General features: G+C 55.8%; 6 protein-coding genes across 10 annotated transcripts; 4 read left to right on the forward strand and 2 right to left on the reverse strand.

Annotated features, from left to right (window-relative positions):
* Positions 1-581: 581 nt before the first annotated feature.
* MRPS12 (mitochondrial ribosomal protein S12) lies at positions 582-3,457 on the reverse strand. Its single transcript, XM_084770566.1, has 3 exons — positions 3,322-3,457; positions 3,008-3,075; positions 582-1,176 (listed from the first exon to the last, which is right to left on the reverse strand). The coding sequence occupies exons 2-3, from the start codon at positions 3,054-3,056 to the stop codon at positions 806-808; spliced, it is 420 nt and encodes a 139-aa protein (XP_084626692.1). The 5' UTR covers positions 3,057-3,075; positions 3,322-3,457; the 3' UTR covers positions 582-805.
* Positions 3,458-3,563: 106 nt separating this feature from the next.
* On the forward strand, positions 3,564-14,988 carry SARS2 (seryl-tRNA synthetase 2, mitochondrial; the record flags this gene model as incomplete). The annotated part of the gene is made up of 16 exons (XM_084770553.1): positions 3,564-3,833; positions 6,117-6,212; positions 7,228-7,257; positions 8,403-8,543; positions 8,627-8,681; positions 8,902-8,965; positions 9,257-9,362; positions 10,581-10,628; positions 10,819-10,927; positions 11,155-11,200; positions 11,282-11,369; positions 11,456-11,565; positions 12,916-13,009; positions 13,103-13,195; positions 13,490-13,555; positions 14,579-14,988. 16 exons carry the CDS (start codon positions 3,564-3,566, stop codon positions 14,732-14,734), a joined length of 1,572 nt encoding a protein of 523 aa, XP_084626679.1. The 3' UTR covers positions 14,735-14,988.
* Positions 14,989-17,501: 2,513 nt separating this feature from the next.
* On the forward strand, positions 17,502-20,533 carry CCER2 (coiled-coil glutamate rich protein 2). The gene is made up of 5 exons (XM_084770560.1): positions 17,502-17,770; positions 17,957-17,997; positions 18,147-18,234; positions 18,541-19,025; positions 20,216-20,533. The coding sequence occupies exons 1-5, from the start codon at positions 17,707-17,709 to the stop codon at positions 20,303-20,305; spliced, it is 768 nt and encodes a 255-aa protein (XP_084626686.1). The 5' UTR covers positions 17,502-17,706; the 3' UTR covers positions 20,306-20,533.
* A 60-nt stretch (positions 20,534-20,593) lies between these two features.
* Positions 20,594-25,827, reverse strand: NFKBIB (NFKB inhibitor beta). The gene is made up of 6 exons (XM_084770559.1): positions 25,542-25,827; positions 23,796-23,901; positions 23,395-23,710; positions 21,867-21,955; positions 21,517-21,786; positions 20,594-20,765 (listed from the first exon to the last, which is right to left on the reverse strand). The coding sequence occupies exons 1-6, from the start codon at positions 25,718-25,720 to the stop codon at positions 20,664-20,666; spliced, it is 1,062 nt and encodes a 353-aa protein (XP_084626685.1). The 5' UTR covers positions 25,721-25,827; the 3' UTR covers positions 20,594-20,663.
* Positions 25,828-26,134: 307 nt separating this feature from the next.
* Positions 26,135-49,561, forward strand: SIRT2 (sirtuin 2). Of its 4 annotated transcripts, XM_084770556.1 has the most exons (17): positions 26,157-26,280; positions 26,473-26,580; positions 27,075-27,121; positions 30,555-30,603; positions 30,846-30,959; positions 36,118-36,159; positions 36,274-36,380; positions 36,474-36,530; positions 37,977-38,045; positions 42,953-43,082; positions 47,345-47,404; positions 47,596-47,651; positions 47,763-47,839; positions 47,922-47,973; positions 48,522-48,592; positions 48,700-48,766; positions 48,861-49,561. In XM_084770556.1, coding segments are annotated over exons 4-17 (1,047 nt in total). In that variant the 5' UTR covers positions 26,157-26,280; positions 26,473-26,580; positions 27,075-27,121; positions 30,555-30,602; the 3' UTR covers positions 49,005-49,561. The 4 variants fall into 4 exon arrangements, with proteins under 4 accessions (XP_084626681.1, XP_084626682.1, XP_084626683.1 ...); XM_084770555.1 differs by lacking the exon at positions 26,473-26,580 and having other exon boundaries at positions 26,135-26,280; XM_084770557.1 differs by lacking the exon at positions 27,075-27,121.
* Positions 49,562-50,335: 774 nt separating this feature from the next.
* On the forward strand, positions 50,336-59,465 carry RINL (Ras and Rab interactor like). Of its 2 annotated transcripts, XM_084771076.1 has the most exons (11): positions 50,336-51,756; positions 51,897-52,059; positions 53,908-54,010; positions 55,201-55,273; positions 55,355-55,410; positions 56,335-56,496; positions 56,558-57,064; positions 57,511-57,804; positions 58,178-58,309; positions 58,455-58,618; positions 58,703-59,465. In XM_084771076.1, exons 1-11 carry the CDS (start codon positions 51,725-51,727, stop codon positions 58,745-58,747), a joined length of 1,731 nt encoding a protein of 576 aa, XP_084627202.1. In that variant the 5' UTR covers positions 50,336-51,724; the 3' UTR covers positions 58,748-59,465. The 2 variants fall into 2 exon arrangements, with proteins under 2 accessions (XP_084627202.1, XP_084627203.1); XM_084771077.1 differs by lacking the exon at positions 50,336-51,756 and having other exon boundaries at positions 56,576-57,064.
* The last annotated feature ends 5,236 nt before the right edge of the window (positions 59,466-64,701 follow it).

Raw genomic sequence — 64,701 nt, forward strand, 5'->3', positions numbered from 1 at the left:
GCCCTGGTGATCTGGGGAGCCTCAGATGCAGCCGTGGGTCCCTGTTCCTATCCCCCTGGGGACGCCATCTGTCTCTATTGGCCTGCACGCAGCAGCTCACCTTTGCCAGGCTGGCACCATTTCTCAGTTCCTCTGAGACCGACTGTCTCTTGCCAGCTTTTCTCCTGCCCTCCGCCCTCCTGTAGAGGCCTGGCTGCCAGCAGGCTACGGGGAGCTCCCCCAAAACCTATTCTAAATCCCCCCCATCTGCCCACTAAACTGGTGCTAGAGGGGCTGGCAGATGGCTCACGGGTTAGGAGCACAGACTGCTCTTGCAGAAAACCCAAATTTGGTTCCCAGCACCCCCACTGGGCAGCTCACAACCAACTTCACTCCAGTTCCTGGGGGATCCGAACCCTCTGGCCTCCAAGGCACCTGCATGCATGTGCAGACACTCACACAGGCACGCGCGCGCGCACACACACACACGCGCACAGGCACACTAAGCATGTGACGGGTCTAAAACAGCTCCTCTGTTGGCGGAGTGTTTTCTGGGAGAGAGAACTAAGGTGTATTTGCCACCACGCTTGGGGGACAGAAACTGATGCCACAACCTGCAGGTGTGTTTATTACAAACTCCATCCCAGCATGAGGTCCAACCTGCAGACACGGAACGTGAAAGCCAAGGGAGTGGCCAGGGGAGTACTTCCTTCCAAGTCACCTCCACAACTCTCAACAGCAGTCCTGAGGAGCCGAGGACTCTCCGCCCCTGGAGCAGGGAGGGCTGCTCTCCAAGGCCCCGGGAGCCGACCACTGAGAATTGTGGTCATTTCTTCTTTTGCACGTGGCCACAGTCATGCTTGCCCCTCACGACTTTGAGCTTGACCCCAGGCAGGTCCTGGGTGCGACCGCCCTCCACGAGGACCACGTGGTGCTCCTGCAGGGTGTGGCCCTCCCCAGGGATGAAGCACACGGCCTCCCTGCCTGTGCTGAGGCGCACTCGGCAGCACTTTCGGTTGGCGGAGTTGGGCTTCTTCGGCTTTCGGATGAAGGTGCGTAACACCACACCCTTCAGCTGCGGCCGGCCCTCTGTGGGGCCCAGAGGCTTGGGGGGCTCCTTCCGGCGGCCTAAGCGGTGCATCTGGTTCAGGGTGGCCATGGATCGGGTAGCCCAGAGCTGGGGAGCCAGGGCTAGGCCTGAGGAGACACAACAGGGACCACTTGCTTTTTATATTCTAGAAAGGGATCCAAGCCCTTTGTAAGGTCATGTCTGCCTGTGTCTAAAGGTATTTGGGGGGGGGGGGGGGTGGACAGATGGCTCAGTGGTTAGAAACACTTGTTACACTTTCAGGAATGACAGTGGCTCAAAGTTCCAGGGAGTCTGGCACATGCATGTCACATACATGCTGGCCAAACATTCGTACAGGGGCTGGAAAGATGCCTCGGTGGTTAAGAGCATTGGCTGCTCTTACAGAGGACCCAAGTTCGAATCCCAGCGCCACACGGTGGCTGGCAACCACCTCTACAGTTGGAGGGATCTGCCACCCTCCAACGACACTGCACATACGTGAGACACACATCCAAGCACGCAAGCTGCTCATATGCAGGGCTAAGTGGCGGTATTAGGAACGACACAAAAGCCTCCCTGTATGACTATGCCCATGTTTATACAGTAATTTTCTTACATATCTGTAACATTTTACGTGAGCTGAGCGCGCCAGCAAGGCCAAGCCTTCTCAGAGACCCTCTCCCTCCCCAACCTGCCACTGCTGCCATCCCCACTGGCTCTTTGTTCAAAGTGGCCCAGCTGTCAAGGTGAACAGAACCCCGAGACCGTGGTGGCTGTAGGGCAACGTAAGGAAAGGCAGGTGGAAACACTGGAGGAGATGTTTCCAAGGCAGATCAGTAGGGCTGCTCTGTGGAGCTGGAGAGGTGGCTCGGGGGTTAGGGGCACTGACTGCCCTTGCAGAGGACCTGGGTTCGATTCCCAGCACCACCTGACGGCTCACAATCATCTGTTAACTCCAGTTCTAGGGGATTTGGGAGCCACACACAAACGTGATGCACAGACATATACACGCAAAACACCTATATACATAAAACTGAACTTAAAAAAAACAAAAACCAGGGTCTCACTATGTAGCTCTGCCTGTCCTGAAACTCTCTGTGTAGACCAGGTTGAATAGTATATACACCGGGTGACCTCCCTCGGGACACTGTGCACAACACTTGATGTCTAACGTCTAAGAACATAGAAGCTCCCCTCCAGTGGGTGGCAGCTCTTAGAAAAACAGCACTCGGGAGGCAGAGGCAGGTGATCTCTGTGAGTTCGAGGCCAGCCTAGTCTACAAAGTGAGTCCAGGACAGCTAAGGCTAACATAGGGAAACCCTGTCTCAAAAAACAAAAACCACAAAAAAATAAAAATAAAATAAAATAGCACTTGAATGAATGACTAAAATTCCTGGCTTGGAGTCCTCATCCATAGGAAGCCATCAATAAATCCTCGCTGAAGGAATAAACACAAACGGGGGGTGGGGGGGTGAGGGTGGGAAATGGGGAGACGCCTAACTAGGGAGATAAGCTGAGTGAGCCTCGGAACCTGTTGGCACGGTGGGTGTATGAGCGTCAGGGTGCACCTACAGTCTGAGGGACTCACCGCTGTCGGCGTGCGGGAGCCATGACTACCACTGCCTTCAGCTCTGCTGGGCACACGAGCTTCCCCACCGCCTGGCCCTGGAGCCCGGTGCGCGGTTAAAAAACAAACAAACAAACAAACAAAACCCCGCCTGTGACGCCAGAACTTGGGGGAGACTGGAGCGGGTGGTGAGGGGTTCGAGGCCACCCTGAGGAGGCTAGCCTGGACTACAGGGTAACCCTGTCTCCAAAACAACAAGGGCGCCTGGAGCGGTGGTGAGGGGTTCGAGGCCACCCTGAGGAGGCTGGCTAGCCTGGGCTACAGGGTTAACCCGGGTGGAAAGCTGACGCCATGCTTGGGCTGCCTCGTCCCTGGGGTCCAGGCTCACTTACCACGGCTGAGGGACGTGGGGAGGCCGCGGAGGAGGCACGGCCAGGACATCTCGCCGCCCGGGGCGTCCCTGCGTCAGGACATAAGACACTCAGACAGGGGCCGCCATCCTCTCCGCCAAGACGCTGACCCTTTAACGTTAACACAACGTCCCCCTCACACGCCCCGCAAACTCTGCCTCCCTCAGAAGTTGGCCCCCAAGGAGGAGCTACACCCCGCTCTCGTCAGGGTACCGGAAGGGGAAAAAAACCGAGGAGGAAAAAATAAAAAATAAAAATAAATAAAGATGTCTGGATAACAGACGAACTGCACCCACCTCGGCGACCTAGCAGGGTCGCAGACCACACTGAAGCCTATTTCTAGCCTCTTCCGGGAGTCCTCCTTAGTGATTGGCTCCTCCTTTCCTGCGTCACCCAGGGGGGGCGGGACAAAGGTGACGATTGGCTTAACTGACCCAATCCATCTTGCAGCTGAAGCGTCCTCATTGGACAGGCTCTTCCCGCGTCTGATTGGCTCGTCCCCGGGCGAGTGGACTACGCTCTTACTCCAGCCCAAAAGATGGCGGCGTCCATGGCGCGGCGGCTCCTGCGGCCTCTCCTGGCTCGCCGGGGCCTCCGGTCCCGGGGCCGCCGCGTGTGCGGCGAGAACCCCGGGAGGAGCTTCGCCACCGAGACACGGGCTCGGAACCTCCTGTACGAGCACGCACGCGAGGGCTACAGCGGGCTCCCCTGCCTGGACATGGAGTCGGTGTGCGCATGCCCAGAGGCGGCCGCGCGCTCCCTGGAGCTGCGCAAGGGGGAGCTGCGGCCGGCGGACCTGCCCGCCATCGTGAGTGCGCATGCGCGGCCCGCGCCCCCCCCAGAGCTGGGGATTTGGGTTCCTCACCCCAAGTTAGGCAGCGTTTCGTGCGTGACACCCCCACCCCCTGCCGTGCCGGGCGGGGGGGTGGGGCGGGGGATCCACCGAGAACTAAGCCCCCACTGAACGTCGTGGATGCCTTCTGGGACCTGCACGCCCCGCCACCCCCACCCCCACCCACTTTTTTTTTTTAATATTTATTTATTTATTATTATGTATACAATGCTCTGGTTGCATGTACACCTGTAGATCAGAAGAGGGCATCAGATCACATTATAGATGGTTGTAACATTATGTGGTTGCTGGGAATTGATCTTGGGACCTCTGGAGGAGCAGTCAATGCCCTTAACCTCTGCGCTATCTCTCCAGCCCCCCCACACACACACTTTTAAAAATATATATTTTATTTAATTTTAACGTGCCTTAGTATGAGGGTGTCAGACCTTGGAGTTACAGACAGTTGTGAGCTGCCATGTGGGTGCTGGGAATTGAACCCGGGTCCTTTGGAAGAGCAGGCAGTGCTCTTAACCACTGAGCCATCTCTCCAGCCCCACTTTTTTTTTTCTTTTTTTTTTTTTTGCATGTATTTCGTAATTGGACTTTTGGTGTCCGCTGTAGGCGTGGAGCTTAAGTACCGTCTGTCTTCCGTGCTTGCGCTTCACTGCCAGGCTCACCCTAAGGCCGCAAAAGGAAAACGAGGAGTGAGATGTGAATCAGGTGGGGGTGGAGACTCTTGGAGACAGAGCTGTGCACCCTTGCTATAAAGAGCAAGCTGATAAACAGGGTTGGGAGGATATTTAAGCAGCACCGTGATCCAGATGCTGAGGCTACGTGCGAATAATAAAACCATGACTGCTTACGTAATTCTGCCTTAGAGGGAACTAAAACTGGGCGCGAGGGATTGGGGCGGGGGTGGGGGGTGGGGGGGTGGTCACCATGTCTCTTGTGAGTTAGCCGTGGCTGTCCTGCACTCGCTCTGTAGACCAGGCTGGCCTCGAACTCACAGAGATCCAGCTGCCTCTGCCTCCCGAGTGCTGGGATTAAAGGCCGTTACTTTTCTGTTGCTGTGATTCAACGCCATGGCCAAGCCACGTTTTGGAAGAATTCGTTTAGACGTGGCAAGAGCAGCGTGGCAGCAGGCAGCAGGGCAGTAAGCTTCAGCACTCTCATCTTTAACCACTAGCGTGAAGTAGGGCGATGTTTTAAACTCTCAAAGCCCGCCTGCAGGGGTGTGCTTCCTTTAGCCACACCTCCCAGACACCCCCAGCAACTAGCAACTGACCCACCTGTTCAAATGCCAGAAGCTATGGGGGACATTTCTCATTCAAACCACTGCCCCGTCTCACACTGCATTTTAGATTCTTTTAAGTTTTTGTGGGCCAGGTGGCCCAGCCAGTAAGGGCACTTGCTGCCAAGCTTAACATCCTGAGTTCAAATCCCGGGTGGGAGGAGAAAACCAACAGGCAGATCTCTCTGAGTTTGAGGCCAGCCTGGTCTACCGAGGGAGTTGCAGGCTAGCCAGGGCTACATAAGGAGACCTTTTATTTAAAGAAGAGCCAGGGGAGATGGCCCAGTAGGTAAAGGCACCTAGTGCCAGGCCGACAACCTGGGTTCTGTCCCTGGGATCCACATCACGGAAGGAGACCACCAAGTTTGTTTGTTTTTTGATTTTTGTTTTTGCCCGGCCTGAGACCACCAACTCTTACAAGTTGTCTTCTGACTTCCATACTGCGGCCACACACTAAATAAATAAAAGAAAGCTTAGTCACCTTTAAAGAGCTGACTTAGCCAGGCATGCTAGTGCCTGCATTCGGAGAAGTCCAGGATGATTACAAGTTCTAGGCCAGCCTGGGCTATACATAAATACACTTTCTCACAAATAAATAAATAAATAAATAAAATAAAGCCGGGCCGTAGTGCCCCACGCCTTTAATCTCACACTTGGGAGGCAGGGACAGGTGGATCACTGTGAGTTCGAGGCCAGCCTGGTCTACAAAGAGAGTTCAGGACAGCCAAGGCTACATAGAAACTTTGTCTCAAAAAAAACAAAACAAAACCAAAAAAAATAAAAGCCACATTTCCAGGTTTGTCCTTTGGTTAGTTGTGTCCGGCCAACAGAAGCAGCTGCAAAGCGAGCTGGGAAATGGCGTTGGTTTGTCTCGGGAGGAGAGCCAGCCCCTCTCGCCTGCTGCCGTCCAGGTGGCCGGGAGATGGGTGGCAATTTCATTATCCTCTCGCCCTGTCCGCCCGCAGATCTCCGCGTGGCAGGCACTGCAGCAGCTGCGGGAGCAGATCCGGAGCCTGGAGGCAGAGAAGGAGGCGGTGACAGAGGCAGTGCGGGCCCTGGTGGTGAGCATGGGCTTATGGAAGCTGCGTGGGCCAGGGCAGGCTGGAGGTGGCCAGGGTGCTCTGTCTGGGAGTGATGGGAAACACAACTGAACGGGCTTGAATAAGAGGTTAAGAGCACCGTCTGCTCTTCCAGAGTCCTGAGTTCAATTCCCAGCAACCACGTGGTGGCTCACAGCCATCTATAGTGAGATCTGGTGCCATCTTCTGGCCTGCAGGTGTACATGCAGGCAGAGCATTGTATACGTAATAAAAAAAATAAATCTTTAAAAAATAGTAAAATAAGCCAGGTGTGGTAACGCACGCCTTTAATCCCAGCACTCGGGAGGCAGAGGCAGGAGGATCGCTGTGAGTTCGAGGCCAGCCTGGCCTACAAAGTGAGTCCAGGACAGGCAAGGCTATACAGAGAAACCCTGTCTTGAAAAACCAAAATAAATAAATAAGTAAGTAAATAAATAAATAATAAAATAAAATAAAGAGGTAAGCTTGTATAAGAGCCCGTCTTCCCCTCCCAAAGCCCAGGATGTGGCAGCAGTTAGCTCACAGCACTGGGTGCCATTTCTGCTAGGCAGCCGCCTCATGACTTTTCCAGCAGAGAAACTGAGGCAGAGTAGGAGACGTCACAGACCTCTCTTTTTTTTTTTTTTTTCTTTTTTTCGAGACCAGGGCTGTGTAGCCCTGGCTGGCCTGGACTAGCTTTGTGGACCAGTTTGGTCTCGAACTCAGCGATCCTCCTGCCTCTGCCTCCTCATTGAACTTCTACCTCTTCTGTCTGTACTCTTTTTTTTTAAAATATTTATTTATTTATGTATTAAGTACACAGTGTTTTACCTACATATACACCTGCCGGCCAGAAGAGGGCGCCAGATCTCACTGTAGATGGCTGTGAGCCACCATGTGGTTGCTGGGAATTGAACTCAGGACCTTCGGAAGAGTAGACAGTGCTCTTAACCGCTGAGCCGTCTCTCCAGCCCTTCTGTCTACCTAACCACCTCTCCTTTTTCCTCTTCTCCGCCAGGTAAACCAAGACAGTGACCAAGTGCAGAAGGTACTCGGGCCCCTGACGTCTGCGCCCTGGTCGGGGAGGGCAAGTTGGGTGCCACATTGGTCACCGTTCTCCCGCTGCGCCTGACAGCGAAACTCAGATGGGGTTAGGAGGTAGGATAAAAATAGCAGTTTCGGGCTGGAGAGATGGCTCAGTGGTTAGGAGCACTGACTGCTCTTCTAAAGGTCCTGAGTTCAATTCCCAGCAACCACATGGTGGCTCACAACCATCTGTAATGAGATCTGGCTGGCGCCCTCTTCTGGCCTGCAGGGGTACATGCAAGCAAAACATTGTATACATAATAAATAAATAAATAAAATTTGTTTATTTAAAAAAAAAATAGCAGTTTCCAGCGAGGCGTGGTCATGCACATTTGTAATCCCAGCACTCCGGAGGCAGGTGGATTGCTGTGAGTTTGAGTCCAGCCTGGTCTACCAAAGCAAGTCCAGGACAGCCAGGGCTACACATAGCAACCCTGTCTTGAAAAACCAAAAAATAAAAAGAATAGCTTCCATTGGGGCAAGAGATATGGCTCAGTGGAGTCTGTACTGCTCTAGCAGAGAACCGAAATTTGCTCTCCAACGCGCATGTGCACAATTTTAAATAAATATTAAAAACAAAACCAGCCTATTACTTTGTGAAAATAAAACCGACTTCAGGCCCCGTTGGAGCCAGCTCCTGACTCCATCACTAGGTTTATTCTGAGCCCTGTTTCCTCCCTTTCTAGCTGAGGAAGGCAGAGCCCTATGCGCCTTCCAGAAAGTTCCCGTTACCCTCAGGCCGGTCATGGGTGGTTCAGCTTGGCTGTTTCCTCACAGCCAGCTCCAGAGGCAGTTCCAGTTGGCCCGACCTGAGCCTTGTTCACATGAACTTGCAAAGTTGAGAGGAAACTTGGGTTGCTAGAAAGAAAAAAAAGCAATGATGAAACTGGGCGTGGTGGCGCACGTCTTTAATCCTGGCACCCGGGAGGCAGAGGCAGGAGGATTGCTGTGAGTTCGAGGCCAGCCTGGTCTACAAAGCGAGTCTAGGACAGCCAGGGCTACACAGAGAGACCCTGTCTCAGAAGAAACAGCAACAAACAAGGATGAGTTGGGCCGGTTGAGGAATCCCTGACACTCCCCGAGGCTAACTCTCTTTGCCCCATCCAGGACCCCCAATATCAGGGCCTGCGCGCCCGTGGCCGGGAAATCCGGAAACAGCTCTCGCCCTTGTACCCCAGAGAGGCCCAGCTGGAAGAGCAGTTCTACCTGCAGGCTCTGAGGCTGCCCAACCGGACCCACCCAGACACGGTAAAGGCCATTGGAGCTGCCAGGGGACAGACAGGGCATCGGGGCTGCCTCCTGACCCCTGACCCGCTCCCTCTTCCTGTTAGCCTGTTGGGGACGAGAGCCAGGCGAGAGTGCTCCGTGTAGTGGGAGACAAGCCAGGTGAGTCACGGGTTCAAATCCACTGTCCCTGGGATCTCAGGCTGGGAGCGGGGCGTGGGAGGTCTTGCATCGGGGCAGCCCACCAGGTCCGAGCTGAGCCTGAGCCCCCGCCCTGACTTCGCGGGGCAGCCACCTCTGTGTGTGTGGCCCCTCTCTGCCTGCTCTCGCCTCCCTCCTCTCTCTCTCACCTCTCTTCCCATTGCTTTTCACCTACGACCAGTGTTCTCCTTCCGACCCCGAGGCCACCTGGAAATTGGCGAGAAACTCGACATCATCCGGCAGAAGTGAGCCCCCACCCCCGGCCCCCCACCCCCACCCCCGCCGCCACCCCGGCCCCCCACCCCCACCCCACCCCCGCCGCCATCCCTCCCTGGGTTCACCCCCTCTTCCCCTACCACACCCGCGCTAACAGCTGGCAGCCAGCTTCTGCCCCGCCGCCCCAGGGTACAGGGTTGGGTGGAATATTTGATGGGAGGCCCGCCTGGCATCTGGGCCTCTGCCCTCTGGGTACCGAGGCCTCTCCCACCCTCCCCGCGCCATAGGCCCTGCTGGTCTGTCTGTCCGTCTGTCTCTAGGCGTCTGTCTCACGTGTCTGGGCACCGGTCCTACTACCTGCGCGGGGCTGGGGCCCTCTTACAGCACGGCCTGGTCAGCTTTACCCTCAGCAAGCTTGTCCGCAGGGTATGGCTACCTGGGGACTGTTTGGACAGGGTGGCATGGGTCCCAAGCGTAGCGGGATTAAAGGTGCGTGAGGGGCCCGGAAGGTAGCTCAGTTACCTGGGGAAGCGCTTGCCGGGGGTGTGTAAGGCCCTGGCCCCGTTGCCTGGAAAATTATACACACACGGATGGTAGCAGATAGTTTATCAGCACTGGAGAAGCTGAGGCAGGGGGATCAAAACTTCAAGGATGGCCTGGGCAACACAGTGAAACTTTGTCTCAGGAAAACAAAGGGGGGTCCTGGATCAAGAGGGCGCCCCGCACAGTTTCAGTGTATACTGTCAGCCCATTAATTCCTGTGTTGTCTGTGCTAGGTGGACGCTGTTATTACGCCCCCTTTTGAGGTGGGGAAATTGAGGCTTGAGGTGGGGTCACTAGCCCAAGGTCTCAGCTTGGCCTAGAGCCCGCACTAGTAATCGCCCCTTACTTCCTGTTGCAGTGATGGCGGCATGGGGAGCACTGTGTCCACTGAGGCAAGGAGTACACAGGCTGATAACATGGGTTGCTGGCCATGGTGGGGGCATCATGGGCTTTCAGGTGTTCTCTCTCTTTCTCTCTCTCTCTCTCTCTCTCTCTCTCTCTCTCTCTCTCTCTCTCTCTCTCAACTGACTTATTTATTATTTATACAGCATTCTGCTTACATGTGTGCTTGCACACCAGAAGAGGGCACCAGATCACATTATAGATGGCTGTGAGCCACCATGTGGTTGTTGGGAATTGAACTCAGGACCTCTGGAAGAACAGATAGTGCTCTTAACTGCTGAGCCATCTCTCCAGCTCTTTCTTTCTTTCTTTTCTTTTCTTTCTTTTGAGACAGGGTCTCACTATTGTAACCTTAGGTGGTGGCCTGGCTCCCTCTGTAGACCAGGCTGGCCTCAAACTCAGAGATCTGTCTCCTCCTAAATTCTGGGATTAAAGGCCTTTGCCAAACAGGCTTTCTGAGGGTGCTAGGGAGCCATGGGAGGCGTCAGGCAGGGAAGGGATGAGTTAGAGCAGCTGTGCTTTGCAGTGGCACCTCCAGCTGCCGAGGAAAACAGGGCACTTGCAGTCGAACCCCAAGAACAGGGTCCCAGGGCTCAGGCCTCGCTAGCGTCCTTGGCTGCGGGGTGGACCCTTTGGAATGGCAGCGCAGTCGCTGTCTCCCTCCTGGGCCTGCTCTGAGGTGTATGTGGCTCTCCACAGGGCTTCACCCCCATGACGGTCCCGGACCTTCTACGAGGAGCTGTGTTTGTGAGTGAGACCAGAGTGACAGGCCCCTCCCTCCTTCCCTCCCAGAGGACACTGCCACTGAAGTCAGCCATGGGGGGGGGGGGGGGGACGCAATTCCGGATGCTTTTAAAGGAACCACTGGGGTGGCAGGCCACAGGATGGGGGAGACCGAGGTTACCTGTTAACCTGACCCCCCACAACCTTCCCCCAGGAAGGCTGTGGAATGACACCAAATGCCAGCCCATCCCAAATTTACAACATTGACCCCTCCCGCTTCCAAGACCTCAACCTGGCTGGGACAGCAGAGGTGGGGCTGGCAGGTGAGTGTCTGCCTGGGTAGTGGGGGGGGGGGGAGGGACAGCACCCTGCGGGGACCAGATAGCAACCCTGGGGCTAACACATAACAGTCATGCAGGCTGTTGACTGCTCGGGATTACAGTGACTAGCCATGTGCTCCAACGTGGACTTTTATTCTAAATCTTACCGTGACTTCCGGTGCCTGCGAGGGCAGCCTGGCTAACCCTGCCTTGCCTCTTTCTCCTCCCAGGGTACTTCATGGACCACTCCGTAGCTTTCAGGGACCTGCCAGTCAGGTGACGTCCAGTTCCTTTACCCCTTGACGCCATTGGTGACACCTCCTACCCTCCCTGACCCCCCTCACATGCTCCCTCTAGGATGGTCTGTGCCAGCACCTGCTACCGGGCAGAGACAGACACTGCGAAGGAGCCTTGGGGGCTCTACCGAGTTCATCACTTCACCAAAGTGAGCGGCGCAGAGTTGGCTGGCGGGCACGGGTCACCCCACCCCCACCCGGGACCTCCTGACCCAGTACCCGTGCCCCGTCCCAGGTGGAGATGTTTGGGGTGACAGCCCCTGGGCTGGAGCAGAGCTCGCAGCTGCTGGATGAGTTCCTGTCCCTGCAGGTGGAGATCCTGACTGAGCTGGGCTTGCACTTCCGGTATGGAAGATGGCCAGGGCTGGGGGGCTGGGGGCTGGGGGGAGGGAGAAGGATTGATGGGCTGGCGACCACCAGCTGCTTTGCCTCCTTTGCCCTAGGTGAGGCCGTGGACCATATGGTCTCTGTCCCTGCGTTATCTTGCTGTATAGGAGTGTGCAAAGCATGCCCAACAAAGCTGTTCCCGGTCCCCGGGGCAGCTCCTCGCCCTGGCGTGAGGCCCAGGGTGAAGCAGGGGTGGGGGGAAAGGGGGGCCCCAGATACCACAAAGCCCGCTTGTCCTTTAGGACACACAGTTTTCCCGAGGGCTGAAGAAGACGGCCTTTTCTCCAGGTGACTCATTGCAAACAAACAGACTGAGAATATGCGACCAGGTTGGGGGGGGGTGTCACACACATCTCATCGATGCAGAGGCTGTGGCAGGGTTTCACGAGTTCAAAGCCAGCCTGAGCTCTATAGCGTGGGGCCCTGTTTCACAATAACTAAGTAAATCAAACAGAAAAGGTTTGACCGATATAATGGCTCATCCTTAGAATCCAAGCACTTGGGAGACTGAGGCAGGAGGATGCCTGTGAGTTTGAGGCCAGCCGGGACTACAGGAGACCCTATTTCAAAGGAAAGAGAAAGCAAACTAAGGAAAGGGCCTACAGTGCTTGAGGAGGACCTCAGTTCTGACCCCCGGCACCCCCATAGAAGCTGGGGGTGTCGGCGTGCCCCCGTGTCCTGGTGCTGGACAGGCAGAGCCAGGCAGATCCCCAGAGCTCGCTGCTCAGCCTGTCTAGTGGAGTCAGCAGGCACACGGGGCCGGGAGATGTCCACCTACAGTCAGTGCCAGGTGACCTGGACCCTGTTCAGAGCCATCCTCACCTGCTTAGCGCATTCTAGGCCATCCTGGGCTACATGAGACCCTAACTCAAAAAAACATACCAAAAGAAAAAGGCAGTTAGAACTCCAAAGCTGGAGGCGCTGTTCTGGACCATAAGAATGGTGAGAGGCCCTGGACCACTGCATGGCTGTCTTTCTTCCTCCCCCACCCCAGCCTTCTCTGTCTCCTCTGGGTACCACCTCCCATCTCCTCTTTCTCCTCTTCCGCTGTGTCCCTCCCCCTCCCCCAGGGTCTCTCTGTGTAGCCCTGGCTGTCCTGGACTCGTTTTTGTAGACCAGGCTGGCCTCGAACTCACAGAGCTCTGCCTGCCTCTGCCTCCCGAGGGCTGGGTTTAAGCTGTGCGCCACCGCACCCGGCTCCACTGTGTCCCTCTGATCCCTTTCTTTCCCTCCACTTCCTCCCCCTCCACTGACCTCTCCTTCGCCTTCACCCGGTGACTTTGACCCTGTTTTTCACCCCGGCCTCAGGGTGCTGGACATGCCTACCCAGGAGCTAGGCCTTCCTGCTTACCGCAAGTTCGACATTGAGGCCTGGATGCCCGGCCGAGGCCGCTATGGAGAGGTGAACGCCCTAGCCTAGTGGGGACATGTGGGAAGACATTGGAGGACTGGTCTGTCCCCCAAGACAGCCTGATCTCACCTACTCCTGCTCCAGGTCACCAGCGCCTCCAACTGCACAGACTTCCAGAGCCGCCGCCTGTATATCATGTTTGAGGCAGAGACTGGGGAGCTGCAGTTCACACACACGGTAAGGCCCACACCGCACCTGCGCCTGCCCATCCTCGGCAGCACCTCACCTCTCTCTGAGGGCTAGGGTGAAGTCAGCGCCTGGCCCAGAGCACACAGTGTTTTGTTGTTGTTGTTTTGGTTTTTTTATGGTTTTTTGAGACAGGGTTTCTCTGTGTTAGCCCTGGCTGTCCTAGACTCACTCTGTAGACCAGGCTGGCCTCGAACTCACAGAGACCCGCCTGCCTCTGCCCCCTGAGTGCTGGGATTAAAGGCGTGCGCCACCACAGCCCAGCTGAGCACACTCTTCTTGCAGGTGAATGCCACTGCTTGTGCTGTTCCCCGAGTCCTCATTGCCCTCCTGGAGAGCAACCAGCAAGAGGTGAGAGACCTGCCGAGCTGGGAGTCACATACTGGATATGAGGACTGCAGCTACAGTGAAAAAGTGAAAAAGAGCTGGGGTGTGGCTCAGTGGTAGAGCCCCTGCCTAGCATCCCCCAGTGAGGGGCTGGGGCGTGGCTCAGTGGTAGAGCCCCTGCCTAGAATCCCCCAGTGAGGGGCTGGGGTGTGGCTCAGTGGTAGAGCCCCTGCCTAGAATCCCCCAGTGAGGGACTGGAGTGTGGCTCAGTGGTAGAGCCCCTGCCTAGCATCCCCCAGTGAGGGGCTGGGGCGTGGCTCAGTGGTAGAGCCCCTGCCTAGAATCCCCCAGTGAGGGGCTGGGGGTGTGGCTCAGTGGTAGAGCCCCTGCCTAGAATCCCCCAGTGAGGGGCTGGGGGTGTGGCTCAGTGGTAGAGCCCCTGCCTAGAATCCCCCAGTGAGGGGCTGGGGCGTGGCTCAGTGGTAGAGCCCCTGCCTAGAATCCCCCAGTGAGGGGCTGAGGGCGTGGCTCAGTGGTAGAGCCCCTGCCTAGAATCCCCCAGTGAGGGGCTGGGGTGTGGCTCAGTGGTAGAGCCTCTGCCTAGAATCCCCCAGTGAGGGGCTGGGGCGTGGCTCAGTGGTGGAGCCCCTGCCTAGAATCCCCCAGTGAGGGGCTGGGGTGTGGCTCAGTGGTAGAGCCCCTGCCTACAATCCCCCAGTGAGGGGATAGGGGTGGTTAAGAGTTTGCCTTGTGGTCAGGTGTGGTGGCGCACACCTTTAATCCCAGCACTTGGGAGGCAGAGGCAGGTGGATGATTGTAAGTTCAAGGCCAGCCTGGCCTACAGAGCAAGTCCAGGAAAGCTAAGGCTACACAGAGAAACCCTGTTTCAGAAAAAAAAAAAAGTTTGCCTGGCATGGGCAAAACTCTGGGTTCAGTTGGCAGTACCAAAAAGAGGTGCGGGAACAGTGTGAGGTTTTGAGACTCCCGCCAGCAGCCGAGGGGAGGGCTGGAGGAAGGGTGGCATCCTGATGGCTGCTCTGTCCCCAGGATGGCTCCGTCCTCGTGCCTGCCGTTCTCCAGCCCTACGTAGGCACCGACCGGATCACGGCCCCCACCCATGTGCCTCTCCGGTACATTGGGCCCAACCAGCCCCAGAAGCCCAGGCTCCCCGGCCAGCCTGCTGCCAGCTGTCAGCTGCTCTAGAGGCCCCAGACACTAAGAACCTTTACCCTGGAGTTGGCTGGCCCTGATGTCTCTGTGCTGTCACGTCCCCTCCTGGACTGCCTGGGGCTACCTCCCCTCCTGCCCCGCCACTGAATTATTGTCAGTGACCCTTCCTGTCGGTAGGGATGGCAGCCGGAGGCATGTCTGAGTCTGTGGCAGGAAGGTCATCCATCCTTCCTCCTTCCCACCTTGTGCTGAGCAGACAGCCCGCAATAAACGATCACAAGAACAAAGCCTTCTGGGTATGTGAGCAAGGGTCTGTGGCTGTGCACAGGGCTCACACCGGGTGAGCATCCCCAGGGGAGCTGGAAGGATGCGGAGACCACTGCCCGCTGATGGCTCCCTCAGACTGAGCCAACTTCATCCTGATCCTTGGTCAGTGGTCCCCAACTCTGGTGCTGACCAAAATGTCACATTCGTGGAAGCTGATCCCTCGGCCCTGTTGCCTACACTGCCTCGTCCCCTGGTGGATTTTGCTCAGCGTCTTGAGCTGGTCCAGCCACCTTTGGTCTACTCTCAGTGTCCAGTGGGTTAGCAGTGGGAAGCACTTGAGGCTTCACTTTAAGAATATGCCAGGATCTGCCAGTTGCCCTCTCCTTCCTCAGCCCTGTTTTTTGTTGTTGTTGTTGTTTGTTTGTTTGTTTTGTTTTGTTTTTTGAGACAGGGTTTCTCTGTGTAGCCTTGGCTGTCCTGGACTCACTTTATAGACCAGGCTGGGCTCGAACTCACAGCAATCCACCTGCCTCTACCTCCCGAGTGCTGGCATTAAAGGTGTGCGCCACCATGCCCAGCTCAGCCCTGTTCTTACAATGGCCTCTTTAGTTGCCCCCAAACCTGGACAGTCATAAAAGACTCCCGATAGACACTGCTCCCCGTGAGCATCTGTGCTGGGGTGTGGCCCTTCCCTGCCCAGGTTGTCCTGTGGCTTTATCAGAGTAAAGGGCAAGCGTGCCACGACATCTCCGCCTCTCAGAATCCCTGCTGCCATTTTCTTTTCTGCATGACATGTGTCTGCGAATGTTGACTGTCCCCGCGTCTTACAGGTCACCTCCAGCAGTGCCCTCAGGGGCACTGAGCAGTGTGAGCACTGCCAACTCTTCTCCACAGACACAGCATACAGTAAGTGCCCAGTGATAGTTACTGGGGGATCTGCTGTGGCTCATTTGGCAGAGTGCTTGCCTAGCGAGCACAGCCCTGTGTTCAGTTCCGTATCATAGAGTTTACTGGGCATTTTGCTACGTGTCTGTAATCTCAGCACTGGGGGGCAGAGGCAGGTGGATCTCTGCGACAAACCTGTGTGCATAAATTTGAGCCAACCTGGAATATGTCAGGTCCTGTCTCAAAAATAGAAATTCCTGGAGTCTGGGATGGTGACACACATCAGTGGTCCCAGCAGGGGGGAAGTTGAGGCAGGAAGATGAAAAGATGAAGGCTGACCAGAGCAGCAGTGCACGCCTTTAATGTCAGCACTTGGGAGGTACAGACAGATCTCTCTGGATGTGAGGCCAGCCTAGTCTACATACCAAGTTCCAGGCTAGCCAGGGCTGCACAGGGAGACCCTGTTTTAAGGCGCTGGAGAGATGGTCCAGTGGTTAGCGCCCACCTGGTGCTCTGTCAAAGGACTCAGTTCCCAATAGCCACATCAGGCTGCTCATAACTGCCTCAAACTCACACACCCGCTGCTCCACGGCCTCTTCTGGAGTGCATGTCACCTACACTCTTAAATACCCACTACCACGCACATATGCGCACGCACGCACGCGCACACACACACACACACGCACACCATGTCACCTATGCTCATAAATACCCACCACCACACACCTGCACACACGCGTGTGCATACACATGCGTGCGCACATGCACGCGCGTGCACACACGGAGTTTGCAGCTAGGCAGGCTGTCTCTAGCAAGACCCCAACTCAAAGATACAAAAACAGATTACCGCATATTATCTGCGGGGGTTCACACTTGCATTTGAGAAGCGAAAGTAGGATTGTCAAAAATTTTGAGGGCAGCCTGGGCTCCATAGCAAGACATTCTTTAAAAAAAAAAAGCAGGAAGAAAAGTGACTTGAGACTGCATTGATGTCTTATTGAGAAAGGTGCGAAGCTAGTGCAGATCCAGTCTCCAAGTGAACAGACAGTTGGGTCCAGGAGCGGCCTAGTCAGCTGGTCTACCCAGAAACCCTATCTCCAAGTTCAGTGAGAGGCCCTCTCTCAAAAAACGAAGTGGACAGCAACCGAGGAGACACTGCCATTGACCTCCGGCCTCCACGTGTGCATGCAGGGCTGCCCAAGCACCCTTCCATATTCCATCCTCACCCAAGAGCTCTGGAGTGGGGTGTTCCAAAATAAAAGAAAGCTCTTCAGCCAGGCGAGGTGGCGCACGCCTTTAATCCCAGCACTCGGGAGGCTGAGGCAGGTGGATCGCTGTGAGTTTGAGGCCAGCCTGGTCTACAAAGTGCGTCCAGGATAGCCAGGGCTACACAGGGAAACCCTGTCTCGAAAAACGAAAAAAAGGAAAGGAGAGGAAAGAAAGCTGCTTCGGTAGCTGTCCCAGAGCTGCATAGCTGGTGGACGATGGAGCAGACGCTTTGCCAAAAGGAACTCCCATCGCCAAGGAAGTAGATTTAGAAGAATCCACTTTCCAGATAAAGAGATGACAGAAGGAGTTGCACAGCTCCCACGTGAGTCTTTGGGGGAGACCCTTCCAAAGGGTCCTTCCGCCTGTGCTCCTGAGCCAGAAGCCCAGAGGGCTGAATGCTTGAGTGTGGGTCCCCATGAATAATTGAGGTCCCTGAAGCGCCCCACAGCTGTCTCCTCTCCCTGCGCCGAGGAGGGGGCCGGTGGTGACGTCATTTCCTCCCCTGCGAGGGGCCACTACACCTGGTTTATAAGGCGCCGGCACTGGTGGCTGTCCGCTCAAGTCCCGGGTCTGGACTCCACACCATGCCGCTCCGTGCACCCGCCTCGGCAGCGCTGCTGCTGCTGCTGCCGCTGCTGATGGGGGCTGGTGAGTCTAAGGCCCCCAGAGGCCCTGTGTGGTAGGGATCATACCTGGGATCGGGCTATAAAGTTGGGTAACTGAGCTTGGGCACCGGGATAGCACACCTGGCGGGTGTGGGGGAGGGGGGCTGGGGGAGGGGTTGGGAGTTGGGATCAGTACCACGGACAGCACCCATTTCCTTATTCTCCACAGCCTCATCAGCTCCCCTGGCTCTCAGACCCTCCAAGGAGGAGGTGAGAGTGATGCCCTTACCCTCTGCATCCCGGCGGGTCCCGTCTGCCCGACTTCTCCCAGGACCCCCCCCCCCATCTTTTGATCCTGTAGCCACTCTGTTGTCCCAACTCCCTTGCCCTCCCTTTGACCCGTCATCCTTGTCCCTCAGCTAACCCGCTGCCTAGCAGAGGTGGTCATGGAGGTGCTCACCCAGGGCCAGGCCCAGAGAGGCCCCTGCACAGCTCTGCTCCACAAAGGTAGGGACGCCCCACTTCCCCTCAGACTCCCAAAATCCTTCCGCTACCCTCCTACTGGCCCACAGTGCACGGTGGACGAGTCCCCCAGCCTGGGTTAGTGTGGTAGTACTTACACCCCCCCCACCCCACCCCCCCAATGAAAGAGCCTGGCTCCCTTGAGGCTCCCTGCAGGAGCAGGATAGGGACTGGGCAGAGGCAGCCTGTGACACCCCGTCCCAGTGCCAAGCAGTTCCCTTCATGTTAGGAAGGACTCAGGGTCTCAGATCTTGGAGTCTCAGTTGGAGTGTCCTATTTTCCCCCTGCCAGAGATATATGAGACAGAGCCCTGTGGCTGTGTGTCCCCCGAGGAGAAGAGGTTCACCAAGCAGGAGGCCGGAAAGATGAGGTCCAGTCAGGAGATAAGGCACGAGGAAGAGGAGGACGCGGCAGAGAGGACCCACAGGTCTGAGGTGCGGGAGCAGGCGGTCCACACGCAGCTCCACAGCCACCTTCGCCAGGAGGAGGAGGAGAGAGAGGAGGAGGAGGAGGAAGAGAGCCAGCCAGGGAAGACCTTTGAGCAGATGTCAAAGCAACATCTGGAGGGTGCCAGGAGCCCCCAGAAGGGGGTGGCTGAGAAAGCCGGTGATGAGGAGATGGCCCAGTTTCAGGAGAAGGGCCTGAAGCCGCTGGACGGAGGCCACAGTCGGTGGCAGGGGGCTGGGAGGGCCGCGGGAGAGAGGCAGGAAGTGTCCTCCTACCTGGAGCAGCCGGGCAGCAAGGCCAAGCAGGAGGAAGAGGCGGAGGAGCAGCAGGTGAGTGAGGGGGGAACTGGAAGGCTACCCAAGGGAGCCTCCCCCAACACCCCCTGGTGCTGGGCCACAGAGCGAAACCCACCATGCAGTGAGTGGGTCAGAGCGACCAAGGGTGCACCACCCAAGCAAGGACAGGAACCAGGAGACAGCAGTAATTACCCAGAAGCACCAGAGGCAGCCAACACTGCCAGTGTGTACCAAGTCAGCCAGCTCCTACGGAAGCTAGCAGCTACTCTCCTGCTCACTAGGAGAGTCACAGAGCCGGTGACTAGGCCGTGTGGAGTTGAACATGCCCCACAGGCCAGCGAGGATAGCTCAGTGCGTCAAGGCGCTTGCTGCCAAGCCTGGCGACCAGAGTTCGATTCCCAGATCCCACATGGCAGACGGAGAAGATTTAACTTCCCCCCGGGTTGTCCTCTGACCTCTCCACACATGCTGCGATACACATGTACACATATACACACACGACAAGCAAATGTGTAAACTTTTGGGGGTGTTGTAAGATTACGGGCTGGAGAAATGATTTAAGAGTTTAACAGTTCTTCCCTGAGGACCCAGCTTCTATTCCTAGGATTCATGTCGTGGGATCCTATGGCCTCTTCTGGCCTCCTTGGGCACTAGGCTGACATGTGATACACACCCATACACAGGAATGCTTTTTTTTTGTTTTTGTTTTTGTTCTTTCGAGACAGGGTTTCTCTGTGTAGCCTTGGCTGTCCTGGACTCATTTTGTAGACCAGGCTGGCCTCGAACTCACAGCGATCCGCCTGCCTCTGCCTCCTGAGTGCTGAGATTAAAGGTGTGCGCCACCACCACCCGGCCCACTAATTCATTAAGTATCACCTCAGTTGGAAGCAGCTGTCAGAATGGCCATTGCTCTGTAGATGGGCCGCACAGCAGTAGGAACGTAGGCTCAGGGTGGAGTGTGTGAGCAGCACGCACAGGCCCTGCGCGCACTCCCCAGCACCACAACAGACACAAGCCAGCTGTGAGGACGCACATCTGTAACCCCAGCCCTCAGAATGCCCAAGAATCAAGAGATCAACGTGGCAGGCCATGTGGACCTCCATGCTGGTCAGGTGGGGTTTGTGGAGACACAAGATGGTAGCCACCACATGACAGTGCATGGAGCGGCCGGGCTGACGTTCAGCGGCCACAGAGGTGGTGACCGTGTCTCTGATGTCCCCTAGGAACGCAGCGTGGAGCAGCTGGAGCGCATGCAGGACCAGCTGAAGAGGGCCACCGCCATGCTAGGGGAGGCTCTTGGGAGGGAAGGCTGACCCCTGTCCATTCTCTTCCTTTCCCCGTGCTGTTGGCCTCAGAGTCCGCCCTTCACCTGGCGTCCTGCTCCACTTCCAAGTGGCAGGGACTGGGAAGCAAGGATGCCTGAGGACCACGCCTGAGAGAAGCCTGAGTGGGGGAGGGGCTGTGTTCAGACGGATTCGGGACCCCAGGACCCCACTCCCAGCCCCTCCATCCCCCTGAGTGAATAAAGCACAAGCAAAGGACCCAGGCTCACACGTGGCTTTGGGGGATTGGGGCCTGAAGTAAGTGGGAAGCAGTATCAGTCTGGGTACCGGCATCAGGTCTGCATTTTTATTACACTGAACACTATATTAATTAATATTAGAACTTAAGTCAGGCAGGGCTGGAGTTATCAGGAAGAGGTCTGGATGCTGGGGAGGGAGGTAGCTGCTTCTGGCTCCTGCCACTGTGGACCACGATGTCATCATATTCGCCCTGAGAACAGAGAACAACGGCACAGGTGTGAGGAGAGGATGGCACAGGTGTGAGGAGAGGATGGCACAGGTGTGAGGAGAGGACGGCACAGGTGTGAGGAGGGGACGGCACAGGTGTGAGGAGGATGGCACAGGTGTGAGGAGGATGGCACAGGTGTGAGGAGAGGATGGCACAGGTGTGAGGAGAGGATGGCACAGGTGTGAGGAGGGGACGGCACAGGTGTGAGGAGGATGGCAGAGGTGTGAGGAGAGGACGGCACAGGTGTGAGGAGGGGACGGCACAGGTGTGAGGAGGGGATGGCACAGGTGTGAGGAGGGGATGGCACAGGTGTGAGGAGGACGGCACAGGTGTGAGGAGGGGACGGCACAGGTGTGAGGAGGGGACGGCACAGGTGTGAGGAGGGGACGGCACAGGTGTGAGGAGGACAGCACAGGTGTCAGGTGCCACCACCCTACCCACTGCTCAGGTTACAGCCCTAAGAGTGGGGTGCACCCTGCCCCTCCTTTAACTCTCACTGCTGCCTTCTACCATTACAAGGCTCTTCTCCCCTCCCTGTCTGCCGTGTCACCCCCCATCAGCCCTCTTCATGCCACACTGGGGTGTGTTCTGGCCTGGGCTTTTCACTATGCTCCCCTCACCAGTGCCTGAGGCCTTTCCATGTCATTGGTGTTCTAGACACTGACCAGGGCCACCAGCCTACACCCCACGGTCTCCATCTCTTGCTCCCAGTCACTTCCCACTCCTGACTCACGCCCTCATCCCGGCTGTCACTGTCGCTGTCGCTGCTGCTGCTGCTGCAAGGGCCAAGCTTATCTTCTCCATCCTCGGCTTCGGGAGCTCCATGTGCACGGAGGAGGCGGGCAAGGGCGAGGTTGGGCCGGAGCAGGGCGCTGCCAAGCGGGGTGCGGCCCCCGTACATGCGGGCAGTGGGGTCAGCACCAGCTTTCAGGAGAAGCTCCAGCACACTGGCCGACTGGGCTTCTACTGCCAGGTGCAGAGGGGTCCGGCCACATGTGGGCTCCTATGGGATGTGCCAGAGAGGTCAGTGCATCTGAAGAGGGGACACTGTCTTCCCTGCGCTGGCCCACCGTGGTGGCTCACCGGTTTATTGAGGTCAGCTCCGGCATCCCTGAGCAGCCGGACCATCTCGGCATCTTTGTGGACAACAGCTACATGGAGTGGGGTGTGGCCTGGGGACACAGCAACTGGTGTCAGATGATAGATTAAGAAACCTCACCATGAGCCGGGCGCGCACGCCTTTAATCCCAGCACTCGGGAGGCAGAGGCAGGTGGATCTCTGTGAGTTCGAGGCCAGCCTGGTCTACAAAGCAAGTACAGGACAGCCAGGGCTACACAGAGAAAACCCTGTCTTGACAAAACAAAAAACAAAGAACCTCAGTTCTGTCATCTTCCTGGGGAAGGACCAGGTGAGCTAAGGATGCCCCGTCTGGGGGCCCGGCTTCTGAAGTCCTTCCTAGGTATGCATACAGGCTCCTAAACGCCAGAAGCCTAAGGCCCGGGTGTCGGCAGCTGGTGGGTACAAACCTGAGTGCTGCGGCGTCTGGGATCTACAGAGGATGACGCTTAATAACAGGGGCTTGACCAGCATGTGCAGCCCTGAGTTCTACCCCCACCACCATAATAAAACAAAAGAAACACTGACTGTAACAATAAAAGTTCTTAGCCGGGCATAGTGGTGCATGCCTTTAATCCCAGCACTCTGGAGGCAGAGGCAGGTGGATCGCTGTGAGTTCGAGGCCAGCCTGGTCTACAAAGCGAGTCCACGACAGCTAAGGCAACACAGAGACACCCTGTCTTGAAAAACCAAAATAATAACAACAACAACAACAATAATAATAATTTTTAAAAGTCCTCTGAAGGACCTGGGGCTCTGCGCACTGGCTACCAGATGACCTCAGTCTACTAAGAGGTAACCCCTGTGCCCTCTGCCCACGGCTGGGAAGGCAGGATGAATCCTCTCATCCTGGGTAGGCTGGGCTGTTGGCTTGTACTTGGGAACAGTTCTGGAAGGAAGGACCTTGCTGGTGGTAGCCCCAGTCAGCCGCTGTGTCCTGGCATATCCGATCTGTGGGTGGCAGGTCTGGGTTACAAGTGGTTTGATAATCAGATCTGGGGGGAAAGGGGCCCTGTATGTCTTTTTTTTTTGGGAGGGGGGGACAGGGTTTCTCTGTGTAGCCTTGCCTGTCCTGGACTGCTTTCTAGACCAGGCTGGCCTCGAACTCACAGCGATCCGCCTGCCTCTGCCTCCCAAGTGCTGGGATTAAAGGCGTGCGCCAGCACTGCCTGGCCAGGATTATAAGGGCACGCTGCTATGCCCTGAGATGGGGCAAGGTGTTTGTCTGAGACAGGGTCTCCTGTGACCTAGTCTGGCCTCAAACTGGCGAGGCGTCACCAAGAATGAGCTTGTTCACCCGATCTCCCCTTGCTTCCACCTCCCATGTACCACCACGCCCAGGAGGTGCTGGGGATCGAACCCACGGCTCTACGTATGCCAGATGAGCACTCCATTGACTGAGCTCCGTGCGAAGCCAGCAGCTGGGTTAGAAGAGCTGGGAGCCTTGGTGCCCTGGCTCTGGCCGCGAGCTCGCATCCTTCCCGGGGCCCTCACCCTCATAGTTTTCAGCTTCTAGCTGCAGCTTCCAATCCTCATCGCTCGGCTCCTCTTCTTCGTTCTCTGGGTTGGGTTCGGGGTTCACAGCGACAGGGGCGTGGCTGGCGTCGGGGTTGCGGTCCTGGCTCGGAGTGAGGTAGCATCTGGGACGGGGCTGGAGCAGCGCGGACGCGCAGGCGTGCGCCCTCACCCGGCAGGCCAAGTGTAGTGCGGTGTGGCCCCCTCTCTCGGCCACCAGCACCCCAGCGCCAGCCGCGTACAGCTTCTCAACCGCCGATGCTTCCCCGAGGATGGCTGCGAGGTGCAGGGCTGTCTGCGGGGCGGGAGAGAGGGCAGGGGTCAGGGCCTCACTAACCAGCCAGGGCCCGGGATGAGAGCGACCATCCCCAGCAGCTCACTTGGCCTAGGTCGTTCTGCAGGTCCAGGTACTCGGTGCCGGCAGAGAAGCCCAGGAGGAAGTCCAGGAAGGGCTCGTGCTGGTGTATCACGGCCAAGTGCAGGGCCCTGGGGACACAAGGTCAGTGAACACAGAGCGCCTAGTGTGTGTGTGCTGCAAACCGTGCCCACAGTAGGGAGACATTTGGGGGGGGGGCGATGGAGGCAGGAGTTGGTCCAGCAGCGCTGGCGTGGCTGGTGGGTGTTCTGACACGTGACAGGGCCCTCATGCGCTGCCCCGGGGCGGGCGGGAGCTTGGGTTCACTTTCCTCCCGCCTCAGCCTCCCGTGGGTCTCGGCTGACAAACCTGTAGGCCCAGCTACCGACTTTTGTTTGACCCGTGTCTGCTAAGTAATTTAGCCAAGTGTAGTAGCTCTGTAATTCCAGCACCTGGGGAAGCTGAGGCAGGAGGATTATTAGTTCAAGGCCAGATCGGGCTACCTGGTGGGCCCGGGATGAGCCCGGTTAAATATTAAATGGTGAGGGCCGGGCATGGTGGTGGTGGCGCCCGCCTTTAATCCCAGCACTTGGGAGGCAGAGGCAGGTGGATCGCTGTGAGTTTGAGACCAGCCTGGCCTACAAAGCGAGTCCAGGACTGCCAAAGCTATACAGAGAGACCCTGTCTCGAAAAACAAAAACAAACAAACAAAACCAAAAAATAAAAAAATAAAAAATAAAAGACAAAAACAAAACCCAAAGCAATCAAAGGAAAATAATAAAGGAACAAGGACTAATAAAATAGAAAGTGAAAAATAAGAGAATTAAGGAAACTACACCTGGCCCTTTAAGACTAGTGTTTCTTGTGTTCCACTCATGGGCCAGGCTCTGAGTCACTGGGCAATAACGTGAAGACAAAAAACCCTGGGTACCTTCCCTTACACAGACCGGCGGCGCCACAGCTGCCCCCTTCTCCCAGCTTCTCCACTAATCAAAATGCCCTGCTTTTTTTTTTTTTTTTAAACTTTTTTCCCCCCGCAAGCCGGTCCGCCCAGGCTGTCCTCAGACTAGAGATCCTCCTGCCTCAGCCCCTTGAGCGCTTAGGATTGCAAGTGTGTACCATCACACTCAGCTAAACTAAAAACGGACACTGGAAGGTAGTACTTTGGGGAGAAACATACGGTGTTGAATTTTCTGTAGCTGTGGCTGGCCCACAGCTCTCTTTTGTACGTCAGGTGGCCTCAAGCTCACGGAGACCCACCTGCCTCTGCCTCCCAAGTGCTGTGCCACCATACCCAGCAGCTGGATTTCTCAACTGCAGATCGGTGCTCCAAGTGTGTCCGAGCCGTAGGCTCGGGGCCAAGGACCAGTTTTGGGAAACAAAATCTGGCTTATACAAGAGTTAAGGATCAAAGACCACATCTGGAAGGAGGCGAGAGGCCAGGAAGGTGTGGCAAGTACCGTGCCAACAGAGGCCTGGGGGGACCCCGGGGTGAAAAGGTTCAGATCCGGCTTGGGGATCAGTAGGTGCGGTGTGGATTCCAGGAGCTCGGGCTTAAGAGTTCAAGAAAGGCGGGACACCTGACTGTGGGTGAGAGAAATCTAGGTCTTCCCACGGTTTAAGTATTTGAGGGTTATGGGGTCAGGAAGTCAGCCCAGCATGGGAAGTCAAGAGTCAGGAACGAGGAGGTAAGAAGCCACAGGAATCATAGGCTAACCGGGGGCTCAGGTGGGATCCTGGGGCTCCATCTGGTAATTTAAGGTTTACTCACGTGTCCCCATCCTCAGTGACGTAGCCGAAGACCAGTGGCGCCCACGACAGCTCCGGGCCTAACTCTGCGCCCAGACCTGGTCCTCCGGGAGCCGCTGCGTCGGGACCTAGAGAGCCCAGGCCGCTGTCGCACCATTCATCGGCGTCCGCAGTTTTCCCCAAGCACGCGACCCCGGCCATGGCCCCTGCCACCTCGGGTGGCCCCCTGTGGTCGCCTGCCCGTCGCTGGGCTCTGCCGTGAGCTCCAGCGCTTCCGCCCTGCTGGGAATTCCCCCAACACGCCCCCTCACCCACCCAATCAAAATGCGTTAAACTGCTGCACCCCGCCCCTGGACCGCACCAGAACCAATCAGAATAATGAGATGGACACACGCTCGCTGAATTTCCCCACTTTTTTTTTTTTCCAGACGCCCTTTATCAATATGGCCACCGGCGCCCAGGCCTTTTGGGATTTGTAGTTTGGTGCCGAAAGCGGTTACGGGACCGCGTTGCCTGCTGGGAGTTGTAGTTCCCTACCCTATCGCATCGCTTTTCCCCACCACCAGCACCACGCGCCTCCCGGTCTTGTCTCCCGTGCGGTTACGGGACCGCGTTGCCTGCCGGGAGTTGTAGTTCCCCACCCTATCCCATTACTTTCCCCCACCCCTCGCCTCCCGGTCTTATTTCCCGTGCCGTCACGGGACAGAGCAGTCGGTGACAGCTCCAGTGCGCCCACACCGCTCCTATGGCCCAGCCGGACCGTGAGTCAGGGAGCCAGGGCAGGAGGGTCGGGCCGCGCCAGGGCCTGACTTTGGGCTGCAGGCCCCGGGGGCCCGAGGGTCGGTAGGCTCCGTGGGGCGGGAGACAAGGGGGCTGCGTGAAGGGAAGTGAGATTTGGAGGGCCGTTGCTACATGGTCGGTTTTGCTAAGTTGGTGTGTTTCTGGATTGTGAGGTTCTAAGGGTCCGTTTGGCAAGTTCTTTCTGACTGCATTTCTCGCACTTTGGTTGCTGAGGACCCTCGCTGCCAAGGACCAAAGTTGCTACGATCCTGGTTGCTAAGGTTGTGGGGCAACTAACTATGGGACGTTCGGGGGGGACCTTTTGCTGCCTCTTTCTGTCTCATCCTCTCAGTTCCTGTGCCTCCCCTACCACCACCACCCCCCACCACCACCCCCCAGCCTTCATCGCATCTCCTCCCCCACGCTCAGCCCCCAGCAGGTAGTATCCGCACTTAGCCTCTCTTGAAAAACTTCGCTCGCCCTCATTCTCCCGGCTGACACACACCGCTACCGTGCCCTGCCTAACTCCAAAGTCATCCAACGGTCCCGTTCCGCCCGCTTTCTCCTCCTAAACCTAACCCCTCCCTCAGTCTTTCCCCCCTCACGCATTCCTCCGCTCAGAAGTGTGCCTTTTCCCCATGTCCGACAGTTTTACTGTCATCCCTGACTCCAGGATAATTAAGTCGGTGGGTCCTCTTGATGCCTCCACCGCTGGGAGCGCTTCATCCACTTAACCCTCTGCCTCCCCTCTCCCTTCCCTCCTCCTCCTCCCCAGCCTCTGACCCTCTGGAGACCGAGGCAGAAAAGGTGCCCGAGGCTCAGGTGAGATTGGGGAAAAGGGGTGGAGGGGAAAGAGAGAGATGGGCTCGCTCGGTTCCACATTCCACACTGGGGGAGGAGGCAAGGGAAGCCTTTTAGCCAAGCCTTGGCTTACGGCCCTGATCCCTAACTGGGCATTGGTACAGCCTCTTGCGGGGGAAAGGTGGCTTCTGGGGACTGTACAGCCTCAACCCTCGGTCGCCCTCCTGTATTGTCCTCTTTTCTCCCTGTGGCCCACCCCATCCTCAATCCCTTCCGAACCTCCTCATTTGTGCTGGCCTTGGAAGAGACCTGTTTTCCAGTTTGATCCCTGAAGTCACAGGTCCCATGAGCTGGGGGCAGTGACCTTATAGGGCTCACTTTAAAAGTAGCAAAGTTGGCCTGTTGGTGGTGGCGCCGGCCTTTGATCCCAGCACTCAGGAGGCAGAGGCCAGCGGATCGCTGTGAGTTCAAGGCCAGCCTGGTCGTTTGTCTCCAAAGGGGTCATGACCCACTGGTTGAGAAACACTGTGCTAGACAGCACCTGCAGCCACCAAATGCCAGCATGCCCATCCTATGAAGTCAGTCCTCAGAGGGAGGCAGGTGCAGAGAAGCTGGGGAGGGGGGTCAATAGTACCCCACATGTGCACAGCCGAGCTGTGACAGCCTGCTGTGGGTCTCTAGCGGCTTACTTGTCTGGCTCCCAAAGCAAGTCCAGTAATGCCAGACCAAAAAAGTTTCACAGTCAGAAGGGCTTCTCACGGGCTGTCGTCAATTGCAGCATTATCCAGCCAGGGCCCGCTAGCCGTAGCCCCAGTGGACGTCAGGGAAGGGAGTCAGTGAACTGTGGTTCTTCATACAATGTGTTACTATGGAGCCACAATAAAGAATGGGGGGGGTGGGCTGGCGAGATGGCTCCGTGGTTAAGAATGTACCCTGCTGTTCCAGAAGATCTGAGCTCCATCCCAAGAACTGCACAGACCGCTCACAAGGGACTGATAATTCCAGTTGCATGGGATCTGACTCCACGGGCACTTTCACACGCCTGCACAAACACTCACACATGCACATAATTAAGATAAATCTAAAAAGAGAAGGAGACGGGTCTGTGAAACATTGTGTAATATCATACCCTGGCAAGGCCCGTTTCTATAGCACCCGTGCGTGAAAACTCACGCAGAGAAAACACTGGAGTTATTTCTGGTTACCTGTTGCTTGGCTCAGGAGGCTGGAAAGGGAGGATGGTATTTTGGAAGCCAGCTTGGGTGAAATAGTAAGACCCACCTCAAAAAACTAAGCTTGCGTAAGCCCTTTACAATTTTTAAAAGTCCGTTTGTTTCATTGGTTTGGTTTGTGGGTGGGGCGCACGTGCCACAGTGCACGTACGGTAGCCTGAGGACAGTGTCCTCTCCTGTCACCTTGTGGGGTCCAGGGATCAGATTCAAGTCGTCAGGCTGGGTGGCAAGCACCTTTCCCTGGTCAACCAGCTTACATAATTTTTAAAAAATCAGTAAAGAAGCCAGGCGTGGTGGCACACGCCTTTAATCCTAGCATTCGGAAGGCAGAGGCAGGCGGATCACTGTGAGTTCGAGGCCAGCCTGGTCTACAAAGCAAGTCCAGGACAGCCAAAGCTAACACAGAGAAACCCTGTCTAAAAAAAACAACAAACAAACCAAAAGAAACCGAAAACCAGAAAAGAGTCATTGTAGAGTCAGATGTGGTGGTGACACAACCCTGTAACCCCAGCACCTCAGAAATAAAAATAGGTGGGTCAGGAATTCAAGGTCACACTCAGATACATAGCAAGTTGGAGCCAGCCTGGGCTACCTAGGACCCTGTCACAAAACAACAATAACAACAAAAGAATCTTCTTTTTATTCTTCTCATCTTCTCGTCGTTGTTGTTTTGGGGAGGTTTTTTTGTTTGGTTGGTTTTTTGTTTTTTGCGGGGTTTTTTTGGTCTGTTTTTGTTTTTGTTTGGGTTTTTTTTTTTGTTTTGGGGTTTTTTTGGTTTTTGTTTGTTTGTTTGTTTGGCTTTTCGAGACAGGGTTTCTCTGTGTAGACTTGGCTGTCCTGGACTCGCTTTGTAGACCAGGTTGGCCTCAAACTCAGCAATCCGCCTGCCCAAAAGAGTCTTCTTAGAAAAATAATTTGGAAAGGAGGTTTGGAAGCCAAGTAGGGAAGGGCTGATCAGACTCTTTCTGACATCTCCTGCAAGGCCAGCCCTGGCCCGGCACCCACTTGGCATGGGTTTAGTGGCAGAAGGTTCTGGAAGTCCTGTTATCTAGGCTGGCCATTAAGTGGTGAACATAGACAAAGTCCCCACCCTTGTGTGGCTGATGTTATGGCGCTTGGTAGATGTTTGTGACTTGGGGGGAGGGGTGAGAGTAGAAAAGAGAGGGGTGGGCAGCCCTAATCAGGCCATCATATGCTAGGGAGTAGGAGGATTGGAAACTGAGTCAAGGAAGCCAGAGCAGGACTCCAGGAGAGAGAGAACAGGTTGAACCAGGTGGAGTTGGGAGGGGGCGCAGCAGTAGGATGTCAGGACGCTAGAGACAGCAGGCATGGCACGGCACGCCAAGGAAGGAACGTGAGGCCGCTGCGCATGGGGGCGCTGAGGCCACCGTGAAACGGTTGGAGCAAGGTGGGGTCACCTTGAGAGGTAACGTCTGGTGACAGAGAAGTGACATCACTCGTGACTGGGCTGTGACAGGTAGCCCCGGGAGGTGGAGAAGGCCAGCTGAGAGGCCTGGGGAGATTCCCCGCTCAACCTCTGGGCTGTGTGTACTAGTGGAGCTCTAGTGATAGCGGCTGCCTGGCAAACAGGACGCCCTGGCTGCCTTCCCTAGTGCCTTGTCAGGCTGTGAGGGCAAATGGTTAGCGTGTGGGATGTGATGCCCAACGTCACACCCATAATCCCAGCAGTGGAGGCGCAGGGGGCAAGTGGATCAGAAGTTTAAGGTCATGTAGACGTCATAGCAAGTTCGAGGCCAGCCTGGGCTACATAAAACCCCACCTCCAAAAGCAAGCCAGGCATGGTGGTACAGGCCTTTTGCTCAAGGGTACCCTATGCTGCATAGCAAGTTCTAGGCCAGCCAGGGGTATATAGTAAGACCCTGTCAAAAGAAAAAGAGATGGGGCAGGCACGGTGGTGAGCGTCTTTAATCCCAGAAGACGGAGCCAGGCAGCTCTTTAGGAGTTTCAGGTCAGCCTGGTGTATGTAGCTGGTTCTAGGCCAGCCAGAGAGACCCCACCTGAGGAGTGAGATAAGGCCTAAAATGTCAGTCACATGAGGAGGCCCAGGTGCCTCTCTGCAGGTAACCTGTCCCTGATGAGGCCCCTCCCAGTCAGAGCCCTACTCGCTGGGTGTCACCCCCTCCCCCAGCCCCCCTCCCCTTCCCTCCCCTTCCGCCCTAACCCCACTTCTTGGGCTTGGTGATCCCACCTAACCCTTCCAGGATTCAGACTCGGACACTGAGGGAGGAGCCACTGGCGGAGAGGTGAAAAGTAAGTGTTGTCCCTGGAGGAAGGCGGGGAGGCGGCTGGGGTCTGGGACTTTAGTGCGGGGCTCTGGGGGCTACCAGGAGTGATACCCAAAGCGTGTAATAAAGGATTTGGTACCGGAGGCTGCTGCCCGGGGGAGACACTGGGACTTAGTGCTGGGAGAATAGTGGGTCCCATGGGTGGGACAAGTCCCTCGGGTCCTGGTTCGGTGCCCACCTGGCACTGTCTCTCTTGTTGTCGGCCAGTGGAATTCCTGCGGGACTTATTCTCCCAGGCCCTGGGCTTGGGCTCCCAGAAGGAGCGGCTGCTGGACGAGCTGACCATTGACGGAGTGACCCGCTACATGCAGAGCGAGCGCTGTGAGTACCCCGCTGCTTGGCCCCCTCTCCCACACCTGCTCCACCTGACTTCATTTTGGGGGGTATGAGTAGCGAGAAGACCAGCTGAGTATGGCGGCACACACCTGTAACCCCAACTCTGGGCGGATAGGAAAAGGATTAACATTTCAAGGCTAGCCTCAGCTATATTGTGTGTTTGAGGTTAACTTGAGCTATATGGGAGCTTTTTTAAAACAAAAACAAAACAAAACAACAACAACAAAAAAAAAAAGGAGGAAAGCCAGCTCTTGGGCTGGAGAGATGGCTTAGCAGTTAACAGCACTGGCTGCTTTTCCAAATGCCCTGGCTTGGATTCCCAGGACCCGTGTGGTGGTCCACGTTCATCTGTAACTCCAGTCTCGAGAGATCCTACTTACGGCCACAGTGGGCCTCACGCCTGCGTGTGGTGCAGAAACACTCACCGAGGCAAAGCAGCCATACACTTAAAAAGAAACTCAGCTTCTCCGGAAGTTGAGACAGGAGAATCGTTAGTTTGAGGGCAGCCTGGGCTACATAGTAAGACTGTTGGCTCTGAGCGGTAAGCGCGTGGAGCAGGCGCTTGCGCAATGTTCTCAGCCCCACAAGTCTGGGCATGGGGGTGAAGGAAAGGCTGCTCCACACAGGAGTCCAGCCAAGGGTGGGGCAGGGGGCGCCTACACTGGCCCAGACTGACTCCTGTGACTGCCCCGAACCCTCCTCCTGCTGAGTTCCCTGTCTGTGATTGCTCAGACCTGAGTCACTGCTAATTAATATTATTTTTTAAATCTACGTATTTATTGGGGAGTGGAACAGGTGCTGAGGATGGAGCGGAGCCAGCCCCCCATTCCACACTCCCCCCCCCCAGCGTGCTAGGCAAACACGCTACCATCGAGTCACGGCCCCGGCCCTCTTTTTCCTGTTTTATTTTGACTAGCCTATGAATGCACGCTATAGTCCCAGAAGGTCGGTCCGCCCACCTCAGCCTGCGCATAGCAGGGAGGGAGCATAGGCCAGCACCACCAGGCCCGACTTAGGTCACGTCCCTAGAGAATAAATTACTGTCTTCCGATGGGCCAGGCCTGTGCCCTAGACTGGAAGTGATAATACCTCGGGGTGACTCAGGGCGAGGCCAGGGAAATATAAATATATATATATATACACACACACACCCAACATGCTGGACACACCTGCAGGCCGAAGCTAGAGCACCTAAAGTCAAAGTCAAAGTCAGCTGGGGCTACGTGAAAGACAAGGAAACAGAGCCAGGTGGTGGTGGCGCACGCCTTTAATCCCAGCACTCGGGAGGCAGAGGCAGGCGATCGCTGTGAGTTCGAAGCCAGCCTGGTCTACAAAGGGAGTCCAGGACAGCCAAGGCTACACAGAGAAACTGAAAAACCAAAAAAAAAAAAAAAAAAAAAAAAAGTTTAAAAAAAGAGGGAAATAGAGGCTGAGGAGATAGCTCAGTCCATAAAGTGCTAGCACACTAGCGGGGGGTGGAGGGTAGGGGGGGCTCTGGGATTGATCCCCACCCCCCACAGAAGCAGCTCAGGGCTTGTGATTCCAGGGCTGGGGAGGCAGCGGCTCCAAGGCAAGCCCCAGGCCCCAGAGAGAGAGATCCTGTCTTAAAAAAACAGCACAGGAATCTGCAAGATGGCTCAGCAAGTACAGGCGCTTACTGCCGAGCCTGACGCCTCCGCTGCATCCCGGGACCCACGTGATAGACAGAGAGAAATGGCTTGCACAAGTTATCCTCTGTGAGAGGAAAAACCAGGCAGTTGGCCCTAGAGAAGTCACCCACACGTGCACACACACACACTCACACATGAAGAAATGTCATACACACCAAACACACGGAGAAATGCCATGCACACATACACACATGCACATGGAGAAATGTCACACACATGCACACACACAGAAAAACATCACACACACAGAGAAATCACATGGGCATACACACACACATGCGTGCATGCACACACACACACACAAGGAGATGGCACACACACTCAAAGAAATGTTGCACGCACACATATCAAGAAATGTCACACAGACACACAGGAGGCATGCACGGAGGTAAACGAGTACAGCAGGACCCGAGCTGTTGAGAGCCCTGGAGTGTGGCTGCGGTGTTATTGCAGGAGCTTGTCTCAGCTGTGCCGTGTAGCCGCCAGCTAGCTGGGTCACCGTGGAATGTACATTCCTTGCCAACCGACCAAGGTTGAGTCGCCTCGTCTGGGAAGCCAGGCCCTGGCAGCCCTCAGTGGGAACAGTGGGGCTCTGAGGGTGCTGAACAGCCCTTTGTGGGCGCTGTCTGCTCGCCTGCTGGGCCTCCCGCTCCTGCCACAGGCTGGGCAGCCGCCCCAGAGAGAACCCAGGCGGTGGCCAGGAGGCGTTTGTTCGCTTCCCTCCTGCACTCAGGTCTTAGAGGCTCTGGATGCTGGTGAGGGGCCTCGGATAAGTGGTGGTCACCCAGGCCAGGTGCCCCGGTTATTACAGAGGAGCTGCGAGGTCTTTTAGAAGTAAGCCGAGCAGAAAGGCTGGGAGTTGGAGGAGCATCTGGCTAGCGTTGCCGGCAGATTGGATACCTGGGCCCTTGAAGGAAGCGTGGTCTTGCTCTGTAGCCATGGGTGGTCATCCTGTTTCCGTCTCCTGACAGGTACTGGCCACACCCAGGGAGGGTCTGGACCCTTGAATCTAGAATGTGTGGTTCCTCAGTATCAGGGCTCACAATCTCCAACCACATTTGGCCCAAGAACACTCTAAAGAAGCTGAGTACGTAGACTGTAGCAGGCTTTTCTTGTTTGCTTGCTTGGTTGGTTTCTGTAGAGGAGATAAACCTGGTTTTGTTTTGATCCCAAGTGTGGGATGGGGAAGAGATGTTTATCACTTAAATGTGAGAGGGCAGGATGCTTTTCCACTTAGAAGTCGAACCACTTCAGGGGAGACTTCGTTGTTGCTAGCTGAAAAACATCCTTGAACAGAATATATATATGAGCTGAAAACAAGGGCCTTGGAGCTTTTGCTGGGACTTGGTGTTTAGCTGTTCATCTCTCCACTTTGAGACGCTCCTACAGAGAACTGCTCCAGGGTCCAGCTGAGGCTCCTGGTTCCGGCAGCAACTTTGGTGGGATTGCTGGTCTGCTGAAATCCAGCTGACTAAGCCAGGAGAATCGTTCCTAGGAACTGACACCCAGAAGTTTTTATTCCTGTTTTCCTTAATCTCCTTTTCCCCTTATTTAGGCTAGTTGGGTTGTAAGGGAGGTAGGCTTGTTTAATAAGTTCATAATAAAATATAATTGTTAAGAAAATTGAGCCTACAGGTTTCGTTCAGTTTGGTCTGTTGGCTTTTTCCAGGGTTTGCCTGTGTTACAGCCCTACCTGACCTGGAACTCGCTTTGTAGTTCAGGCTGGCCTCGAACTCACAGAGGTGGGCTGGCCTCTGTCTCCCAAGGGCTGCGAGTAAAGACATGTGCCACCACGCCCACTTTAAAAATTGTGTGTGTTGTACGTATTAGTGTAGGTGCATGTGTGCCACTGCGTGCTTGCCAGAGCATAGCTTTCAGAAGTCATTTTTTTCCTCTCCCCCATGTTGTTTCTAGGAGTCAAACTCAGGTGGTCAGGGTTGGCAGCAAGTGCCTTTCCCCACTCAGCCGTCTCATCAGCCTGAGGCAGGATTTGGCCAGTGTTCACACTTGTTGTCCCTTAAACAGAACACCCAGGGGGTGCCCGATTCATGGGACAGCACACTTGTGTCTGCCCATCAGCTGACAGACAGATGCCGGGACGCTGTGTGGCTGGGCTGCCCGCCAGCCAGCAGCTGAGGCAGGCACAGGGCCCGGCTGTGAGCCTGTGGATCCAGCCGTACCCTTCCCTGATAGTAAACCCTGGGAGCAAAGCCCTCGTAAGAACGCAAACCAGGGGTCTGAGGAAGTTTAATACAGTTGAGGGGGTGGAGCTGCAGCGCGGCTGGTGGAGTGTTTGCCCAGCACGCACGGACCCCAGGAGTGACGTCCCTACACCACACACAAAAACTAGGCATGGCCGGCTCCCAACGCTCACGAGGTAGAGGCAGGTAGATCACTGTGAGACCATATCTCAAAGAAAGAAAAGGAGAGCTGGGCATGGAGATGCATTGCCTGTAGTAGCAAGTTTAAAGTTTGTCTGGGATACATGAGACCCAGTCCAAAAGAAAAAAAAACCCACTGTTTGTAGCCACTGCCACGGCTCCAGGTGGCTTTGTGTGAACCAAGCAGTGCAGTGAACAGGTGTGCATAACATGCCAGAAACTGAAGCCAGTCAGCTTCTGTGGCCTGTGCCTAAGCTTCCTTTACATTTTGTAATTTATTTATGCATTTGTTAGTTCTTCTTCTTCCTCCTCCTCTTCCTCTTCTTCCTCCTCCTGCTTCCTCCTCCTTGCTCATCTCAGTAAAGTAGTCCTGGGCTGTCCAGAAATGCATGTAGACCAGGCTGGCCTCGAACTCACAGCGATCCGCCTGCCTCTGCCTCCCGAGTGCTGGGATTAAAGGCGTGCGCCACCACGCCCCGGCTCCTTTTTTTATTATTATTATTATTTTTAAACAAGCTATGATAGCACAGCACACACTTTTAATCTCAGCACTTGGGAGGCAGTCAGATAAATCTTTGTAAATTCAAGGCCAGTCTAGTCTACATAGCTAGTGGGTAAGCCAGTCACAGCTACATAATGAGACTTTGTACAAGTTATTTGAAATTCTGATTAATTACTAAAACAATTAAAAGGCTTTGGGGAGGGGTGAGACAGTTTCTCTGTGTAGCTCTGGCTGTCCAGGAACTTGTTCCGTATACCTGGCTGACCAGGCTGGCCTCCCAACACAGAGACCGAACTGCCTCTGCCTCCCGAGTGCTGGGGTTAAAGCTGTGTGCCACCACTGCCCTGCCCAAAAGTAATGTTTTAACGTCATACAATATTGTATCCAGAAGGTAGCTTGTTACCGTAATTTGGTTTGGGTTGATTCTCCAGGGCTCTAGGCATGGAACTGGAGGCCTCACAGGCCTCCCCGGCCTTCCCCCTGCCCCCCAAGACCGCACTCACTGTTGTCCCCGGTTCCTCGCTGTAATGTGCCACACCCTCCTCCCGCTGGCATGTGACCCTGTCACACCATAGGACTCTTCCTTCCAGGCCGCAGGGTCGTCTGTTTGGTGGGAGCCGGAATCTCCACGTGTAAGTGTCCCCTCCTCCAAGCCGTCGGCGGTCGGAGGGAGGGAGGGTGTCTGGGAAGGGTCTGCGCATGCGCGCACCCTGGGCTAGCACCTCTGACTGCGCATGCCCTCCCAGCTGCGGGCATCCCTGATTTCCGCACCCCGTCCACTGGCATCTATGCCCTTTTGGAGAAGTTCCACCTTCCTTACCCGGAGGCCATCTTTGATATCAGCTACTTCAAGGTACACTGCTGAGATGGAAGGTGGGGGTGGGGTCCCCAACTCCAGTCCTTCTCTTACCAGGGGTATGGGGTCCTCTGTTTCTCTCTCCCACAGAAACATCCAGAACCCTTCTTTGCCCTTGCCAAAGAGGTCTATCCTGGGCAGATCAAGGTGAGGTCGTCTTCTACAGGGGAGACTGGGAAGAGCGGGCACGGGGAGGAGGGTCCATATAGGCCTCTCAGACAAGTGTTGCATGAAGGTTAGGAGCCCAGCCTCTGGGCCAGCAAGATGGTTCTGTGGGCAGAGGTGCTTGCTACCAAGCCTGATGGCCCAAGTTCCGTCCCTGGAGCCCTCGTGATCAAAGGAGAGAACCGACTCCCACACATTACTCTCTGATCTCCATGTTTGCACTGTGGCACGTGGGTACCCGCAGGCATGTAGGCAGCAGGCAGGCAGGCAAGACAGGCAGACAGACAGACAGGTAGGCAGGCAGACAGACAGGCAGGCAAGCAGACAGGCAGACAGGCAGGTAGGCAGACAGGCAGGCAGGCAGGTAGGCAGTCAGATGGCAGACACTGTCTAAAAAAGAAAGAAAGAAAGAAAAGAAAAAAGAAAGCAAACACATAAGTTCTGGCCAGGTGTGATAGTGTATGCCCATAACTATAGCATTTGGGAGGCAGAGACAGGAAACTTTCAAAACTTTGAAATCCAAGGCCTGCTGTCTTGAGATGCTGTAAAAAATAAATAAATAAATAATGTAAAGGTGGAGGAGGTGGGTAGATGGCTCTGTGTTTAAGAGCACACACTTGCAGAAGACCAAAGTTCAATCCTCAGCACCCATATCAGAAGGCTCACAGCCCCCTGTATCTCCAGCTCCAGGGAATCTGACACCTTTACGTAGACACACATGCAGGCAAAACACCAACCAATGCACATAAAATAAACATAAATAAATCATTAAAAAAAAATAAAAAAGAATCCCAGCCAGGCAGTGGTAGCACACACCTTTAATCCCATCACTCGGGAGGCAGAGGCAGGTGGATTTCTGTGAGTTCGAGGCCAGCCTGGTCTACAATATGAGTCCAGGTCAGCCAACGCTACCCAGAGAAACCCTGTCTTGAAACCCCCCCCCAAAAAAAATTGAAAGCGAGACAGACATGGTGGCTCACACCTTAAGTCCCATCACTCGGGAGGCAGATCACTGTGAGTTGGAGGCCAGCCTGGTCTACAAAGTGAATCCACAGAGAGAAACCCTGTCTTGAAAAACCAAAAAAACAAAGGAGAAAGGTTGCAGGCCTGGTTGGTGTGCCCTCCCCTCGGGGCCCCTCCCCTCCTTGCTGTGTGGCTCTGAGCCTAAGCTGTAAGACAGCGCTGCCAAGGGTGTCAGAAAGGGTGCTGTGAACCTAACTCTGCAGTTTACCAATTGGTGTCGCCGACAGTCCAGCACCACGCCCTCGAGTGGATCTCCTCATCCGTGTACAGGAGAACGCCACACTCGCCCTCGCTGGAGCTGTGATGGGGCCACAGGGCAGAATGGGCACGTGGCTAGCGCCACCCCTCCCCTGTGGAAGTGTCCCGTGCGTGCGGTTTCCGTTAGCGGTGTTATTTCTTCCTCAGCCGACCGTCTGCCACTACTTCATGCGCCTGCTGAAGGAGAAGGGGCTGCTGCTGCGCTGCTACACACAGGTAGGCGGGACTGTGGGCGGCCATGGCTGTGGGCGGCCATGACTGTGGGCGGCCATGGCTGGTGGGCGGCCATGACTGTGGGCGGCCATGGCGGAGGGCGGCCATGACTGTGGGCGACCCAGGCAGGCACAGGGCCAGCAACCAGTGACCTCACAGTGAGTGACCTTCAGGGAACCACTTCCTCTTGGCCACAGTTTCCCCTTCATAAAATAGGGCCTAGAAACTGGGTAGGTTGCCGGGCGTGGTGGCGCACGCCTTTAATGCCAGCACTCGGGAGGCAGAGGCAGGTGGATCGCTGTGAGTTCGAGGCCAGCCTGGTCTACAAAGTGAGTCCAGGACAGCCAAGACTACACAGAGAGACCCTGCCTTAAAAAAAAGAAAGAAAGAAAGAAAGAAAGAAAAGAAAAAAGAAATTCAAGGCCAGCCTTCAGGATGTGAGGCCATATCTGTAAATTAATTGATGAATCAATTAAAATATAAACTAATAAATATATAAGAATTTTTAAGTAATAAAAAGAGCCAGAACAGCTTTAGGCCATTTCATGTCTGTTGTGAGGTGACAGTGTATTCCATCAGGCCACCCCACTCCTACTGCAAAAGGACTCTGCATCTGAGGGCACCGTCCATACATAGCACATCTACGCCAAGTCAGGAGACCGGGACAGTTTTCTAACAGGTGACACAGTATGAGCCTGGCCTTGGACACTGTGGCCACACTGGAGTGTTTCAAAGGCTGTTCAGGCTGCTGGCTTCTAGATTTTAGTAACCAGAAAGGGGGGGGGGGAATGTTTGTGCCTTTACCTGTTTTGTCGATGTGTTCAAGTTCAGTCTGCTCTGCAGCAGTGTGCATGCGTGCTGTAAACTGCATCTCGGAACACAAGCTGGCCGAGCAAGGTGGCACACAGCTGTAACCTGAGCACCGGGGAGGCCAGCAAAGGAGGGTCATGAGCTCAGTGCCAACCTGGGATACATAGTGAAGTCAAGGCCACATTGGCTCCGTCGTCAAACACTGCCCGGCCCCTCCCCCCACCCCCAAATTAAAAAAGAAAAGCAGTTAAAGCGTGGCTGCAAATAGGCTTCTTCAGGCAGCCCGGGTAAAGCGCTGCAATGCCAGAAATGGCCACCAGGGGGAGGGTAAGTTATTTTGGGGCCGGCTTGGTCTTTCCAAGCGCTGCCCGAGCTCAGGGCCCTCAAACCCAGAGTCAGTCTCCTCCACAGAGCAGGGCTCAGGCCTGGCGCCCGCACCCCCCCTGAAGCCCCGCACTTCCTGCGCGCGGTTGCGTGTCCTCCGCCCCGCTAGCACCCGTGTTTGCTGGTTCTGTGACACCAGATGTCCACCCAGGACTGGGCCGCACCAGAGTGAGGCAGAGCAGACATCCCTACCCTCCTGGTGCTGATATTCTCCCACATGTGACAAGGACAAGAGGGAAGAGTCACAGACCTAGTGTGTCAGATGGTGCCACGTGTGGGAACCGTTTACACAGGAGGCTGGTGCGCAAGGTGGCACGGGACCTGAGCGCTGCCAAGGAAGGAGCCTTCGCGCAGAGGCTCAGGATGTGGCTGTGCGGACAGGGGCGGGGGAGCCCAGGGAGCGGGCAGAACGCTGCGGTCACGGTCCGCCAAAGCGAAGGAAGGCGGACCTTGGACGAGGGCCAGGCGTCTCCCGCGCTGTCCCAGCACTGCGGGAAGGGGAGGAGAAGCCGAGTCCCGTGAGCCCCTGGGAGATGGCTGCACAGAAGGCGAGGGCAGCCGCACGTGGAGCCTGGGCCGAGCAGGAAGGCGACGGCTGTAGAAACAGCTCACGTGTGTCACTCAACAGATGGGGTGAGAAACGGAGGCCCCGACATAGCCACTGTAGTGAGAATTCCGGGATCCCGCGCTCTCCTAAAAGACAGACATGTGATAAGAATGTGGTTTTGTTTTAACCCCAGGTGGGGGTCGTGGGCTGCTTCGCAGCCGCTGACCGTGATATGATTTGCCTCGTGCTCTCGCTGCGCCCCGTTCCAACGCCTGGCTTTGTTCGGGGATCTTTTTCTTTCTCTTCCTCCATGCCCTTTTTTCTCTCCTGTCTAGTGTTAGGGGGTTGAAAGGGTAGAAGAAAAAAGAGCCCACAAAGGCCACCTGTGAGTGAGGGCTGCCCTGACTGTCGAGGGGGACGGTGTGTGTTTGATAGTGGGCTCGGACATGTGCAGGCTGGTCACGTCAAAGGCGTCAAGAGGACATCGTGCAGCAGTCACTGCTCTCCCTCCAGGGATGGAACTCAGCTTGTCATCGGGCTTGGTTTCCTCGCTGGCCCCACACACATGCTTTTAAAGGGGGTTTGTTTGCACTTTATGCACATGGGTGTTTTGCCTGCATGCACGCCCTTGTACCGTGCGCCTGCAGTGCCCACGGTGGCCAGGAGAGGGCGCTGTAGACGCGTGCTCTGCCTTGTGGGTGCCCTAACCCAAGCCTGGGGCTTCCGGGAAAACAACCAGCACTCCCCTGCGGAGCCTCCCCTCCAGCCCACGCACAGACGTTTACGAATGACTTATTCTGTGACTTTTTTTTTTTTCCTTTTCGTCCTCTTCCCCTCCTCAGTCACTGAGGCACTGACCCACTTTCTGGAACACGCCCGCTCGGCTTCTGAACTGTGCTGACACAGCACCTTTGAAGCTGCGCGATGCTATTTTCAGCCCCGGACACAGGAACCCATTGTCACAGTCAGACGGTTGTCGGTGACCACCGAAGCCACAGAAGGATGATGGGTCTAGACCTTCCAATCGTTATCTGTGAAATTCACAGTACCGAAGGCTTTCTGCACGCCTCTTTCCTCCACCCCTTTTCCTCTTGTCTGGGGACCCCTGTCCATACCAGGGGTATGAGGATTAATCATTTTCTTTTTGCGGCAGGGGTGAGGGGGTGGGTAGTGCTGTGATAGGCCCCGGGGTTTCCTGAGTGCTAGGGACCGTGTTCTACCACTGAGTCACGCCCCCAGCCCCTCCCTGGTGGACTCTAGGCAAAAGCTCTGCTGCTGAGCCATGAGCCCGGGCAGGCCTTGAACTTGGGATCCTTCCGTCCGTCCCACCTTCCTGTAGCTGAGGTGACCGGCTCGTTACCGTCGTCCAGCCCTACTCTGCAGATTCTGGGTAGACGGCAGCGGTCCTGCCACATCATCACACCAGAGGGACATAGTGCCGCCCACCCAGGCCCTGGGTCCCTGCGATGTGCAATGGGGCAGATGTCGGAGGCGTTTTCACCGCAGTTTATAGTCAACTCACAGTGTGTTCGTCAGGACATAGTCCCCTATAAGGGAGGGTGCCATGTAGGGATCCCATCCAACATGACCCGAGATTTCAGCCATCTCCTGTGATCCTAACCCGTGTTTTCCTGGATGCAGAGGCCTGCCTGGGGCGGCTCTGAGCATGTGTATTGCTTACTCTCCAGCGAGGGACTGGGCAGACTGAGCCAGCTACCGAGCAGGTGCAGGAGCCCTGAGTGAGGGGTGTGGTGGTGCACCCCTGGAATCGCAGCACTCTGGCGAGAGATTTTCACGTCTGAGGCAGTCTCAAAAAAAAAAAAACAAAAAACAAAAAAACAAAAAACAAAAAACCAGCCCCCAAAGAGACAAATAAGCCATTGCTATTTTGTGTGTTTATTTTTCAATTTTATTACATCTACTTAGTGTGTGTGCAGAGTTCAGAGGGCAGCTTGAGGGAGATGTTTCCTTGTACCCTGTGGTTTCCGGGTTGTGAGTTTGGTGACAAGCACCATTACCTGCTGAGCCACCTTTGTCTGCCCTTTATTGTGGTTTTTCAAGTCAGGTCTCGCTCTTGTCATGCAGGCTTGCCTGGAGCTCACTGTGTAGCTCAGGCTAGCCTCAGATTCGCAGCAGCGTAGATTTATAGGCCTGGTATACCGTGCCTAGCTTTGTCTATTGTGTGTTCGGTTCAGTTTTTGAGGCAAGGTCTTGCCGTGTAGCCGTGGCTGGCCTGACACTAGCTATCTGTGTAGTTCCAGCTGACTTTAAACTTAAAGCAATTTGGGGGCTGGAGAGATGGCTCAGAGGTTAAGAGCACTGTCTGCTCTTCCAGAGGTCCTGAGTTCAATTCCTAGCAACCACATGGTGGCTCACAACCATCTATAATGTGATCTAATGCCCTCTTCTGGTGTGCAGGTGGACATGCAGGCAGAGCACTGTATACATAATAATAAACAAATCTTTAAAAAAAAAAAAAACTTAAAGCAATTATCCTGCCTCAGCCTCCCAAGTGCAGGGCTTACCCGCAGCCACTGTCGCTCCTGGCCAGGTCCGTTCTGTTTATGTTGATGCTTGGGCAGAACTGCCGCGTGCAAGCTGCGCAGCTGAGGTCCCACACGAAAAGGCCACATCTGCGGGGACACTGGCGAGGTACATTTACCTCAACAAACTTGTGGCGGATGGAGGGAAAGTGTGCGACTCCCTAACTAAAGGGCTTCTCTGAAAAATAGAAGAAGGAAAAAAGACCCAGGTTTGCAGAAGAATGTCACATGGGGCTGATGGCAGTCGTGGGGCTGGCCTTATAGATACTCAAGCTTGGGCATCCCTCAGGCAGGCCTGCGGCTAGCTGTTCAGTGGCCCGCAAGCTTCCTCCCACTTCCCAGAGCCCTCAAGGGCTGCTCGGCCTCCTTCCTTTTTCTTTTCTTTCTTTCTTTTATTTTCTTGTTGTTGTTGTTGCTTTGGTTTGTTGGTTTGTTTTTCGAGACAGGGTCTCTCTATGTTAGCCTTGCCTGTCCTGGACTCGCTTTGTAGACCAGGCTGGCCTCGAACTCACAGCGATCCGCCTGCCTCTGCCTCCCGAGTGCTGGGAAGAAAGGCGTGCGCCACCACGCCCCAGCTGCGCTGCTCGACTGACTTCCTGACCTTCCCTCCATCTCCCCTCTTCCAGAACGTGGACATGCTGGAGCGAGTGGCAGGGCTGGAGCCCCAGGACGTGGTGGAGGCCCACGGCACCTTCTACACGTCACACTGCATCAGCTCCTCCTGCGGACAGGAGTACGACCTGAGCTGGATGAAAGGTCAGCCTCACCTCCTGCGCTCACCCGTGCCGGAGCCGGGTCTCTGAGTGGCTGTGCCCCCGTGTGGTCCTCTTTGGCTCTTGCTAGTCTGAATTGCAGTGTTTCCCTTGAGGCTGGGTTTCCCTATGTAGCCCAGGCTGGCCTTGAGCCTGCCCTTCTGCTGAGACCTCAGGCTTGCCCTGTCCTACTCAGCTGCCTTGCTTATTATGGTAGCTGTAGAAGCCCAGGGATTTGAGGTGGCGGCCAGTCTCGCTCCCCTGCAACCCTCGGCCAGCCTGTCCTACATGTGAACCAGAGCACAGCCAGCCACACGTGGACTCGGCGCACGCCCGCAGCCACATGTGGGCTCAGCGTACACTCGCAGCCACACGTGAACTTAGCGCACACTCGCAGCCACACATGGACTCGGTACACACTCACAGCCTCAGTGGCCGCACAGCCACTGTGAAGCCATGAGTGCATAGCTCTGTGTCCTCTGAAGCCTTCACTGTCTTACATGAGAAACACAGGGTGAGCACAGCAACATTCTGAGGGTAGTGGTGGAGCCCTCTGCCTGGACAAGGGAGACCTGTGTCTGCATCCAGCATGGCACCAATTGCTCCATATGTCTACTGAGTACTAGAAACGGCCTCGACCACGGAATCAATTCTCTGCTTCCACCATGTGGGGCCCGGGAATTGAACTCAAGTTGTTAGCCTGGAGATGGGACCTTCACTCTCTGAACCACCTTTCTGGCCCACAATAGTTTACTTTTTTTTTTTTAAACACAGGGTCTCTATTTTTAATAATTTTTTGTTGATTTCAACTGTAGGAGTCACCTCGGGAGCCATGGTACATGCCTACTAGTCTATCGCTTGGGAGACAGAGGCAGGAGGATCAGAAGTTCAGGGCTAACCTTGGCTACGTAGCAACTTCCAGGCCAGGCTGGGTTACATGACAAAAAACAAACAAACAAAAAAAAGATTAAAAAACTTAACAGTCAATGGTCTAAGCCCCATGTAGCTTAGGCCTCCATATTGGACAGTGCAAGAGGAGCTTGTGTAGAGGGAAGCCGAGCTCATGGGAGGCACTGCTGTCACTGTCCCCATTCATGTAAAGACAGAGCATCCGAGAGAAACAGCCCCCGCGCTACGAGTGCCAGCACCAGCCAGCTCATGGCGGCCATTGTGCCGTGTCACTCTGGGAAGCCATTTCTATATTCTTGGCACTGACTTCACAAAGCCTCTGGTGTCCCCTCGAGATCAGGACAGACAGCTGGTGCCTTTGTGGCAGGGCGCCAGCCAGCTGCCCCCAGACTGAGGGATCCTGAGCAGCCCAAGCGTGCCCAGCTGGGTGTGACGGACAATGGACATCACGCCCTCTATGTCCTTGTGAAACCGAGTCTACCACCCACAGAATAGTGTGTTGTTTGTGCAGAAATACCGTCAGTGATGGCTAGTGAGGCTGCGCTCTGTGAACGGACCTCCCTCTCTCCCCCTTGGGGGCCTTACACCTCCCTCTCTCCCCCTGGGGGGCCTTACACCTCCCTCTCTCCCCCTGGGGGCCTCACACCTCCCTCTCTCCCCCTTGGGGCCCTCACACCTCCCTCTCTCCCCCTGGGGGCCTCACACCTCCCTCTCTCCCCCTGGGGGGCCTTACACCTCCCTCTCTCCCCCTTGGGGCCCTCACACCTCCCTCTCTCCCCCTGGGGGCCTCACACCTCCCTCTCTCCCCCTTGGGGCCCTCACACCTCCCTCTCTCCCCCTGGGGGGCCTTACACCTCCCTCTCTCCCCCTTGGGGCCCTCACACCTCCCTCTCCCCCTGGGGGGCCTTACACCTCCCTCTCTCCCCCTTGGGGCCCTCACACCTCCCTCTCCCCCTGGGGGCCCTCACACCTCCCTCTCTCCCCCTGGGGCCCTCACACCTCCCTCTCTCCCCCTTGGGGCCCTCACACCTCCCTCTCTCCCCCTGGGGGGCCTTACACCTCCCTCTCTCCCCCTTGGGGCCCTCACACCTCCCTCTCTCCCCCTGGGGGCCTCACACCTCCCTCTCTCCCCCTTGGGGCCCTCACACCTCCCTCTCTCCCCCTGGGGGGCCTTACACCTCCCTCTCTCCCCCTTGGGGCCCTCACACCTCCCTCTCTCCCCCTGGGGGGCCTTACACCTCCCTCTCTCCCCCTTGGGGCCCTCACACCTCCCTCTCTCCCCCTGGGGGCCTCACACCTCCCTCTCTCCCCCTTGGGGCCCTCACACCTCCCTCTCTCCCCCTGGGGGGCCTTACACCTCCCTCTCTCCCCCTTGGGGCCCTCACACCTCCCTCTCTCCCCCTGGGGGGCCTCACACCTCCCTCTCTCCTCCTTGGGGGGCCTCACACCTCCCTCTCTCCCCCTGGGGGCCTCACACCTCCCTCTCTCCCCCTTGGGGCCCTCACACCTCCCTCTCCCCCTGGGGGCCCTCACACCTCCCTCTCTCCCCCTGGGGGCCTCACACCTCCCTCTCTCCCCCTTGGGGCCCTCACACCTCCCTCTCTCCCCCTTGGGGCCCTCACACCTCCCTCTCTCCCCCTGGGGGGCCTTACACCTCCCTCTCTCCCCCTTGGGGCCCTCACACCTCCCTCTCTCCCCCTGGGGGCCTCACACCTCCCTCTCTCCCCCTTGGGGCCCTCACACCTCCCTCTCTCCCCCTGGGGGGCCTCACACCTCCCTCTCTCCCCCTTGGGGCCCTCACACCTCCCTCTCTCCCCCTGGGGGGCCTCACACCTCCCTCTCTCCTCCTTGGGGGGCCTCACACCTCCCTCTCTCCCCCTGGGGGCCTCACACCTCCCTCTCTCCTCCTTGGGGGGCCTCACACCTCCCTCTCTCCCCCTGGGAGCCTCACACCTCCCTCTCTCCTCCTTGGGGGGCCTCACACCTCCCTCTCTCCCCCTGGGGGGCCTTACACCTCCCTCTCTCCCCCTTGGGGCCCTCACACCTCCCTCTCTCCCCCTGGGGGGCCTCAAACCTCCCTCTCTCCTCCTTGGGGGGCCTCACACCTCCCTCTCTCCCCCTGGGGGCCTCACACCTCCCTCTCTCCCCCTTGGGGCCCTCACACCTCCCTCTCCCCCTGGGGGCCCTCACACCTCCCTCTCTCCCCCTGGGGGCCTCACACCTCCCTCTCTCCCCCTTGGGGCCCTCATACCTCCCTCTCTCCCCCTTGGGGCCCTCACACCTCCCTCTCTCCCCCTGGGGGGCCTTACACCTCCCTCTCTCCCCCTTGGGGCCCTCACACCTCCCTCTCTCCCCCTGGGGGCCTCACACCTCCCTCTCTCCCCCTTGGGGCCCTCACACCTCCCTCTCTCCCCCTGGGGGGCCTCACACCTCCCTCTCTCCCCCTTGGGGCCCTCACACCTCCCTCTCTCCCCCTGGGGGGCCTCACACCTCCCTCTCTCCTCCTTGGGGGGCCTCACACCTCCCTCTCTCCCCCTGGGGGCCTCACACCTCCCTCTCTCCTCCTTGGGGGGCCTCACACCTCCCTCTCTCCCCCTGGGGGCCTCACACCTCCCTCTCTCCTCCTTGGGGGGCCTCACACCTCCCTCTCTCCCCCTGGGGGCCTCACACCTCCCTCTCTCCCCCTGGGGGCCTCACACCTCCCTCTCTCCTCCTTGGGGGGCCTCATACCTCTCTCTCTCCCCCTGGGGGGCCTCACACCTCCCTCTCTCCCCCTGGGGGCCTCACACCTCCCTCTCTCCTCCTTGGGGGGCCTCACACCTCCCTCTCTCCTCCTTGGGGGGCCTCACACCTCCCTCTCTCCCCCTTGAGGGCCTCACACCTCCCTCTCTCCTCCTTGAGGGGCCTCACACCTCCCTCTCTCCCCCTGGGGGCCTCACACCTCCCTCTCTCCCCCTGGGGCCCTCACACCTCTCTCCCCCTGGGGCCCTCACACCTCTCTCTCTCCCCCTGGGGCCCTCACACCTCTCTCTCTCCCCCTGGGGGCCCTCACACCTCTCTCTCCCCCGCTTGAGGGGCCTCACACCTCCCTCTCTCCCCCTGGGGGCCCTCACACCTCTCTCTCCCCCGCTTGAGGGGCCTCACACCTCCCTCTCTCCCCGTAGGGGCCCTCACACCTCCCTCTCTCCCCCTTGGGGGGCTTCACACCTCCCTCTCTCCCTCTGGGGGCCTCACACCTCCCTCTCTCCCCCTTGGGGGACCTCACACCTCCCTCTCTCCCCCTTGGGGGCCTCACACCTCCCTCTCTCCCCCTTGGGGGGCCTCACATCTTCCTCTCTCCCCCTCTTTTCTATGCAGAGAAAGTCTTCTCAGAAGGAGTTCCCAAGTGTGAGAAATGTCAGAGTTTGGTCAAGCCTGGTGAGCTGCAGGGCCTGGGGTGGGACTGGAGCCGGGTCCCTCCCCTCCCCCACCCTATCCCCCCCTGTCCCCCACACAGCCTAGATCTGGCTACCTCTGCTACCTGGCCCATCCCCTGCTGTCCTGCAGAGGGAGGCTGTCATCCCGCCTCCTCACCGCTGTCCTTGTGTCCCCCTGTCTGTTTCTCTCAGACATTGTGTTTTTCGGTGAGACTCTCCCATCGCGTTTCTTCTCCTGCATGCAGTCAGTAAGTGCCCACCCACGTGGGCTGTGGGGCCGGAAGGGGAGCTGGGGACAAAGCCAATGCAGCCAGTGGGGATTGGGGGGGGGGGCAAGTCCTTACTGCTTCTGCCCACAGGATTTCGCAAAGGTGGACCTCCTCATCATCATGGGCACCTCTCTGCAGGTGCAGCCCTTCGCCGCCCTCATCAGCAAGTAGGTCGAGGGGGTTAGGACTGAGGGTCAGCTGGGCACAGGGCACCAGGGCACATCCTGAATCCCAGCTCCCCATTTGCAGGGCACCACTGTCCACCCCACGGCTGCTCATCAACAAGGAGAAGACGGGCCAGGTGAGTCTGCGTCCACTTCCCTCCCCCTCGCCCTCTGCTCCCTTCCTCATGTCACCACCTCCTGTGGTCCTGCGGACAGGACAAGACTCAGCATTGTCTTCTCTGGGGCTTCAGTTCAGGACAGAGGATGTGGGAGTTGTGCGCAGGACCAGCCTGACACTATAGGCCTCTGTGTCAGTCTGGATATGTAAACCAGGCGTAGTGGCACACATCGTTAATTCCAGCACTCGGGAGGCAGACGGGTGGATCTCTGAGTTTGAGGCCAGCCTGGTCTACAAAGAGAGTCCAGGGCAGCCAGGGCTACACAGAGAAATGAAACCCTGTCTCAAAAAACCAAAAAAGAAAAGAAAAGAAAAAGCCGGGCATGGTGGTGCACGCTTTTCATCCCAGCAACTCGGGAGGCAGAGGCAGGTGGATCTCTGTGAGTTCGAGGCCAGCCTGGTCTATTGAGCAAATTCCAGGACAGTCAGGGCTACACAGAGAGATCCTGCACAAGCCAGGTCTGGTGGCTTGGGGCTGTGCACACCCTAACTGTCCTCTCCCCGCAGACGGACCCCTTCCTGGGCAGGATGATGGGCTTGGGAAGTGACATGGATTTTGACTCTAAGAAGGCTTACAGGTGAGGCCTGGGCCTGGCTGGGGAAAGCTTGAGAGGGCAGGCTGAGGCGGGGAAGAAGACAGGGCTGGCCGGGCCTCAGCCGGCGCTCACTGCTGCTCACACTGCAGGGACGTGGCCTGGATAGGCGACTGTGACCAAGGCTGCCTGGCCCTCGCTGACCTCCTGGGATGGAAGGTGAGGAACTGGGCCACCCCAGGCCACCCTGAGCTCAGTCACATGGTATGGATAGATGGTGACCCCTGACTTCCGTGAACTTTGCCCCCTGCAGAAGGAGCTGGAAGACCTTGTCCGGAAGGAGCATGCCCGCATAGACGCGCAAGCAGGCCCACAGGCCCCCAACCCCAGCACCACCACCTCCCCCGGAAAGTCCCCACCTCCTGCCAAGACCAGAGCGGGAGAGGAACACCAGTGACCAGCACCTCCTGAGCCGGCAGCAGAGTCCCAGCCAGCACTGGTCCCCCTAACACGTGGCTTGTGTGGGGCTCAGTATTTCCGTCATTCTCTTAACCACTTTCTTGAAACCAGGGGTCCCAACTCAATCCCAGAAAGTTCTAATACACCTGAGGGCTGAGGCCTATGCAGCCCATCTCTAACAGCCCTCAGCCTCTAACCACCCAGGGCAAAAAAAGCAACCTACCCTAACTTCTAAGTACTCCTGGAGGTCAGGTTACCTGCCCCCCCACCCCAATTCCTAACGGTGCCAGAATAACGCATTTCTCTGTTCTCAGGGGCTGTGGCTAGATCAAGCTAACCTACCCCACACAGGAGCTGCCCTCCCCCCAACACAGCTTCATCCAGGGGGTGGGGCCTGTGGGATCTCTGAGCCTGAAGGCTCCCCAGTTCTCTGCCTCCAACAGACAAAACGGGTGCTGCTCTCCCTTTCCTGGGGACCCACCTGTCATCCAGTGGGGGGTGAAACAGGAGAACTTGCTTACTGGAGACAAATTAAAACCAAACAAAGCAACTGACCGTGAGCGTGTGGCCTCTGCTTCTTTTAGTGGGTACCTGAGGTGGGGGTGGGGGGGCCCATAGAGACCCTGGGCCATCTATGGTTCCAGGTTCTTAGGAGTAGAGAGTGAGGCCAAAAGGACCCGTCCCCCGGAGAGGGTGGCTCTTAGCCTGCCAGAAGTCCACTCCTCCAAAAATGGAGCCCTAAAGGCTGATCCCCTGAAAGAGAGGAAGGTGATTCGGGTCCCCAGCCCCGCCTCTTCCCCTGCCTGCTGGCTTCCTCTCCAGAGAACACTTTCGCTTCCTGCTGCTCAGGCTCCCCTCGGAACAGGTAGGGCCCCCAGGGACCCAGCATCTGGCTTCTGCACCCACAGCTGCCCAGCACCACCCACGTCGATCTCCCAAGGGTCCTGAAGGGGAGAAGCACCCGTCTTCCCCTCCCCTCCCTTCTTCTCAGCTTATCCCTGAGGTGTTGTGTCTGCACACACGCTCCCCCCCCCCCCCCAGGCTCCCTGACACCTGAGGCTGGCAGTCGACAGCTAACTGATTTATACAGCTCTTAATGATCTGGCAGGCACACAATACCCCAGCGGGAGTGGGCCCTTCAGAATAGGGTTAGCCGGCTTATCAGCCCTCCTCCCTCATGTAGTGCAAGGCCTGGGCTGAATACGTTAGGTAGACCAATGGGGTGGGGGAGGGGGAGGGGGAGGGAGGGGGAGGGGTGGGGGATGGGGGAGGGTGGGGTGGGGGAGGGGGGAGCTTGATGATGGAAAGACAGATGGATGAACGTGCTCTCTCTCCAGACCCACATTCCGGAGGCTGCTGGACGATTGAACTCAGGTCCTGAGTTCAATTCCCATCCAAAAGGGCTCACCCCAAGATAATCCCCTAAAGGCGCCCTTTCTGGTGAAGACTTGGGGGGGGATGGTGTGAGCACCGAGGTGCATGCCTGTGAATGCCAGAGCACGGGAAGGGCAGGAGTAAGAGTCTAGCCTCTGCTACAATACACAGCAAGTAAGAGACTAACCTGGGCTAGAAATGGTCCCATCTCAAAAAGGAAGTTACGGTTTGACAGCTAAATGGATAGTGAGATGAGTAAAAGCAGGGTTTTCACAGGGGGATTCAGGCACTGGGCATGTGACAGGCTGTGGAAAAGTCTTTCAACTTTCCTATATGTTTAGAATCATATATACATATCAAGGCCAGGCATGGTGATGCACATCTTTAATCCGAGCACTAGGGAGGCAAAGGCAGGAGGGCCCCTGGTAGTCCGAGGCCAGCCTGGTCTAAATAGAGAGTTCCAAGACAGCCAGGGCTACATAGACCCTGTCTCAAAAATAAAAAATAAAAAATAAATCATCCAATGTGGAGGAGGGTGGAGGGGGCTCCTCTGGTGGGAAGGGAGAAAGTGGGTATCACATGACATCTGGGTAGTGGATGACATGCCTATTGTGAGACAAGAGCTTTCCAGGGCTCTGGGTTTTCCCAAGGGCAGGCGACCAGTTGACACACACCACTTTGGTTGCAAATAGCTCTGTGAAGAGTTTGGAATACCCCCTTCTGCTTCCTAAGTTCCTGTTGGGAATGCTGTCCCCCACCCCAAGATAGTGGGCCTTTCACCTGGGGTTCCCAGAGTCCTGTGCCTCTCAGCCTGTTGTTTCAGCACTTGAGAACTTGAAGCAGGATTGCCATCAGTTCAGAGCCAGCCTTGACTACAGAGTGGTCCAAGCTAGTCTGACCCGTCTCAAAATAAATAAATAAATAAATGGAAAAGAAAAGAAAAGAGAAGAGGGGCCTGGAGAGGTGGCTCAGAGGTTAAGCGCACCGGCTGCTCTTCCAGAGGTCCTGAGTTCAATTCCCAGCAACCGCGTGGTGGCTCACGACCATCTGTAATGAGATCCGGTGCCATCTTGTGCTTACGGTGGACAGGCACACATGTGGGCAGAAAACTGTATAAATAACAAAAAATTTTAAAAGAAAAGAAGAAGGGGGGAGGGAGGAAGGAGAGAGAGAGAGAAAAGAAAAGAAAACAGTCCATTGCGGTCCATTCTGTTCAGGCAGGATTGAGTCAGATGTCATAGAATTAAAATATTGGACGACCCCTGCCTAACTGGAGCAGCCTTGAGTCTTGTCTTCCTCCACGCCAGACCATAATATGGCAGCCTGAGGATAGCCCAGCCGGACATGGTGTCTGCAGGCCCGACTGAGGGGGACAGGTGAGGCTGCAGGGTTGGCTCTGAACCAAAGACCTCCCTATCCAGCCCCCTCGCCCCAGCTCCATCCCTGGCCCTTGGACCCCACCTTAGTGGTCAGCTTCCACCATGACCCTTGACCTCCTGGAACCTGCACATCCCAGGCTGGCTTGGCCACTAGCAGAGGACGGAGCAGGCAGGAGCCCACTGGGGGTCCTCGGCACCCAGGAGACACTTCTTCGGCTGCAGAGGACGCAAAGGGTGTGGCAGGTCCCAGAGCTGGATGCTCAGCATGCCAAGGCCTTTCTGGAACTGTGGCCACTGGGGGTGAGTACTCGGAGCTGGGGGTCACTTCTGACCTTCCCTATGGCGACTTGGATCCGGTAGGTGACGAACACAGCGCAAAACCTGGGCTAACCCAGAACCTAGGAGTTTGCTTTAGGAAAGGGTTTATATAGCCCAGGCTGGACCCCAACTCACTGTGAGGCAGAGGCTGACCTTGAATTTCTGACCCTCTTGTTTTTCCTACCCTGAGTTCAAAAGTTACGGGTGTACGTGTGTATGTGTGTGTGTATGTATGTGTGTGTGAGTTTGTACGTGTGTGTTTGTATGTACGTGTATGTGCATGTGTGTGTGTGCATGTGTACATATATGTGTGCATTTGTATGTGTGCATGTGTGTGTTTGTGTGTATGTATATGTGCATGTGTGTGCGCGTGTGTATGTGTGTGTTTGTGTGTGTGCGTGTGTATGTGTATGTGTGTGTGTGTGTGTGTGTGTGTGTGCACCACACTCAGCATATGCAGTTCTGGGGATTGAGCCCAACGCTTCATGCATTCAAGGCAGGCAGTCTACCAGCCGAGCTCACCCTCCAAGTCCATTCTGCAGTGGCATCGACAAACAGCTGTTCTGTCTTTCCAACAGCAAGACACCTGGCAGCTGGAGTTTCACAGTGAGGTCAGGGCTGGCTGTTCTGCAGTTCTGAGTTTGGCTCCTCCCACCTGGCCCGCGGTCCAGACAGGAAGAAGGCAGAGACCTTTGTGCCTCTGACCTGAGGAGAACATGAGGCAAAGGCCAGAAGCCAAGCTTTGAAAGCTGGGCAGGCTTGGTGGCGCACACCTTTAACCCCAGCTCGGGAGGCAGAGGCAGGTGGATCATTGTGAGTTCGGGGCCAGCCTGGTCTACAAAGTGTGTCCAGGACAGCCAAGGCTACACAGAGAAACCCTGTCTTGAAAAACAAACAAACGAACAAACAAAAAGAGGCCACATGGGAGTTACACAGTACAGCCAAGCCAAGACTGAGTACATCTACCCACGCCAATGTCACCAGTTATCCTGGAACCCACCCTCCTCCTGCCTTAGTGTCTGGAGTGCTGGAACTGCTGCTGTGCGCCGCCAAGCCCAGATGCCAATCATTGCTATTTCCCATAGCTCAGCATACTCCTGCCTAGAACATGACACTGCACAGGGGTGTGCCTGGTGGCGCATGCCTGCCATATTATTAAGGAGTTAGTCCCGGAGCTGGAGAGATGGCTCAGAGGTTAAGAGCACCCACTGGCTGCTCTTCCAGAGGTCCTGAGTTTAATTCTCAGGAACCACATGGTGGCTCACAGCCATCGATAATGTGATCTGGTGCCCTCTTCTGGCATGCAGGCAGAACACTGTATATATAATAAATAAATAAATATTTTTTTTTAATTACCGATCTTAAAAAAAAAAGAGTCAGTCACAGGAGGAGCAGGAGCTCAAAGGCAGCTTTGGCTACTTAGTGACTTCAAAGCCAGCCTGGGCTACAGTGAGACCCTGTCAAAATATACATAGATAGATGACAGATAGGATGAATTTGGAGATGATGGTTTAACTAGCAAGGTTTAGCTGCTCCCTCAGAGGGCGTTATCCTTGAGGCGCCAAGACGCAAAAAGATTGCCAGGCAGTGGTGGCGCACACCTTTAATCCCAGCACTCGGGAGGCAGAGGCAGGCGGATCGTTGTGAATTCGAGGTCAGCCTGGTCTTCATATGAGTGCAGGACAGCCAAGGCTACACAGAGAAACCCTGTCGGGGGGGGGGGGCGAAAAAAAGGCGGCTAAAAAAAAGAAACAACCGCGCATGCGTGCACCAAGCTGGGGTTTTTTTGTTTGTTTGTTTTTTGTTTTTGCTCTCGCCCCTCCTCTCCAGAGCTTCCTGGTCATAGGACAGGATCCTAGGCAGGTCCTGATGCTGAAGACAGGACCTTCGCCGGAAGACATCAACACCTATCAAGTTCAGAAGGCTGCTGGAGGTGAGGTACCTGTCCGCCGTGGTCAGTCCTCCTGAAGCTCCCTCAGTCCCGCCTTCCTCCATCCCTTAGTCTGAGCTGCTTTGCCCACCACTTCTAGCCACGCCCACTGCAGGAGCTCCCTCTCTGGTGTCTCTGCAGCTGCCCTTTCCTTACAGTCCATGCCGAGCAAAGCAAACAGGTGGTCTTTTTAAGATTCGTTTGTTTGGGGCTGGAGAGATGGTTCAGAGGTTAGGAGCACTGGCTGCTCTATCCAAGGGTCGTGAGTTCAGTTACCAGCAACCAGCCATCTACAATGAGATCTGGTGCCCTCTTCTGGCATGCAGGTGTACACGCAGGCAGAGCACTATACATACTAAATAAATCTTAAAAGTCTTTGAAAAGAAAAAATCAAAAGGAAGAAATGTAAGCGTGGCATGGTGGCTCAGGACTGTAATCTCAGGCAGAAAGATGGCCGCAAGTTTTGAGGCCAACCTGGTCTACATAGTGAGCTCCAGGCAAGCAGATGGGGGGTCAAAGGGGGGCTGCTGCTGCTGGACTCGCTATGTAGACCAAGCTGGCCTCAAACTCTCAGTGATCCACCTGTCTCTGCCTCCCAAGTGCTGGGATTACAGGTGTGCGGCACCACACCCAGATTTTTTATGATTTTTTTTTCTTTTTTTTCTCTTCTTTTTTGGTTTTTCGAGACAGGGTTTTCTCTGTGTAACCCTGGCTGTCCTGGACTCGCTTTGTAGACCAAGTTGGCCTGGAACTCACAGCCATCCACCTGCCTCTTGCCTCCCAAGTGCTGGGACTAAAGGTGTGCGCCACCATGCCTGGCTAGATTTTAAAATTCTTTATGTAGCCCTGGCTGTCCTGGAACTCACTCTGTAGACCAGGCTGGCCTACCAGAAACAGCGGGGCACTGTTTGGCGCCCCCCCCCGCCCCCCAAAAAAAGACCACTTAAGACATTTCTGATGGATCCTATTTGATGTCAGAACTGGGATGCAAACATTGAGAGAGGAAATGACGTCAGCTCCCACGGATGGAAACTTCCTGTGTCTGGGGGGAAAGGAGTCTAGGGATGAAGGAAGATATTCTCTCCTGGGAGGTCACGGGGGGGGGTCGGGGGGGGGGGAGGCTGAGCCACAGGGGTTGGGTGGAGGTGGCCAGTGGCCACCCTGTGACTTTTCTCTCTCTCATCTTCCCCCAGGTATAGCCCTAGAGTCCTCCAAACTTTTCATGCCAGACTTTCCCCATCTCCTGGCCTTTCTGTCAGCCAGCAGGTAAGGGTCACTGGTAGGGGGGGCCCTGGGGACCGCTCCCCAAGAGACCCTATCTGTACCGAGGTTTCCCTTTATCCTCAGGGACGTTTTGCCAAGGACGCTGCTCTTGCCCACTCCAACGGGAGACAAGCACACGGGTGAGGCGCTGCTCCGGGGAGGAGGAGGGCAGCTTGTTGGTCTTTTGGGTCCAGAGAGACGGGATCCGTAAAGGACCAGATGACTCCTGGGACCAGATCACTGGGTTTGAAAGACAGTGATGCTGGGAGTGGGGCACGTATGAAGTGACGCTGTGGGCCACGCGAGGCGGCGCACGCCTGTAGTCGCAGCCAGCACTCGGGAGGCAGAGGCAGGTAGATCGCTGTGAGTTCGAGGCCAGCCTGGTCTACAGAGTGGGTCCAGGACAGCTAAGGCTACATAGAGCGACTCTGTCTTGGGAAAAAAAAAAAACAACAACAACAACAACAGAAAGAAAGGAAGGAAAAAGAAAAGACGCTGTGTAGCCAGGAGTGACGCATGCCTGTAAGTCCCAGCCAGCACTCAGGAAGCAGAGACAGGCGGATCTCTGTGAGTTCAAAGGCCAGCTTGGTCTATAGAGTGAGTCCAGGACAGCCTGGGATACAGAGAGAAACTCTGTCTCAAAAACCCATTAAAAAAAAGAAGAAGAAGAAGAAAATGAAGAGGGGATGGGGCTGGAGAGATGGCTCAGAGGTTAAGAGCACTGTCTGCTCTTCCAAAGGTCCTGAGTTCAGTTCCCAGCAACCACATGGTGGCTCACAGCCATCTGTGATGTGATCCGGCGCCCTCTGCTGGCCTGTGGGTGTATGTGCAGGCAGAGCCCTGTATACATAATAAATAAATAGATCTTTTAAAAAAAAAAGAGAGAGGGAAGGAAAGTGGGGAAGAGGAGGAGGAGAAGGAGGAAGGCAGTAGTACCTGTGTTGGGAGGGGATGACGTCACCTCTGGGTGTCAACAGTATGGAGCCCTGGGAGCTCCGAGGACTATATCCGTGGTCCTGGTGCCCCTGCCCACCTGAGGCACTGTCCCTTGGGCTGCCCCTCAGGTCCCCTGCGACTTGGCTGCGTTCAAGCTGACCCTTCGGGGCCGGGGCCGGTGCTGTCTGTAGTGAACCGGCTCTACCTGGAGACGCATGGAGGCTGGGGGACAGAGCAGACGCCGCCGCGGACAGAGCCTGACCCTGACCCTGACCAGGAAAACAGCCTAGGTTAGCTGGACAGGGCCTGGGGGCACCTTAAGGGATGAGGGAATGGATGCCACCGTCCCAGCCTGCTTCTCACATCCAGCCCCCAGGAAGCCCACCCCACACCGGGTCTCCTGGGTGGAAGAGCCACCGAAACCGGAAGTTCACCAAACTGGACCAGAAGAGCAGAGTCCCGGACAACAGGAGCATCATCCTGGAGGCGGAGGAGTGCACCTCCCTAGGCCTGCTCTAGCTAACGTGGCGGAGGAGAAGGCCGAAATCAGCAACGGCGGCGACTACAAAGAGGAAGAGGAAGGCCCCGAGGAGGAGGAGGAGGAGGATGTGCTCACTGCCCACATCCGGGCCCTGGCCAGGGTCCGGAGTAGCTATGTGGCCAGGCAGTACCGAAGCCTTCAGGCACGCCTCATTTTTAATTCTGCAAATCCCGACAGGCCCGGGGACCCCGCCACCGAGCTGCTGCAGGAGGTGCGCCAGCTGCTCACTGACCTCCGGACCTACCTGGCAAAAGACCCCGACGTCAGAGCTGTCTTTGGGAACAGGGGACCTAGGGCTCCTCAGGACCAGGATCTTGGTAATGGAAGATGGAGGGCAACATCCCCCAGGGGTGTTTGTGTGTGTGTGTGTGTGTGGGTGTGTGTGTGTGTGTGTGTGTGTGTGTGTGTGTAGGCGCGCCATAACTTGGTCCTTTATGCTGGTTCCCTATGGGCAAGCATCCTTTTTTTTTTTTTTTTGAGGTTTTTTGGTTTTTGGTTTCTCTGTGGAGCCTTGGCTGTCCTGGACTCCCTTTGTAGACCAGGCTGGCCTCGAACTCACAACCATCCACCTGCCTCCTAACGCGTGCATTGCCAGCTAGAAGTCGCCCCCACCCTCACCCCCGCATCCTTAGAAGTATTCATATATTCCCCCCAAAACCCCCTAACCCCATCGACAGCTTGTAGGTGGGCCTGGAGCAGGAGACAGGGTGACTAGGGAACAGCGTGGGGTCACCACTGTCCTCACGTGCCACCCGCTCCGCAGGCCCCGCTGTGGAGGTGGCCCTGTGTCGGGCGGTTCTGGAACCCCTGAAGCCAGCCCTGTGGACCAAACTCCGAACTCTCCGAGCCCAGGAACTGCGGCGACTGCGCCGGCGCCAAATAGCCTTGCGGGCCGGGGCGGGGCCCGAGGGACAGAGCCCTGCCGCGGCCTTGCGGAGCCGCATCCACGCGCGCCTCGAGCACCTGCACGCCGCGTGCGCCCCACGCCGCAAGGTGGCGCTGCTGCTGGAGGTGTGCAGCGACGTCTACGCGGGTCTGGCTGGGGGCGAGAAAGAAGGTAAAAGACCTCTGCGCATATATAAAGCGGTGTTTTGTTTTTTGGGTTTTGTTGTTGTTGTTGTTGTTGTTTCCGAAACAGGGTTTCTCTGTGTAACCCTGTCTGTCCTGGACTCGCTCTGTAGACCAGGCTGGCCTCGAACTCACAGCGATCCGCCTGCCTCTGCCTCTCGAGTGCTGGCATTAAAGGCGTGCGCCACCACCTCCCGGCTATAAAGCGGTTTAATGGTGGGTACCCCACGCACAGGGAATGGGTAGCCCCCTGTGGTCGCAGGCTCCCATTCAGGCCTGGGGACCCCAAGGAAGGTGTCTGTGTGCGGCCTCCCCCCCCCCCCCCCCCGCCAAGTTTATGACCTGTGCTGTGCCTTCCTCAGAGCCCCTGGGGGCGGACGCGTTTTTGCCGGCCCTGACGGAGGAGCTGATCTGGAGTCCACACATTGGGGAGACGCAGTTGGATGTGGAGTTTCTTATGGAGCTCTTAGATCCGGAGGAGCTGCGAGGAGAAGGTGAGCTCCCGCCTCCAGGATGCCCAGATGCTGGCGGAGGGGGGGCACCCTTGGCGAGCTCCAACCTCCTGTGCACTCAGAAGGGGAGGTGGGCACTCAGAGGGGCCCAGAGGGCCAGTGGATGAACTCGCCTTCTCTCCTCCAGCTGGGTATTACCTCACCACGTGGTTTGGGGCTCTGTACCACATCGCTCACTACCAGCCAGACGCTGGCCGCGCGCCCCCGAGGCTCAGCTCCGAGGCCCGGGACTCCCTGCGCCAGTGGCACCGAAGGCGGACACTGCACCAGCAAACTCAACCCACAGCTCAGGTGACCACCGGTGTGGGACCCAGGTCTCGAGGGGTGGATGGCAGCGGTTGCCCCTCTGACACAGCTTCCAATCTCTCTCCACAGGCCAACTTACCCTTTGAGGAGCCGTGGGCAATAGGGGACCAGTGAGGATTGGAGTCCTCAAACCCCAGACACTCCTGGACCTTTTGGGCCACTCCTCTGCTAAGCAAGATGCTGGACAGCGCAGAGGGGCAGGAAAAGGGAAGTACCTTTTGCACCGGATGTTCCCTAACGCCCACAGCACTCCCCCGCCCCTCCCCCTCGTTCTGGTCTGCCCAGAAGTTACCTCAGTGAGGCTCTCCGCAGCAAAAGTGACCCCGCCACGCCCCCAACAGTATTACAGCTACAGCCCTCTCACCTGAGTCTCTCTGGGGCACGGAAGATTGGAAAAAAAAAAAAAGGCACAGTCCCCTAAAGATGTCTACATCCCTGATGCCATCAATGACAGTGATGCTGAACCGGGTGGAGAGGGCTTTAGAAAGACAACGTTTCTGGACCTGAGACGGCCGCTTGTTCTGGATGCTTCTGTATCCTGTGTAGTTGAGAAGTGGGCAGAGGCATGGGTGTGGCCTGAGCCCGCGCCCCCAGCAATATGGGGTCGGAGAATTACTTGAGCCCAGGAACGTGAGGACACAAGACAGTGGTGCTGAAACATAGTGGGTGCTCAGGAAACACTGGGATAGGTTGGGTTTGTTGTTGTTGTTGTTGTTTTGTTTTGTTTTGTTTTAACCAGCTTTGAAAACACCTCTGCCACAATCTCTGTGACCCATCAATGTTTCCTTATTTGGCAAAAGTGTTTATGCAACCATTACAATAATAATTATCATTATTGTTGTTGTTTTTCTTTTTTTGAGACAGGGTCTCTCTGTGTAGCCCTGGCTGTCCTGGACTCGCTCTGTAGACCAGGCTAGACTTGAACTCAGAGCTCCACCTGCCTCTGCTTCCCGAGTGCTGGGATCAAAGGAGTGCGCCACCAATGCTCAGCTTGTGTAGCCATTATTAAAGACTGGTAAAAATGAGGGACAATGTCCTGGGGATGTGTCTGTATCTCCTGGGAGCGCTCACATGATACAGGAGACAGACAGGGAGAACTGAGGGGAACAAGAAAAGGAAATGTGAGGACATGAGAAAGACATTGAAGATAGCTGGGTGGTGGTGGCCCACGCCTTTAATCCCAGCACTCGGGAGGCAGAGGCAGGCGGATCGCTGTGAGTTCGAGGCCAGCCTGGTCTACAAAGTGAGTCCAGGACAGCCAAGATAACATAGAGAAACCCTGTCTAAAAAAAAGAATACAAGTGAAACCATCATAAAGTAGGGGATGTGCATACTCGGTTGATAAGCATAGCTGTTTCCCTGAGTTACGTGAACCTTCCTAACATTAACTCCAAGGGGAGCCCACAGGAATCGGAAGGCCCGTTGGCCAGATACATAGCTTATAACCTGAAAGCCAGGAAGAAGCAGGAGCTGGGCCCATCCCGGAGGACCGAGCCCGACTGTCCGTGTGATCTGAGGTTGTCTCCTGGCAGATCCAGGCAGATCTTCAGATGGGGTTAAATTACAGGACAACCATCTTTATTGGCCGTGGGATTTCTTGATGTATGTGTGGGAAACCGCCACACATCTGATGTCAGAAGTGTGCGAATTGTGTGCGAGTGGGGAAAGCCTTGAGTGGTTCTTTTTCTTTCTTTCTTTCTTTCTTTCTTTCTTTCTTTCTTTTTCTTCTCTTCTCTTCCTCCCTCCTCCTCCCTCTCCTCCTCCCCTTCCTCTTCCTCCCCCTCCCCTGAGACAGGGTTTCTCCATGTAGCCTTGGCCGTCCTGGAACTTGCTCTGTGGACCAGGTTGGATCACCACAACCCGCCTGCCTCTGCCTTCCCGGTGCTGGGATGGAAAAGTGTGCGGCACCACGGCTGGGCCTTCTCCGTTTCTTAGAAAACTGAGAAAAATCTTCATGCAGACAGACCGGACAGTGATGGGTGGAGGGCAGCCAGAGGGAGACGAGCCGGACTTCGTCTGCGTTCCTCCATTGTTGCTTTGGTAACACCAGGACCAAAACCAAGGTGAGGATGAAAGGGTTTATATTGGTTTAAGGTTCTGAAGGGGCCCACGGTGGTGGTGGAGGAGGCATATGGCAGCCGCAAGCTTGACATGACATCTTCATCCCCCACAGGGAACACCGCACCCTGGAGAGAGGGAGGAGTCAGGCTGAAAAGTCTCAGACCCTTTGCTCCGCCAATAAGGCTCCACCCCCTAGAGGTCCCCACAACCTCCCCAAACAGCGCCCCCAAAACACACAGGGGCCAAGTGTTCAAGTCCCTGAGCCCCTGGGGGACATCTCATTCAAAACCACCCCAACATCAATATTTGAAACGTCTAACGCTGAGGCAGGAGGATTCCCTCAAGCTCTAAGCCAGCCTGGGCTATGTAGTAAGACTCTCTCTAAAACCAAACTAGGCTAGGGAGATGGCCCGGTGGGGGGACTGTTGTGTAAGCATGGGGTCATCGGCATGGCGACAGGTGCCTGTAACCCTGCGCCGAGGCTTCAGCTTCAGAGAGCGAGACCTTGTCTCAAAAAACCACAACACGGGAGCTGGAGCAGTTACGCCGAGCCGTCGGTTGCGCTTGCAGAGGACCCAGGTTCGACTCCCAGCGCCCACATGGCAGCTCGCGACCTTCTCTAACCCCAGTTCCAGGGGATCCAGCGTCCTCTTCCCACCCCCGTGGGCACCAGGCACACACACACGGGCAAGCAAAGGACTCACATCAAATAGTTTAATGTGGGACTGGCAAAAAGACATGGGTAAAGGGCCAGGCGTGGTGGCGCATGCCTTTAATCCCAGCACTCGGGAGGCAGAGGCAGGCGGATCTCTGTGAGTTCGAGGCCAGCCTGGTCTACAAAGTGAGTCCAGGACAGCCAAGGCTACGCAGAGGGACCCTGTCTCAAAAAAAAAAAAAAAAAAAAAAAAGACGAGAGTAAAGTAACCTGCCAAGCTTGAAACTTGGGTTCGTGAGGAGAGAATGGAGTCCTTGACCTCTGACCCTGGCACCTGTGCCCACACCTCAGGCAAGCGCGTATATAAACACACACTAATACAAATAAAATAATGTGGCCAGGTGGTGGTGGCACATGCCTTTTGTTGTTGTTGTTGTTGTTTTTCGAGACAGAGTCTCTCTGTGCAGCCCTGGCTGTCCTGGACTCACTTTGTAGACCAGGCTGGCCTCGAACTCACAGTGATCCCCCTGCCTCTGCCTCCCGAGTGCTGGGATTAAAGGTGTGGGCCACATTGTCTGGCCCTTCTTCTTTTTTTTTTTTTTAATTATGATTCTTTTTTATTTTATTACATATACATTGCAGACCAGAAGAGGGCGCCAGATCACATTACAGATGGCTGTGAGCCACCATGTGGTTGCTGAGAGTTGAACTCAGGACCTCTGGAAGAGCAGTCAGGTCTCTTAGCCTCAGAGCCATCTCTCTGGCCCTTGTTTTTTAATTTTAATTTTTCGAGACAGGGTTTCTCTGTGTGGCCTTTGCTGTCCTAGACTCACTTTGTAAACCAAAAACAAAAACAAAAAGAAGGAAAGAAAAAAGATTCATCAATAAACTTGCTCAGGAAATAACTAGGTTGCACAAGGTAGGGTTTAACTAAATCAGTGCTGCCTCTAAGAAACGATTTGGAGATGAGCATCAGACTAACCAGGCTTGTTAGAAACGGTAGGGATATTCTGTGCTCCGATCACAATTGCAGTTTCGGCTTGCTGAGAATATAGTTCTGTTAAGATTTGTTCACTAAGATTGCCACCAAGTAAGCTCCATTCCCATCTTTAAAAAAAGGGGGGGGGGGTCTGGAGAGATGGCTCAGCAGTTGGGAGCAAACTGACTGTTCTGAAACCCTTAGACATACAATGCACATAAAATAAAAATAAATAATTTCAAAAAATGCCTCTGCCTGGCAGTTCAAAGGGCATGGCCCTGGCCAGTAGCCACCACTGCCTTCTAGTGAGCCACTGCTTTCTGGTCCTCTTGGCAGCAAGAGGTAGTTCTGCCAGGGAGGCAGGGTTGCCCCTAGATAACACCTACTCCCCCAACTCGAAGGGAAAAACACCCGTGAGAAAATAACCATGATAATAACTTTGCTGTGTAAATCTCCCAATTGTCCAAAAGGGCCACATTTGCAGTCTCTTGTCTCTGTTTTCACCGCTCAGTGTGACCTTGGGGCTGGGACCTTCAGGAGATGTGCAGTTGACAAGCATATGCGAACTGGCAAAGCCTAAATCCTGTCTAATCTGTAACAAAAAAACCGTCTGCTTGTGGTCGGTTTTGAATTATTAAAGGAAAAAAAAAATCTTTATCCTGTCTCTCCACACAGATCCTATTTCTTGCCCTGGAGGCCAGAGGAATGTGCACTAACAGGTTTTTCTGGGTTTTCCCACTCAGTGAGTGAGCAATCCTGTTTGTGCAATCTTCACAAAACCTCAGAAGGTTTTGTGGGCTGGGAGAGCTTCCAAACAGACGAACTGGGGGGGGGTGAGGGGGGTAGAGGGGGGCGTGGCTCAGCAGTAGTCCACTTGCCTAGCGGGTACCTTGTACTTGGTTGGACTCCTAGAGTAACACACACACACACACACACACACACACACACACACACACACACATATACCATGGAGGGAGGGAGTCGAGCTACAGGATTCTGTCCCCAAGGCTTGTCCTGACTGAGTCCCATCTGTTGCTTAGCTAATTTAACAAGCCTGGAAGGAGGTGGTGGCCATGCTGTACTCCATGGCTCTTGTCAATATGACACAGCCCAAAGTCGCCTGAGAAGTTGCCCAGATCGGGTTCGCCTGTGGGTATGCCTGGGGCGGGGGGTGGGGGTGGTTAGCTTGACTGGCAATAGGGCGCCATGCCCTAGGCAGAGTGGTCCAGAGCTCTATAGGGAAGCTAGCAGGATGCCAGCCACGGTTGCTGTGTGAGCTCCGGCCTGCCTTCCCTCATGATGGAGCGTGCACCTGAGTGAAGCGAGCCACCATCCACACCCCAGAAGCTTCATTGGAGCGTTTTATCGCAGAGAGGAAGAGAGAACTGATTGGACGCCTGATTTCTACACTGTATTCCTGGTTTTGGGGGGCTTTGGGGGGGGTTGGTTTCTTTGTTGTTGTTGGTGGTGGTGGTGGTAGTGGTGGTGGCTTTTTTTTGTTTGTTGTTTGTTTTGTTTTTTTCAGACAAGGTCTCTCTGTGTAGCCTTGGCTGTCCTGGACTCGCTCTGTAGACCAGGCTGGCCTGGAACTCCCAACGGTCGGCCTGCCTCTGCCTCCCGGGTGCTGGGATCACAGATCTGAACCCAGTTAGAGAAAGCTAGCTGCAATCTGAGACAGAATTGCTTTTTCTATGGTGGGAGGAATGGTGCGTGTGCGTGTGTGCGTGTGCGTGTGTGTGTATGCGTGTGTGTATGTGTGTGTGTACGTGTGTGTGCGTGTGTATATGTGTGTATGCATGTGTGTGTATGTGTGCATGTGTGTTGTGTATGTGTGCATGTGTGTGTATGTGTGTGTGTTGTGTATGTATGTATGTGTGTGTATGTGTGCGTGTGTGTGTATGCGTGTGTGTGCATGTGTGTTGTGTGTGTATATGTGTGTGTGTGTGCTTGTGTGTGTATATGTGTGTGTGCTTGTGTGTGTGTCTGTGTTGTGTATGTGTGCATATGTGTTATGTATGTGTGCATGTGTGTGTATATGTGCGTGTGTGTGTGCTTGTGTGTGTGTGCTTGTGTGTGTGTGCATGTGTGTTGTGTATGTGTGCACGTGTGTATATGTGCGTGTGTGTGCTTGTGTGTGTGTGTAGTGTATGTGTGCATGTGTGTTGTGTATGTGTGCACGTGTGTGTATATGTGCGTGTGTGTGCTTGTGTGTGTGTGTGTGTGTGTGTGTGTGTGCACAGATGCAACCTCTGTGGCCAGCAGAGTAATGATGCTCAGGAGGTAGCTGAGGAGCCGGTCGGTGTTAGTGGCGCGCCTGTGACCCCAGTGCTGCCTCTTCCAGGACTGGCAATCATGTCTTTGTTTCAGAAGGTT

This window comes from Acomys minous, assembly GCF_964271855.1.
Source record: "Acomys minous genome assembly, chromosome: 20".
Classification (NCBI taxonomy): Eukaryota; Metazoa; Chordata; class Mammalia; order Rodentia; family Muridae; genus Acomys; species Acomys minous.

What these genes read in the sequence shown, in the direction of transcription:
- NFKBIB (XM_084770559.1), bottom strand. Translation starts at nt 25,720, where the DNA reads ATGGCCGGGGTCGCGTGCTTGGGGAAAACTGCGGACGCCGATGAATGG. An exon ending in GTCACTGAGGATGGGGACAC is followed by an intron (nt 23,902 to 25,541) that starts GTGAGTAAACCT and finishes TTGTGTCCCCAG; the next exon opens with GGCCCTGCACTTGGCCGTGA. An exon ending in AGAAGCTGAAAACTATGAGG is followed by an intron (nt 21,956 to 23,394) that starts GTGAGGGCCCCG and finishes CTGTGTCCCCAG; the next exon opens with GCCACACCCCACTCCATGTA.
- SIRT2 (XM_084770555.1), top strand. An exon ending in CACTGGCGGAGAGGTGAAAA is followed by an intron (nt 30,604 to 30,845) that starts GTAAGTGTTGTC and finishes GTTGTCGGCCAG; the next exon opens with TGGAATTCCTGCGGGACTTA. An exon ending in TCAGAGTTTGGTCAAGCCTG is followed by an intron (nt 47,405 to 47,595) that starts GTGAGCTGCAGG and finishes TGTTTCTCTCAG; the next exon opens with ACATTGTGTTTTTCGGTGAG.
- MRPS12 (XM_084770566.1), bottom strand. Translation starts at nt 3,056, where the DNA reads ATGTCCTGGCCGTGCCTCCTCCGCGGCCTCCCCACGTCCCTCAGCCGT. An exon ending in CCCCACGTCCCTCAGCCGTG is followed by an intron (nt 1,177 to 3,007) that starts GTAAGTGAGCCT and finishes GTGTCTCCTCAG; the next exon opens with GCCTAGCCCTGGCTCCCCAG.
- CCER2 (XM_084770560.1), top strand. Translation starts at nt 17,707, where the DNA reads ATGCCGCTCCGTGCACCCGCCTCGGCAGCGCTGCTGCTGCTGCTGCCG. An exon ending in GCCGCTGCTGATGGGGGCTG is followed by an intron (nt 17,771 to 17,956) that starts GTGAGTCTAAGG and finishes TATTCTCCACAG; the next exon opens with CCTCATCAGCTCCCCTGGCT. An exon ending in TCAGACCCTCCAAGGAGGAG is followed by an intron (nt 17,998 to 18,146) that starts GTGAGAGTGATG and finishes CTTGTCCCTCAG; the next exon opens with CTAACCCGCTGCCTAGCAGA.
- RINL (XM_084771076.1), top strand. Translation starts at nt 51,725, where the DNA reads ATGGTGTCTGCAGGCCCGACTGAGGGGGACAG. An exon ending in AGTTCAGAAGGCTGCTGGAG is followed by an intron (nt 54,011 to 55,200) that starts GTGAGGTACCTG and finishes ATCTTCCCCCAG; the next exon opens with GTATAGCCCTAGAGTCCTCC. An exon ending in GGAGGAGCTGCGAGGAGAAG is followed by an intron (nt 58,310 to 58,454) that starts GTGAGCTCCCGC and finishes TCTCTCCTCCAG; the next exon opens with CTGGGTATTACCTCACCACG.